The sequence below is a fragment of the Orycteropus afer genome, unplaced genomic scaffold (assembly GCF_000298275.1).
Source record: "Orycteropus afer afer isolate SDZICR_OR568_19922 unplaced genomic scaffold, OryAfe1.0 scaffold00126, whole genome shotgun sequence".
Lineage (NCBI taxonomy): Eukaryota > Metazoa > Chordata > Mammalia > Tubulidentata > Orycteropodidae > Orycteropus > Orycteropus afer.
This window is the reverse complement of record NW_006921713.1, coordinates 3,791,419-3,862,592: the sequence shown is the minus strand read 5'-3', so window position 1 is coordinate 3,862,592 and position 71,174 is coordinate 3,791,419. Positions and strand designations below refer to the sequence as shown.

The 71,174-nt window shown below is 38.5% G+C and overlaps 1 protein-coding gene across 1 annotated transcript; it reads left to right on the top strand.

The window, feature by feature from the left end:
- The first annotated feature begins 27,595 nt into the window (after positions 1–27,595).
- MGST1 (microsomal glutathione S-transferase 1) lies at positions 27,596–40,509 on the top strand. The gene is made up of 3 exons (XM_007944450.2): positions 27,596–27,718; positions 31,806–31,900; positions 40,263–40,509. Exons 1-3 carry the CDS (start codon positions 27,596–27,598, stop codon positions 40,507–40,509), a joined length of 465 nt encoding a protein of 154 aa, XP_007942641.1.
- Positions 40,510–71,174: the final 30,665 nt, after the last annotated feature.

Below are 71,174 nucleotides of genomic sequence, written 5' to 3'. Positions count from 1 at the left end.
ATATATATATATATATTTGTTGTTGCGAATATACACAGCAAAACAAAGAACAATTTAACAGTTTCTACATATATAATTCAGTGATATTGATTACATTATTTGAGTTGTGCAACTATTCTTCTGTGAGGTGTTCCTTTCCCATTAACATAAACTCATGGCCCCCACACTTCCTACTTAATCTTTCTAGTTGCTATTGTCTGTTTGCTCTCATATAGATAGTTCTTGAAAGAGCTTAATGCTCAAGACAGACTTTTTTTTTTCTTTTCTTTAAAACTAGTTTAGCTAAACTATTGTTTAGTTTTAAGAAGACTCCAGGGGATATTTTTGTTTTAAGGTTTGAAGATTATTTGAGAGCAATAGTTTTAGGAATTCATCTCGGGGTCCAGAATATGTGGAGTCCATGAGAATTTGAAATCATGTTTTGCATTTTCCCTCTTTTGAGCAGGATTCTTTGATCAAAATGTTCAGTAATGATAGCTGAGCACTGTCCAGTTCTCTGGGTCTCATGGCAAAGGAGGCAGTTGTTCATAGAGGCAATTGGCCCCGTATTCCTCAATCTCCTCTTAATAGAGACCAATTGCCTTGTCTTGGACAGCCACTTGCAAGTTTTTAAGATCCCAGGCACTACTCACAACAATCTTATTTGGTAGGCCTTATTGTCACTCTTCTACACATGCGGAAACTGAGATGCAATAGACCCTTAGTTATCTTAACTAAGGTCTTTCCCACTAGCGGCAGAGTCTAGATATGTTGCTCAGCCTGTTCTTGTTGTGTGCCATCAAGTCCATTCTGACTCACTACGACCCAACAGGACACAATAGAGCTGCTCCATAGGATTTCCTAGGCAGAAATCTTTATAGGGACAGGTTGCCACTGGGTGGGTTTGAGCCACCAGCCTTTCAGTTAGAAGATGAGCATTCACACATAGTTAGTTTAGAGAGGCATTTGGAAGGTGGAGTATTTTCAACTGGAAAGTCAGGTCAGGTATGGAATAGATGGAAAAGATATAAGTACCTTCAGGTTTCAACAAATCTTTATTTCCTGTCAAAAGTGGCACAATATAAGTGATGTGGTGGTCAAATGATATTGAGGTCAAACTCTGGGGAAGTCAGGATCATAGCCATTGAGTGGCTAAGATTCTTGACAGGGAATGCTTCCCTCAGGCTGGAATGAAAGCAGAATCCTAGACATTGAATACTAGAGTGTAAGCAGAATGTAGGGCTATAGGACTCAGATAAAATGTACTTTGCCATCTGGAATTAATTCAGAAAAAGGTATGTTCTGAAATAATCACAAGCAAGCACCAGGAGAGTATGATGAAATAGCTGGAACCCTAGACTTAGAAAGTCTAGTGACCAGATGAATGATCTTGGGCAGAGTATCATAACCTCCCTGTGCCTCCATTTCTTCTCCCGTAAAATGAGGAAGTTGGACTAGATGAACCCCAAATTTCCATGGAGATGATTATGAGGCTTCCTTACCAAAGAAACATGCATTTGTTCCAATCACTAAAGATTTTAGGTCATCTGAGAAAAACTGCACATTGCTTTAAATTATTTTAAGTAAGGTTCTGTGTAACATTTCAACTCTGCAGGAAAAAAAAAATTTGAAAATCACTTGAACTGATGCTACTAGGGATTGTTTCATTGAGATGAAGACACAAACTGAGATAATCTTTCTAGCAAATAACCCTAGGTAGTAAGTGATCTGTAAACGTTTTATTAATATAACTTGAGAGTGTCTTGTGAGCAAAGGGCCTAAGTACCTTTGGTAAAGGATGTAATCAAATATTTGGATTTTTATCAATATAAATATTTGGAATTTTGATCAATGTAAATATATTTATCATTATAAATTATTATGAATAAATATATTTATGATTGTATTTTACATTATATAGTAATACGTATTATGGCAGACATTGAAAAAATAGAGATAAGTACAAGGAAGAAAATGGAAATTGTGTGGATATCTCTAACCCAGAGATAATAATTGTCACCATTTTGTTGATTTTCCTCTAGTCCTTTTTTCACTTGCATGTGTGTGTATACGTGACATACTCATACACACACACACATACATATATGTTGTTTTTCAACAAACTTAGGGTCATGCTGTATATTCAGAAGTGTATTTAAGAGGAATGTTTAAGTTATAAAATAATCAGGAATGCTAAAACTATAAAATTAATCAAATCACAAGATAATGTAAACTCACCATAAAGGAGGTAAATACAATCTATTATGAAAGCTCAAAAGAGAATGAAATCATTTTTAATTGAGTAAAAGCATCAGCATTAAGAAGAAATAGGTACTTGGTTAAATTATATGGATTTTAGGTGGACTGATGTCAGAGACAAGATATTCTCAGATAAGACAGAGGAGGAAGATGGAAGAGGGTAGTTAATCATTTCCAGACTGCGGATTGAGCAACACATTTAGACTCCCTCTCTAGTCTCTGCTTTCTCTGCCTGGCCTGGAATATTTTATACAGTCAAGATTTAAATAATATACCTACTGACCTCATAAGCTATCAAAAATATTTTGGCATTCCTAAACTGTTGTTGACAAGCATTGTAGGGGAGGAAGCTCAGTGGTGTTAACAGGAAGTGTTTTGTCATTGTGAATGTGGAGTCATTTATTTATAATCTCACTTGGAACAGGAAGCAAGTCATCCTATGAGAATGAGGGATTGAAACCACACCCCTATCTTGCCATCCCCTTTGAGTAAGAGAACAGAAGAGCGTTAATCTCACAGAGCTGACAGGTGCTGACAGCATCATCGCCTGCAGATAGTCAGCATGTAAACATCATATTGAAAAGAAAAACCTTTCCATAGAGGTCATGTATAGACTTACATATATAGACTCTACCATAAACAAGTGTTAAGGTAAATACTGAGACTTCACAATAAGTCTGTAAAAAGCAAGATGAACATAGGTTTTTTTTTTTTTTTTTTTTTTTTTTAGTTGTCATTTGGGTAAAAGTTTACAGAGCAAATTCACTTTCCATACAGCAGCTCACATACACTTTGTCTCATGACATTGACTACAATTTACCACAATGCAATAGCTCCCATCCCGCTTCCTCCCCATAGTTACCTAGTTACCTCTTCACTGTGTCCTTCCCTCCATGTACTCCTGCCCCTTGAGCTGTTTCCCTGTACATACACAGCCCTTCTATTCTCTCATGATTGTTCTTTCCAAGGAGTGTATCTACCTAATGTAAATATTCACCTCATATGCCTGTTTTTTGTTTGGCTGGAAGCCCCAGGAGTTGGTTCAAGTCCAGACCTGAATGGCAGCTAGGGACTATACTCTCAGTGGTTCCATCAGGCTCTATCAGACCAGCAAACCTGGTCCTTTCTTTTTTTTAATGATTTTGAGTTTTGTTGCACATTGTTTTCCCACTCTGTCCAGAATCTCCTACATCGATCCCGCTCTGAGTGGTTGACAGTGGTAGCCGGGCACCATCTCGTTCTTCTGGTCTCATAGTCATATAGGCTAAGGATAGCATGGTGTATCAGTTGCCTGGCCTAATTGTTTCCACGAGTCTTTGTTTTCTTCCTTCTTCTTTGCTCTGGATGAGGAGAGACCCATTGTTAAGATGCAAGGTAGGTTTTATTGGACAAAAATAGAATAGGGCACCTGGGAAAAAATCCATTCTGAATCAAGTTATTGCCAGTTATCAAGTTACTGAATGGAGACACTGAAATGGAACTATGATCAGAGCCGGTAGTATGTTTACCGTACATGAGTTGTTTAATCAAGACATGGCTGTCTGCAACAGATCCTCCATTCTCTACCTATATGTTGGTGCCCAGCTCAGAACCTCTCTTTATTCCCTGGAGGGAAATGAACTCCCTAAGACTTAGAATTGTGTACTTTATGAAGACTATATAAAAACCCATTGCCCTTGAGTTGGATCTGACTCATAGTGACCCCTCCTTGGGTTTCTGAGGCAGTATCACTACAGAAATAGATTGCCCAACCTTCCTTCTGAGGAGTGGCTGGTAGATTTGAACCAACAGCCTTCTGATTAGCAGTCAAATGCCTTAAGTACTATGCCACCAGAGCTCTAGAAGACTATATGGAAAAAGGAAATGAGGATTTTATTTTATATACTATGCCCAAAAACTTAATGAAAATCCCCACTAGCCACATCTGCTCTCCTGACAAATTTCCTCTTATTCACCAGCCACCTCATTTCTTTCACCACCCTTTCTCCAACTACTCCTGCAGGCTTACTGGCTCAGGCTTGTCAGCCTTCTGCTCCACTAACCCTCCCTTTACTTTATTTCCCTTCTACCTTATAGGTTGTTGTTGTTGTTAGTTGCCATCGAGCCAATACCAACTGATGCTGATCCCATGCACAGAAAGAAATGTTGCCAGTTCCTTCACCAGCTTTACAACCATTGATATGCTTTAGTCCATTGCTGCAGCCACTGTGTATTTTAAATGCCGTCCAACCTAGGGGTCTCATCTTCTAGCATTGTATGTGACAGTAGTCGTGATCCATAAAGTTTTCAATGGTTAATTTTCAGAGGTAGATCACCAGCCTTCTCTTCCTGGTCTATCTTGGTCTGGAAGTTCCACTGAAACCTCTCCACCACAGAGGACCCTGCTGGCAATTGAAATAACAGATGGCAGAGCTTCTAGCATCATAACATCCTACAAGCTTCCACAGTATGATAAACTGACAGATGCATGGTGGTCCATCTTATATGGAGCTATTTAAACTCTCTTTTTTAAGTAGCCATTTTTCTCTTTGAGGGTACTATTGCAAATTTCCTTGACACAAATTTTACAATTTTACATATTTTTATGTACAAATTTTACAATTTCACCACATCAAAGATGTGATGAAACACATGTGAAATGGTTCACTACAGATTAGTAAGTAAGCACAAGTAAGCCTGTGCTTACCCTGCTTAGTGAGTACTCCATCTCTGTCAGAAATTGTAAATTTGAAAAGAGGATTCTATAGGAAGGTGCTGTGGCATTGAGAGAGAGACAGATGCCAGCCATTCCTAGAAGCAGAATCTTTGATGTGGTTAAAAAAAAAAAATGTGAAATTGTTCACTATGTTAGTAAGTAAGCACAAGTAAGCCTGTTCTTACTTTGCTTATTGGGTAATTTGACACCTACTACATTCATTCCTTTTGTTCTGGACAACCTGGTATTTCTCCTTTGTTTTTCCATCTTGGAAAGGAATAAAATAGACATGGGTAGTCTGATCGGTGGAAAGGCACAACTCCCCTTTTTACTTAACAAATTGGAATTCTGATTTATAACTCTGTAATAATAAATATATTAGTACAAATTTGTTCTGGAGAGTCTGAACACTTGCCTGAGCCAATAAAAGTGAAATCGAATGTTTAAAATATTTTAGTATTTTAATAGCAAATTAAATATTTAAATGGTTAATATTTAAAGATAGAGACATCTATGAAGTTAAGCCTTTGGAGCCAGCCCACCTATTAGTCAGCCATGATTCCCAACCTCCCCTTTCTTTTTTCATTGCCATTTGACAAAGAATCTCTGTTCTTTCCTTTCCTAACTTTAAAATGGAGATAATACCTGTCCTAAAGTGTTATTTTAAGGATCAAACAATCAGTATAGGAAAAGGCACTTGGAAAAAAAATGAAGTATTATAAAAATATAAAGGAATGAAAGATCAATTTTTTTTTTTAAATTTTTTATTGTGATTTGGGTGAAAGTTTACAGAGCAAATTCACTCCAAACAGCACCTCACATACACTTTGTCTCATGACGTTGACTCCGATTTTCCACAATGGAACATTTCCCCTCCCACTTCCTCCCCGTAGTTACCTCTTCCCTGTGTCCTTCTCTCCCATGCACTCCTGCCTCCCCCCACCCCAGCTGTCTCCCTGAGCATACACTACCATTCTATTCTCCCATGATTGATCTCTCCAAGGGGTGTTTCCACCTATTGTAAATGTTCAGCTCATATGCTTGTGAAAGATCAATTGTATAAGCAGAAATTGTTTGTCCCTGTTTTCCTGATAAGAAGATCTGGTAGCACAGTGGCTAAGGCATTTGGCTGCTAACCAAGAGTGGTGGTTCAAACCAAACAGCCACTCCATGGGAGAAAGATGAGGCAGTCCGCCTCCATAAATATTGACAACATTGAAACCTCTGTGGGGTAGCTATGAGTTGAAATCAACTCGACGGCAGTGAGTGGTTTTTTGGGGATGTTCCTGAGTAGGTCATGCCTGGATGTTTTGAAAGGATGAGAGGTATTTAATTTATATAAATTATATGCCTCTGCTTATCAATGTTTGCTATTATGTGCTCCACTTTGTAATTTTTGAGAAACATTGGGATTAGATGTGTGATATTTCTAGGATAAAAAATGTAATTGAATATAAATTTGTGACACCATAGACATTTTCTTGCATGGGTAGAAAAGTTCAGCTGAGATGAACCAAATCAGATGTTCTCATTTCAGTGTAAGTTGTTCTTTGCTCATTTAAAACACAATACTTATTAGTAGCATTTAGTAGTTCCAGTGCCTGAGTCTCCCTCTTCCAGCACTAATGCCAGACTCAGTCTTGCTTGAGAAATCGTGCTGTTGCTACCATTGATGTATATGTTCTAGAAAGAAACAAGCTTTCGTTTCCAGGACTGTCAAATCAGGAGCTTTCACAAGAACACGAAGATTCACTCTATTATTGCACATCATAGAACTCATGCCTGTAGCTTGAAAATAGAAGTCTTTGGTGTAGGCATTTGCTTGTTTGACAGTTCTGTTCTAAAATTTGAAACTAGTGGTACTGTAAAGTGCTGTCTGACAATGGTGTACCAGAGCTTAGTCATGCAAAATAATTATTGTTCACGGTTCCTTAGCTGAAGTCAATAGCTCCGTGCAAAACACAACATAATGCAGAGATCTAAAGTTACTAAATCAAAACTGAGAAAAGGCAGTTTTAAGCAGGTTTGGCAGACAAAGAAATAGATTCTACAAGATGTATCAACTGAATTATCTCACTATAGAAGGCTCTAATATTTCTATGAGAGGCTCCATGATAACAATGATGGTTACTTTTATTAGAGTTGTTGTTGTTATGTTCTGTCAAGTCAGTTCCGACTCACAATGATCCTATGTCCATCACAATAAAACCTTGCCTGGTCTCGCACCATCTTCACAATCGTTGCTATGTTTGTGCCACTGTTGCAGTCACTGCATCAGTCCATCTCCTTAAGGATCGTCCTCTTTTTCAATGCCCTGTGTTTTACTAAGCATGATATCCTCCCCCAGGAACTGGTCCCTCTTGATACTTGCCCAAAGAATGTAAGATGCATGTGCCATCCTCACTTCTAAGGAATATTCTGGCTGTACTTCCAAGATGGATTTGTTTGCTCTTCTGGCATTCCATGGTATATTCAATATTCTTTGCCAACACCATGATTCAAAGGCATCAATTCTTCTGCTGTCTTCTTTATTCAGTGCCCAGCTTTCACATACTTAATGAGATTATTAAAAATACCATGGCTTAAGTCAGGTGTCCCTTAGTCCTCAACGTGATATCTTTGCTTTTAAACACTTTAAAGAAGTTTTGCAGCAGATTTGATCAATGTAATACATTCTTTGATTTCTTTGCTGCTGCTTTCATGTATTGATTATAAACCAAAAACCAAACTCACTGCTGTGGAGTCGGATCCTACTTGTAGGGACCCATCCTTGGGTTTCCAAGGCCATATCACTACGGAATTAGATTTCCCAACCTTCCTTCCAAGGAGTGGCTAGTGGGTTTGAACTTCTAGGCTTCTGATTAGCAGTCAAATGCCTTAGGCACTATAGATCCAGGCAAAATGAAATCCTTGAAACTTCAATCTTTTCTCCATTTATTGTAATGTAGCTTATTGGTCTAGTTGTGAGGATTTTTGTTTTCTTTATGCCAAAGGGGCAAGGAGACCACATCTCCTGACTTCTGACCTCCTCTAACCCCACAAGAGGAAGACAGAATCACCATCAATAGCCCAAGGCCCATTCCTGCGAGGCCAGACATGCTGCCTCCCTCCAGCCCTTTCATCAACTCTGACACCAACCATTCCTCCCGCAGCACCCACCACCTTTCTGCTGAGTTCGATAATTCACTGCAGTGGCCACACAGAACTCACAGATTATGGGGTTTAATAGGGAAGCACCAGTCTACAATTCAAGTTCAGGAACAATGCTCAGTCTCTCTCAGCTCACCAGTCTCTCTCCCAGCCATGCATTCTCTCCATGTCTCTCTCAGCAATGCATGTCTGTTGCATCTCTTTCCCAGCAGCGCATGTCTCTCAGGAGTTTGTTTCTCTCAGCAGCACGTCCTCTCAGCCATCAGTCAGAGAAACTTCTGTCTCTAGGAGGCCTCCTATGAGTGGCCAAACTAACCAATCATAACATCAGAATTCTAAGCACCTGAGAGACAGTGAACTTCCCAGAACATTGCTTTGTGCCACTCTCAACAGAAATACTCCAAGTGAATAACTTTAATAACCAGGCGCTCCTTAGTTGCTCACAGCAAATTCCACCACGGAGTTTACAAAGACTTATGGCTAGAGAAGCCATACCAGGTAATTTACTACACTGCAGACCACCCCCTGGCTTTTCTAGCCATTATCCCTTTTATGCTTCAAAAATTCACATCACCTTCACCATCAGTTTAAGAATAATCACACCCATGAAAATGTGTGAGCCAGCCACTTTATGCCTTTATCCCCCCCCCCCCATTTTAAAGAGCCAATTTCTAATTTGCCTGTCCCTATATCATAGTGCCTAAGGTACTTGACTGCTAACCAGAAGGCTGGCGGTTCATACCCACCAGCCACTCCTTGGAAGGAAGGTTGGGCAATTTACTTCCGTAGAGATACTGCCTCGGTAACCCAAGGAAGGGTCTCTATGAGTCAGGTCTGACTCAATGGCACATAACAACAATAACAGCATCAAACCAGCACTCTGAGGACACAAGTATGGTCCTTTCTCTCTGGAGAATCTTCTGTTCTGCTTGGAAACTTCAGGCATCTGCATCCATAAACAAGCAAAGTCCAGCCCACCACAAGCCATCAAATTACAGCAACTGAACACCAGCTCAGTGTCAAACATCTTCCTCTTCATTTGGTTGGGTTCTTGTCAGCTCAGCCCTAGCCATCCCAGCTAGGTCATGGGTATCAGATGCCAAGTTTAGGAGTCACACTCTTTCCTTCACTTCAGACCAGCCAGCCCCTTCTCTCACATACTCAGTCCTCAGGGACAATTTCAATGCCCATAGGCTCACAACTCATTGCACTTCAGACCAGACAGCCCTTCCTCTCATCCCCAGCCTCTGGGCCTAGGTCAAAGAGTACCAAATTCAGCCAGTTTCTTCTTTGCTGCACTTCCCCCATTTCCACTCAAGTGGACCCAGGTGGTCACAAGTGAGCAACATACAGGCCTATTGCTCACTGGCTTCCTTTAACTTTCAGTCCTGGGAGGGATTTCTCTCATGGACCATGACTTTCCCATCTTGATACACCCAAAACCGAAATGCTTCCTCAAATTAAAAAAGCCAAACAGTCATTTTTGTTGTTGTTGTTGTTCTCTTTAGGTCTTTTTTCAAGTGCAAATCTTCTCTTCCCTTAGTAGTACTGGGTGGGGCTCAGGTTTTCTACCTAAGCTCCTAGTACTCTCTACACACAGGGATTAAAACAGAAGCCTGTGTTTCTGCTGGGCAAATTCTATTTCCACTTTTAAACATATCCAATGAATTATCAGCTGAAGGCAGGCTTACATGCTCTCTGTTATCCACACCTCATAATCATTTCTAATGTACAAGCAGTTAAGAGAACATTCAATACTGTAGTACATGCATATAGACACATAATCCTTTTTAAGACATTACAGGTTTATCTTTTCACCTTGATTATCTTTCCATTCTATGTATATGGCCTTAGGCTTTGGCTGGGTGTAACCCAAAGCCCTAGCCTCTGAATCAATTATCTCCTTTAATAGGTAGCACCAACCAAAGTAGCCATCTAAGAATACAAAATTTCACTGCCCAGGACCTTTCCTTCTTTCTTTTACAACATTCCATGCTTCTATGTGTCTGGAGCCACTGCAACGAATCCCACTGCTTCTGACACCAACTGCCAAAGGGGCAAGAGGGCCACATCTTCTGACCTCTGACCTCCTCTAACCCCACAAGAGGAAGACAGAATCACCATCAATAGCCCAAGGCCCATTCCTGTGAGGCCAGACATGCTGCCTCCCTCCAGCCCTTTCATCAACTCTGACACCAACTGTTCCTCCCGCAGCACTCACTACCTTTCTGCTGGGTTCGATAATTCAGTGCAGTGACCACACAGAACTCACAGATTATGGGGTTTAATAGGGAAGCACCAGTCTACAATTCAAGTTCAGGAACAATGCTCAGTCTCTCTCAGCCAATGGTCTCTCACAGTCTCTCTCCCAGCAATGCATGTCTCTTGTCTCTCTCAGCAATGTGTGTCTCTTGTGTCTCTTTCCCAGCACAGCACATGTCTCTCAGGAGTATGTGTCTCTTAGGAGCACGTGTCTCTCAGGAGCGTATGTCTCTCAGGAGTGCGTTTCTCTCAGGAGCGTGTTTCTCTCTGGAGAGTGTTTCTCTCAGCAGCAAGTCCTTCTCAGCCAGCAGTCAGAGAGACTTTTGTCGCTAGGAGGCCTCCTTTTGAGCCTGGCAGAGTGGTAGCCAATCATAACATCAGAATTCTAGGCACCCGAGAGACAGCAAACTTTGCAGAACATTGCTTTGTGCCACTCTCAACAGAAATATCCCAGGTGGATAACTTTAATAATCAGGAGCTCTTCAGTTGCTCATAGCAAATTCCACCATGGAGTTAAAAAGACTTATGGCTAGAAAATCCATACCAGGTAATTTACTACACCACACTTTATGTCGAGGTTTTATGCATACTGAAGATTTTAATCTTTGATTTTTGTCGGTAAATGCTTCAAGTCCTATTCACGTTCAGCAACTAAATTGTGTCATCTGCATATTGTAGTTAGTTCATGAGTCTTCCTCCACTCCTGATGCCATGTTCTTCTTCACATAGTCCAACTTCTTGGATCATTTGCTCAGCATGCAGATTGAATAAGTATGATAATAGAATATAATCCAGACTCACACCTTTCCACATTTTATACCATGCAGTATCCCCTTATTCTCTTTGAATAAGAGAATTCACTACCTCTCAGTCTATGTACAGGTTCTGCATGTGTACAATTACATGCTCTGGAATTCCCATTCTTCCCAATGTTATCCATAATTTTCTGTGATCCACACAGTTGAATGCCTTTGCGTAGTCAGTAAAACACAGATAAACATCTTTCTGGTATTCTCTGCTTTTATCATAGATCCATGTGACATTAACAATGATATCCCTCATTCCATGTCCTCTTCTGAATCCACATTGAATTTTTGGCACTTCCTGTTGATGTAGTATGCACATTTGTCAATTATCTTCAGAAATATTTTACTAATGATATTAACAATGTTGTTTGAAAATTTCTACATTCTGTTGGATCATCTTTGTTCTGTTTACCTTTGTGCCACTCTGACAGGAATATACCACAAATGGGTGGCTTGAACAGGAGCTTATTCTTTTACAGTTTGAAGGCTTTACATCTGAGTTCAAAATGCCAGGCTCTAGGGGCTGGGTGAAAGCCCCTTAAACTTGGGCTTCAGCTCTGCCTCCTGTTCCCGGCCGACTGAAGCTGGAGGCTTTTCTTCACTCAGCTACTGGCTGCTGAGGCTGACAAACCCAAGGTCGACAAGTAACAAGTCACAATCCTGATATTACCAAAACACATGGCAGGTCATTAATTCAAGTCCATTGAAAGCCCCAAGGTTGGCAGAGCATGGCAGCCTGCTGAACAATGACATGGCTACATGCAGGGTTCAAGCATGCCATAAGCTAGAGACCATTTTCCAAGGCTTCTCCTTATATACAGGAAGCAGACCACATTCCTAAAGCAGATACTCAGCTGCCCCAATACATTCTACCATGGAATTAATTACCAATCTTACCATGGGGAATAACTACATTCAGCTGCCCAGCCACTCAACCAGGCCCAGCCAAGATGACACACAAACTTAACTACCACAACCTTTGTTTGGAATGGCTACAAATATGGAATTCTCCCTGTGTATTGATCAGGTAGCTGTCTTCCAAATATCTTGGCATAAATAAGTGAGCACTTCCATTGTTGCATCCATTTGTGAAACATCTCTGTTGGTATATTATTGATTCCTGGACCCTTATTTTTGGCCAATGCCTTCAGTACACCTGGAACTTCTTCCTTCATTACCATATGTTCTTGATAATATACTTGATCATGAAAAGGTTGAACACCGACCAACTCTTTTTGGTACAGTGACTCTTTTTTTTTATTACTTTCATCTTCTTTTGATGTTTCCTGTGTTGTACAATATTTTGTCATAAGGTCCTTCAATATTGCAGCTCAAGGCTTTAAATTTTTCTTCAGTTCTTTTGTTTTAGAAATGCCAAGCATGTTTTTTTGTCCTTTTCGTTTTCTAACTCCAGGTCCTTGTGCATTTAATTATAGTACTTTACTTTGTCTTTTCCAGCTTTCCTTTGAAATTTTCTGTTCAGTTTTATTACTTCCATTTGCTTCAGCTACTCTCCAGTCAACAGCGAGTTTCAGAATCTCTTCTGACTTCCATTTGGTCCCTTCTTTCTTTCTTGTCTTTTTTTTAAGACCTTTTACTTTCTTCATATATGATGTCCTTGATGTCATCCCATGACTCATCTAGTTTTCAGCTTTTAGAGTTCAATGTGTCAAAGCACTCTTGAGACTGTCACTAAACTCGGGTGGGATATATTCAAGGTCATACTTTGGCTCTCTTGCTTTAATTTTCTTCAGCTTCAACTTGAACTTCATATGAGCAATTGATGATCTGTTTCATAGTTAGCCCCTGGTCTTGTTCTGACTGATGATATTGAGCTTTTCTTTCTACAGATGTAGTTGATTTGATTTCTGTGTAATTCCTCTGGTAAGGACTATGTGTATAGTCACTTTTAATGTTATTGAAAAAAGGTACTTGAAATGAATAAATCATTGTCTTGAAGAATTATATCATGAAATTTCTGGCATCATTTCTCTCATCAACGCTATATTTTTCAGCTACCGATCCTTTGTGCTTCCAGCTTTCACATTCTAATTACCAGCAATGATCAATGCATCTTGATTTCATGTTTGATCAATTTCAGACTGCAAAAGTTGGCAAAAAGAAAATCTTCACTTTCTTCATTCTTGGCATAGTGGTTGATGTGTAAATTTGAATAATAGTTGTATTAACTGGTCTTCCTTGTAGGCATATTGATACTATCCTATCACTGACAGCTTTGTACATGAGGACAGATCTTGAATGTTCTTTCTGATGATGAATGTGATGCCATTCATCTTCAATTTGTCATTCCTTACATAGTCGACCATGATTGTCCAATCAAAAGGCTACTACCAGTCCATTTCAGCTCACTAATGCCTAGGATATCAATTCATTTCAGTTTTGACAACTTCTAATTTTCCTAGATTCATACTTCGTACATTCCATGTTCCCATTATTAATGGATAGTTACAGCTGTTTCTTCTCATTTTGAATCATACCACATTAGCAAATGAAGGTCCTGAAATCTTTAGTTCCTCCATGTCATTAAGGTCAACTCAACTTTTAGGATGCAGCTCTACCCCAGTTATATTTTGAGTGCCACCCAACCTGAAGGACTTATCTTCTGACACTCCATCAGACAGTGTTCCATTGCTATTCTTAAGGTTTTCACTGGCAAATTATTTCAGAAGTAGATGGCCAGTTGCTCCTTTCTAGTAGGTCTTAGTCTGGAAGCTCCACTGAAACCTGCCCATCATGGGTTACTCTGCTGGTATTTGAAATATTGGTGGCATACTTTTCAGCGTCACAACAGCAGTCAAGTCACCACAGTACAGCAAACTGACAGACACATGTTATGCTGGTAATCACTGCCAGTAAGCTTATGTAACGTCAAAGAAACAAAAGTAGTTATAGAGATATTAGTAAATGGTGCACGGTATTTGTTTTTCTGAACTTGAAATAATATTTTCAGGTTTGCCTATATGAATTTAATGTTATAAATCCTCAATACATCATGTACACTGAGATTAATAAAATTAACCTAAATATATTTTTAACTAAATTGTTGCCACTGGAGTGACAGGAAGCTTCCCCTGTAACTTTAGTAGTGTCTGTGAGTCAGTAGGGTGGTACATCATGAGGTGCTTGGAAAAGTCAACATTAATCCTGCAAATGAAGAATTATGTTACTAAAACCTTTCCCAGGGAATCCTGTAAAGATTAGGTGCTGCTATTTGACTGCTTGACTGAAAAAAATAACATCTTCTTTAAGCTATGGTAGACAATTACGTTCAAGTGTGTCTCTCTGCTGGGATAAACAAACAAACGTATCTATCATTTCTCTGGAAGAAGCAGAAACAAAGCAGGATTTTACAAAAACTCCTTTATGACCTATTTACCTGCATTTCTCTTCACCATTTTCAGTCCAATATTAAGGTGGACCTGATAGACTTAAATATGTGATAATTTAGTATTAATTAATTGTCTTTGGCTAAATTCATGACTTTTTCAAATTAATTTGTTATAGAAGTATAATTTGTATACAGTGAAATGCACAGATTTAAAGTGAGCAGTTCAATGAGTTTTGACAAATGTATACTCCCAAGTTACCAATACCTTGAATATTTCCTTCACTCCAGAAAGTTCTCTTATACTCATTTCCAGCCAGTCACCATCACCACCCCAACAGAAACAAACCCTGATCTGATTTCTATTATTATATATTAGTTGTGTTTGGTTTTGAACTTCATAGACATGAAATCATACTATGTGTGCTCTTTTTCATTTGGCTTCTCTTGCTTAATATAATATTAAGATTCAGTTATGTTATTGAGTATATCAGTTGTTGTTGTTGTTGTTACGTGCCATCGAGTCAGACCCGACTCATAAATCAGTAGCTCATTATTTTTTATTGTGACATACTATCTTTGTGTGTATATGCCATAATTTGTTTTTCTATTCTTCTGTTGATGGACATTTAATTTCTTGCAAGTTTTAGCAATTATGAATAAAACTTCTAAGGACGTTCTTGAGCAAGCCTTTTTGTGGCCATGTGTTCTCATTTCTCTTGGGTAACTATCTAGGAGTTAGATTCGTAGGGTTATAGGAGAGATATATGTTTATCTACTGAACAGTTTTCCTCTTGGTCATTCTGTGTTATGTTCTCACAGGCAATGCATAGGAGTTCTATTTGGTCAACACTCCTGTCAGTATTTGATTATGTCTGTCTTTTTAATTTTTGCTCTGGTGGCGTAGTGCCTAAGGCATTTGACTGCTAACCAGAAGGCTGGAAGTTCAAACCCACCAGCACTCCTCGGAAGGAAGATTGGGCAATCTACTTCTGTAGTGATACTGCCTGGGAAACCCAAGGAGGGGTCACTATGAGCCGGATCCAACTCGATGGCAGTGAATTTAGTTTTTGGGTTGGAATGTTTGTGAAGAAGCATCTCATTTGGTTTTAATTTGCATTATCTCTGAAAACCAAACCAAGCTCACTGCCATCCAGTTGATCTGACTCATAGCACCTTCTCCTTGGGTTTCTGAGGGGTGTATCTCTACGAAAGTTGATTGCCTAACCTTCCTTCTGAGGAGTGGCTGGTGGTTTTGAACCGCCAGCCCTCTGGTTAGCAGTCAGATGCCTTAGGCACTACGCTACCGGAACTATCTCTGAAGACTAATGATATTGAGCTTGTGCTCATGTGCTTTTTTGCCATCCAGATATCTTTTCTGTGAAGGGTCTGTTCAAATCTTTTGCATGTTTTTCTATTTTTATTTGTGTATTTTTGTCTCTTTATTATTGTCAGAGATGTTCTTTACGTATGTTGCATACCAGTTTGTTTTTTGTCAGATAAATATATTGAGAATATTTTCTCCTAGTCTGTAGCTTGCCTATTCCTTTTCTTAACGACGTGTTTTTATAAGCAAAATATTTAAATTTTGATGAAGTACATTTTATCAATATTTTTTTCTTTTGTAGATAATCCTTTTGTGTTCTACCCCAAGGTCATGAAACTATTCTCCTATGTTTTCATTTAGAAGCTTTATAAATTTTTGTGGGTGATGTGACATACAGGCCAAAACTCATTTTTCCATATGGCTACCCAGTAGTTTCAGCCCATTTGTTGAAAAATTTCCTTTCCTCATTAATAGTTTTGATGCTTTTGTTGAAAATCAATTGGCCATTTAAATGTGGTTTTATTTTTGGACTCTATTCTCTTATTTTGATCTATTGGTCTATTCTTATACCCTTTCCGTATTTTCTTGATTGGCTTTATGAATTTTATCATTTTTAAAGTCCTGTCAGTCTAATTATGATGCCTCTTTCAGGTTTTAGGCTCAGAGTTTATTTCAAAAGCTAGCACAAATCCACCAGCTACTCCTAAGAAGGAAGGTTGGGCAATCTACTTCTGTAGTGATACCGCCTTGCAAACCCAAGGAGGGGTCGCTATGAGTCTGATCTGACTTGACAGCAGTGAGTTTGGTTTTTTGATTTGAGCACAATTTCTAAGCTTCTTTGGATGTAAGTGCATCCATTTATAAAATAGGAAAAATAAAACCTTTAAAGGATTGTGAGTATAAAAATGGCATGGGGGAGATGTCTGATCTCCTTTAACTTCAGAAGGGGGAGGAAGATCAAGATTAATAGCCCAAGGCTGATTTCTGTGAGGCAGAGATCAGACCTGCCTCCACACTCCAAATTTTTACCAATTCTGACACCAACTGCCCTCCCACACACTCTCTACTTCTCTGCTGGGTTCAATAATTTGTCAAAATGGCCACACAGAACTCACAGACAATACTCATGATCATGGGATTTATTAGGGAAGTAACAGGTTATAACTGAGGATCAGAAGTGACTCAGGATATAGCTCTTCAATAAAGACAACCTCTTCTCACCAGTGCCCTCAGGCACACTTCTCTCTGACCCTCCACATCTCTGCCTCACAGCTCCATGGCCTCTACTGCACATGTGCAAGTATTATAGAGCTCTTTTAGCTCTGTAGGTAAGTGCTCAGAGGCATCCCACTCAGCCTGTAAGCCTCTTGACTGAAGGCAAGCTGCTTTCTCACTCTGTGGGTCAGGAAGCCCACTACGCTGTTTCCTGCCAGGTTTCCTGCGAGTTTCCTGGTTCTCTTGCCTCTGTTTCTCTGACATGGCTTCTTGCTGTCTCTAGACATATCAGAAAAGGTGACAGCTCTCTCTGTCTCCTGGGTCGAGGAGGTTCAGCACAGGGGTCTTGGTTCCAAAGAATGTACTCTACTCCTGGCTCTTCTTTCTTGATAATAGTGAGAACCTCTTTTCTGCTTCTGGTATGTCTTATTTTAAGCTTAGTAGAATGACAAAATTGACCAATTCCCACATTAGAATTCCATACACCTTATTTGCATGGTTCCACCCACAAAAGGGTACTATGTCCCTTATTTACATTATCAGCAAACTATCCAATCCCCTTGGTGTGCCAAAAGTACATCACATTTGCATAACCCCATCCAGTCATTTGGTGGGAGTTGCAAAGACTGTGGTTAGAAGGGCCATAATAAGTAATTCACTGTACTGCAGGACAAATAAACAAACTAGTGCATTATAATTCCAAAGCAACATTTCTATGTTTAAAATATTGTTCATTTTCATTTCACTTTTTGCTTTTTAATATTGAGACATTTTCTCATGGATATTTGCCAAGCTTCCAAGAAGGATCTTACACCCTTACTTTTAGATTATGGGGACTTATTCTATGAATTTGAGAGAAAAACAAAGATCTAAAATAATCTAAAGGAGTGGTGGGTACCTGGTTTCTTCCACTTAGTTTGGTGGTAATGACAATCTTTTGTCAGTTTAAAAAGGCAGGCACTACTAGATTTATAATACTTTATGCTTCTACATCTTTCTAATTCTGTCTCCAGTAGGCAACTTCTTTTTCTTTATTGTGGTATCTACTCCTTGCTGAATGACCTTTTACTGTTCCCACCCTCAAACAATGACCTTTTAAATGATTTTGAGATCTACTAGCTCTGGTAGCTTAGTGCCTAAGGCACTTGACTGCTAACCAGAGGCTGGTGGTTCAAACCCACCAGCCACTCCTCAGAAGGAAGAAGGGGCAATCTACTTCGTAGTGATACTGCCTCGGAAACACAAGGAGGGGTCGCTATGTGTTGGGTCAGACTTGACGGCACATGACAACGACGACGACGACAACAACAACAACAACAACAACAGGGAGTTATTTGTCCTGAAGCTTGGATTGGATTTCCCTGAACGATTTCATTATAGGCTTGAAGTGGTGGTGAAGGGAAGAGTTGAAGTCTGGACTCTTCCCTCTACCCAAACAAAAACAAGCTGAGTAGTAACTTTCTCTCACTAGGCTAAGGGCATATAACAAAGATGAATAGAACTTCCTAACTTCTTTCACAATCACTTTCCTTTTACTGCCATAGCTAATACCCTATTATCATTCTAAGTTCTAAGTGGAGACCTTTTCTTCCACAAATTTATTGATGACTTTTTACTTTTTCAGTCTGTGTGCTTACTAGACAGTAAACTCATTGAGAATAAGTGATTGATGTTATTTCTCTCATTTGAGATTTTAGAATCAACCAAGCACCTTGCATAAATTTAATAAATGTTTATTGAATTAAATGTATTACACTCAAATGCTAATATTGTCCTGAACAGAGTGTCATCTATATTACATACAGACAATAATTGTTCATGATTTATTGATATCAGACACTCAGTAAATATTTATTCATGGATTAGTTGCTAGTTCAAAGACACTTTATAATTAGAACATCAGATGAGTCAGGGACTCCTTTCTTTTCAAAAACATGTTAGAACTGCTCAACTGACATTCTGTGACCAAATTATTAAAATAATACTTCTTCTGTACTTTTTTCTGTAATGTTATCTTCATTATTTGGGCTATATCACCACATAATAAATTAAGAAGTCTTTTATATGCTCGTAGTATTAAACTTACTTGGAGAGAGTTCAGGATGAAATTGTTCATCTAAAAATCTATCCTTTTCCAGTGAATTTTACAACCAGATGCCAATGTAATTTAAAGAGATAGGTAAATAAGTATAGTTTTCAAAGGATGCAGGTGTGAATATAAAGTATGAATGTGTTCTGATGCCAGATTTTCCAATACTCTTACTGATATGATTATGCAGAAATTGTTCTCAGGCCTGTGATTAATTTCTGTTTTCCAAAGCAAACTGGTACTTCTTTCTTTCTGGATAGAACATGGACTTTTCTATGAAATGATAGACAGCTATTCCTGGGGATCCTTTAAAACCTCAAGAGGAAACACTAAGACTCAAAGAGAAGGAAGTGCAAATATTTTACACAGCAGGTGGTAAATGTGTCAGATGTATTGCCATGAAAGAAGTTACATAGATTGCACATATAAATCCTTAAAAATTTAAAATAAACCCATGGGATATAGATCCATAAATATTGCAGGGATTAGAAAGCTTGGAAATATCCCTAATCTAGATACTGATGTTGGAATAAGTCTGCCTTTCTAAAACAATCCCATAAATGTCCCTGTAAAAAACATACTAAACTGATTGCGTAATTAGCTGACCTAGTATAATCTCCTTCAATTCTGTTTGGACTTTGAGTATGAGGGGCCAAAGTGATGGTTGGTTATTTGTCGTGGATTTAGCTGACTATAGGTGGTCTTTATTAGACGTTCCTTTCTTTCATGCCAGCCTTTTTCCGAGGCCTTGCCACTCTTGTAGGGACTACGAAGTTCAACATAAGGCCTTTTTCTCATTGATGTCTAATTAGTGTATTTTTTTTTCCCCATAGAGTTAAGTCTTCTATAAAGTTCAAAATTCAACACTAAGATCTTTTTAATTGCTTCCAGCGAAATAAAGGGTAACCTGCTTTCCCTTTCTTTTCCCACTCTCAATTCTGAAACGTTTGTGGATACAGAATTCCTTTACAATCCCTAGCATTCCCTTCCGGGCTCTAGGAAGTTGCACCCCCTCAGATCAATCAGCCTTGAGACACGAGAGGGGAAGCATTCAGAGAGGGAAAGCTGGACAGACAGGAATGCATAGTTAAGAAGGGCACAGGGAGGGGGGTAGTCACACAGAGGGGAGGAGAGTTTTTTTTTATGGTTAGGGATGGTAATCCGGGCTGTGAAATCAAATGTGCACAAACAGTTGAATTTAAAACAATTTTGCTTTGTAAATTTGCATCCAAAGCACAAGTAAATAAATAAATAGGCAGAATAGCATTAAGGGTATGAGAGTTTCTAAAGGCTCCAAACAGCAAAACTAAAAGAAAGGAACCAGTAGGCGGTGGTTACTCCGGAAGAGAAAACTCAGGCGATTCAGGGGAGGGGCTTGGAGAGATTTAGAGTTCTGTTTTAAGGGCTCAAGTGCAAATTAATAGGAAATTAGCTGGAGAGGGGGCGGTGCCTGCGTCCTGGCCGCTCAGTGAAACTCTTTGTGCCCGCGCAACCTGCCTTCCGGGAGAGGTTTGCGGCTTTATTCCTCTTCGGATTCACAGTGGGTTCCCAGGTTTAACCAGAGGGTGTAGAGAAGGTGGCGGGACGGAAGGGGAAAGGTTGGTTGGTGGAGGGTGTGAGATTTAAGAGGGCTAAACCAGCCTAAAACTGCTTTGCTTCATTTAACTGCTGAACGTTTGCTTTTCAGTCTATCACTTCTGAAAGGGGACTGTGTTCCTGTACCCTTCTAGGTAAGTTTTTGTTTGTCAAATTCCAGGAATGAAACTTGAGAGAATACATGTTTTCATGATGACTTAATTATTTTTTATTTTTAAGCCTGTTTGAAAGGGTCCCTTGAAACTTTTGGGGAGTAAACGGTACTTGCCAATTAGTGATAGATAAAATCACTTTAATCAATGGTACAAATGGTTTCTGGGCTCAGCGGAAAGACTGGAGGTTGGAATCCACCCAGAGGTGCCTGGGAAGAAAGATCTGGCAGTCTGAAAAATCAGCCACCAAAAATCCTGTGAGGCACATTTATACTCAGACACACATGGTCTCCATGAGTCCTTATCTACTCCTAGGCAACTGATTTAATTGTTTGTAGTTTTTCACCACAAGGGTGTAAAATCCAGTAATATCTGATTTAATGGACACATTAACCTTTGCACCCATTGAAAGGCAGGCTTGCTACTCTAGGTTCATTTTGATAGGCAAGAGAAACATCAGTGAATTTTAAAAATAATAATAATAATAACTAGTAGATAATAAAGTGCAGGAGCTGTGGACACTTATATAGCCAGATGAATGGACAGCTAAGGATGAAACTCCTTGGGAGGGTTCTCAGGACAGGATTGGGAGGAGGAAGTCATGTGATAGGAATAAAGGAGCAGCGAACACTTTTTAGGAGTTAAACTCTTGGAATGGTTGCTATCCTAGATTGGAGAGGTGAAGAAGAAGGGTACGAGTAAGCCTTCTAGTCTCCCTGCTTCCTAGGCCTCTTGGCAGTACCACATCCGCTTTTATATATTTCTTCTTTTTTTTTCTAAATAAGTACAAACTGTGCTGTAATCAAACATTGCTAAATGGCTGGATGGTAACTGCACCAGCCCCAGGCCTCCAGATAACAGCATTTAAATCAGTCAAGCCTAGACTAGAGTTCTCAAGGACTTAGCCTGCTGGGAATATCAGGCTAGCCATACCTTTTATAGGCCAGAAGTATGGTATCTTGGAAGTTAGAATGGCTTTGGGCTTTGTTGTCCTTTGCTACTTCCAAAATAGGACTATATGTGGAAACCATCTTTGGTAATTAAAAAAAAAAAAAAAAAAGGCAAATTGGTTCAAATTTGAACATTGTAGCAGAGAAGAAAAATTTTTCTAAGGATTTGTTTAAGAGTATTCTTCACCCCCTTCCCCCAACCCTGAGGCTGGGAAAGAGGGTCAGCACAATCCCTTCAAAATAGCCTCAAATCCCCATACCCCCACCTGCCAGGACCACTAGCACTTTAGCACTTTCCTCTTGGCCCTTGGCCTCTGAAGGCCTATTTGCACCAGACTACAGTCCCATAGCTCACTTAGGAAATTCAAGAACTGATAAACAGCAACATGGCCACTGAATTCTATTTATTTTTCTTTATCTCAGATACAGTATTCTGTTGGTTTCAGAAGGTACAAAATTGCAGAGTCATGGCCCATAGGAAGTGTGTCCAGATTTTCCTTGTGTTTCACAATATTGTGTAGAAGGGCCTCTTATAGCTGAGAAATAAGAGCACTTTGCTCTCTTTGGTCAAGAGCCCCTGAAGGGAGGAGGGTTTCACAATCGAGAGGAGAACACAAAACAAGACGAAACCCTTATGCAAGTTTTCTTTTGGAAACTTTGGGGGGTGCAAATGGCTGTTAACTGAAAGGTTGAAGAGCCAAGGTCACTCAGAAGTATGTCAGAAGAAAGGCCTGATGATCTACTTCCAAAAAAATCAGCCACTGAAAACCCAATGGAGCACACACAGTTCTACTCACACACATGGGGTTGCCCCGAGTTAGAGGTGACTTCATGGCAACTGGTAATACAGCACTTATCACATCTCAGTGTATTTTTAAGCACTTTTCATGTATGGGTTTAATCTTTGCAAGAATCCTGTGAGGCAGGAATTATTAGTAACCTCATTTTGCAGGTAAGGTCACAGAGAAATAACAGTTAGTAGGTGGCAGAGCTGGGACCCACCCAGGCTGTACAGTTCCAAAGTGTGCTCTCAAACGCTCTGTTCTGTGTCCTTGCCAAAGGCAGTTATCTCCAAGTTAGGGGACTTGAGCCCTGGTCTCTGGCATGATGGCTGGAGATACTACTGTGCTAACCGATGAATCAATAAAATGAATGAAGCACTTTGCAAATACAATTTAATCATTTATTTTCTATGATTTATAACCAGGTTTCCTGTTTTTCTCTGCTTACTTTTCTAGATTATTTCTATTTCATTCCTAGAATACTCAAATCACTTAACATTTTACTCTCAATTATTATTGCTACTGTACTGGTATCCGCCTTCCTGGTGACCTCCCTGGTAAAAAGCTTTCAGTAATTGTGTATTTGCCTGCACTGCTCCAGCCAGGATAATGATTTGAGTGTTGTGTAACAGGCTCTTGGTGACTTATTGACTTATTCCAAATCCTTTGGAAAGCAAAAAGTCTGAACTGGCATTGCCTTAATTTATGGTATAAGTGACTCCTATTTCTTAAAGCTCTTAACTTTTACTACTCAGTCCTCATGCATGCTGAGAAGTGGAAGGTACTGGTTAGGAAAGGCAGTTCATGGATTTTAGGGTATAGTATCAGAAGCTTAGTGTTGGCCCGTCTCCCAAAACCACACACTTGGGGAGTTCAACCACATTCTTGGTGCTTGAGAAACTTTTCTATGTGCTGTTCACATTTCAAGAAAAAGCCTTCTATTGCCCTTTTCCCTGAACTGCTGACATCTTTTTGTTCTTTTCCCTACCTACAGTTCTGGAAAGCTTCCACTTTTGCTCTACATTTTTCAATACTTGTTTTCGCTGAGGAGAAAAAAAAAACTGAACTTTTGTTCCATTGCTAAATAAATTTCATTCTGGGGACATTAGTAGAGACCTACATGGACTGTTTAGTTTAAAAATTGCTATTACATAGCAAAACTTGTATTTGATAGCATTTTCTTGATTTTTTATTTATTTCTTTTTTTATGAACATGCCTGCTGTGTTTCTTCAGATCTCTGTCTAGAGGCATAGGACTTAGAGATCCTTTATTAACCTAATTAGTTAATGAGTATGAGTTCCAAAGGGCAGTATGCAGTTCCTTCATGAGTTTTACCCCTCAGTACTTTGAAGTGTACAGATGCATTAACTTAAACAGAAAGTAACATACTTTGCTTTCAAGATTACTGATTGGTGGAAGTGGATTAATGTGCAATGATACATGTTTTCTATTTTTTTTTCTTTCCACATAGAATAGATACAGAATATATAGCTTCAATCTGCCTAAATCCACCTGGTTTATTTTTGCCTGAAGACATGAAAAATAGCCATTTAATTAGGAAGCTTTGGTTTTTCTCATCTGCTGCCCAGCTACTGCTATTGAGTGGAGTCAATTGTGATGCATAGAGACTCTATAGGACAGAGTAGAATTACCCCATAGGGTTTCCAAGGCTGTAACTCTTTATGGAAGCAGACTGCCACATCTTTCTCCTGCAGAGTGGCTGGTGAGTTTGAACTGCTGACCTTTTGATTAGGAGCCAAGTGCTTTAATCACTGTGCCACCAAGGCTCCTTTTCATTTGCTAAATGGGAATAATAACATCTGCCTGGCTACATAAATGGAAGATGAAGAAGATAACAGAAGGGGTGCCAGCCATTCAATCAATAGTAGTTGAATCAGAACTAAGCAGTTTACAGTCTCTGAAGGAGAAGAATAAGTATTAAGTGTGAGGGCTTAGAAATCACAGAGACCTAGGTTTGTATCTCTTTTCATCTTTAAAATGGATATATTTTTGCAGATTATAATAATGAGGATTGTGTAAGGTAATATACATAAAATACATGGCATAGTTGGGCACCTAACAAACAAAATTAAACATATCGCTATATAAATTAGTTTATATCCCAATTAGGAGAAACAGACAACTATACGACCAGCAGCAGAGTACAGAAAAATCTCTAGACTTGCAGATTGTTGGTATAGATAGATAGAATGATCAGTATTTGATAGATGTCAGTCTGATAAGATCTCATGGAGGAGGTTAGTTTTAAAGGCAGGGACTGACATTGTCTAGAAGGTAGTGTTTCGTGCTAAGCAGGTTAAGTAGTGTCTAAGCTTGAGTGTGAAAAACGTGTGGTTATGTGGAAGAGATAGAAGAAGCAGATACCAAAAAAAAAAAAAAAAACTTTATTGAAGTAGACTGCCTGATCTTTCTCCTGTGGAGCAGCTGATGGGATTGAGCCACTGACCTTTTGGTTAGCAGCCAAGTGCCTTAACCACTACACCATCAGAGCTTTGTAGAAGAAGTAGGTAGCAGGTCTGATAAGAGAATAAGATGAGGTTGCAAAGAATAACTACCTGACAGGATAAAAAAAAACCAAACCCACTGCCATTGAATCGATTCCGACTCAGTGACGTTAATAAAGTTTCCAAGGCTATAAATTTTTAGCGAAGTAGATTTCCTCATCTTCCTCTTGCAGAGCAGCTGGTGGGTGTGAACTACGGATCTTTCGGTTAGCAGCCAAATGCCTTACCCAGTGAGTTTAAATTTTAAGCCTGACCCTACATTCCTACCCGCTTTTACTTTGCTGTCATCCTAGTAGCCTTAACTTGCCTCAATTATCCTTCTGACCCCAGATTCAGATAGTTACATTCAATTTACTCTCAGTAGCTTAAATAAATTTTTAAAAAGTAGCCAGTGATTTGATTTTGATGAAAGGCCACCCCATGTGTTTCAGAGGAGACCTGTGCTCCATAGGGTTTTCAGCAGCTGTGATCTTCCAAAAGTAGATCACCAGGCCTTTCTTCCAAGTGATCTTTGGGTGGGTTCAAACCTCAACCTTTCCATTACTGGCCTAGTGCTTAACCATTTGTAGCACCAGGGACTCCTGATAACGTTTAGATGGATATAAATAAGGAATGCAAAATAACCTGAAGAATTCTTTCTATGAAAGTACCATAAACAACAATTCCTTTTTGCATTTGCAAGTATATTACTTTGATGTTTTCATTATCCAGCTGCTGCTTTTTCATTTGTGTTGGAGTTAATGATGATCATAATAATCATGATAAGAATAAAATTAATAATCTAGAGCTTTTCATTGGCCAGGTATCATGCTCAGCATATTCCACAGGTTATTTCAGTTAAACAAACCCTGGGAACAACCTAATCATTAATAGTTATTATTGTTGTTATGTGCCGTTGAGTCGGACCCGACTCATAGTGACCCCTCCTTGGGTTTCCGAGGCAGGATCACTATGGAAGTAGATTGCCCCATTTTCCTTCCGAGGAGTGGCTGGTGAGTTTGAACTGCTAGCCTTCTGGTTAGCAGTCAAGTGCCTTAGGCACTATGTTACCAGAGCTCCTTAGCTATTATTACTTACATCTTATAAATGAAGAGGCGCTCTGGTGCTGTAATGGTTAAAGCATTCGGCTGTTAACCAGAGGTCAGTGGTTCAGACCCTCCAGCTATTCCATGGGAGAAAGATGAGGCAGTCTGCTTCTGTAAAGATTTACAGCATTGGAAACCTTACGGGCCGACTTTGTCCTGTAGGGTCATTATCAGTTGAAATTGACTTGATGGCAGTGCATTTGGTTATAAATGAAGAAATTTAGTCTTACACTGGTGAAATCCCTCAGCTAAATTTGACATGAGATTTGAATTTGAACCCTTGAGTCTTGAGCTTTTGACTACTATTGAAATGACAAAGAGCTATGAAATTATTTCTAAAGCAGGACATATCTTAGAACTAAGGCTTTGCTAATATACATCAGTGTACCACTATGTACGTAGTTTGATGTTTTTAAAGAGATCATTGGCCATGACATCTGGTCTTTTTATGGCCAACCTTTTATCTTACCTTGAAGCAAAAATTGATTTCAGTCTATCATTAGAACATTTTGTCTATTTATTTTTGCTTGTATCAACACTCAGTGTTTGTTAAATGTCTTCCAGCTTAATGACATAGAATTAGAGAAAACATAATTCTGATTATTTTGAAATTTTCAAAACTAAAGACATTGTTTTTCTGCAAATAACCCAAGATATTTTTAAGAATGTATGGTGTTTTCTTTAGTTTGTGTACCGCTCTAACAGAAATACCACAGATGGATGGCTTTAACAAACAGGAGTTTATTCTCTTATGGTTTTGGAGGCTAGAAGTCTTGAGTTCAAAGTGCCAAACTCTAGGGGTTGGATGCAAGCTCCTTGACCCTGACTTCTTGCTCCTGGCCTACCAGAACTAGAGGTGTTTCTTCACTCAGGCAACTGCTGGCTGCGAAGGCTGACAAGTCCAAAGTCAGCAAATAAAATGGCACAGTCCCTATATTACCAAACAACACAGCAGGCTGCTAGTTCAAGTCCAGAGACAGTCCCATGATCAGCAGGAAACATGGCAGGCTGCTAAATGAAGACTCGGCTGTATATGCAGGGTCCAAGTGTACCAAAAACTGTAGGCTATTCCCAAAGCTGCTCCTTATATACTGGAAACAGACTACATCGCTAAAGCAGCTTCTCAGCTGCTCACAGCAGACTCCACCATAGAGATGATGGCCACTCTCATCATGGGGAGTAACTGCAGCCACCTGCACATCCACTCAAAAAAAAAAAAGTTGACACATAACCTTAACTACCACATATGGTTAATACTGCAATATAAGCACACAAAGTGAACATTGAGTTATTATGAGTATCCAGTCTGCTTTTTCATACTTCCCCATTTTGTCTAAAATCTTTTTTTTTTAAGATTCCACACTAAAGGTGAAAAAATGGACCTCCCCCAACTAACCGAGAATGAAGTCTTCATGGCCTTTGCCTCCTATACAACAATCATTCTTTCAAAAATGATGCTTATGAGTACTGCAACTGCATTCTATAGACTGACAAGAAAGGTAAGAAATTTCGAGGTAGTATTTTCTTTTCAAAAGTTGAAATTCTAGAAAGCAGTTTGCTTAATTTTACCCTTCCTTTTTTTTTGTTTTTGGTAAAGCCCTGTAGTAGAACATGGTTTAATGCTGCAGTGAAATGTGCTATCATTTGGTACAGATAGACCTGATACATTTATGGAACTGTTGCTAGTAAATGGTTTTTTCGTTGTGACTTTTACCTTTTGTCATATTGCTTAGTTAGGAAGATCTTCAGGGTATCACAGTTTTAAGGAAATGTTCTGTGATTATGGAGTCAATTTTGTCCATTAGAGTTAGAAAATACTTATTTTCAAGACAGTTAACTAATGTTTTCAGTTTTCTTACAGGTCAAGGGTGTGACTTTGAGGACAAAACAAATAAATAAAAAGACTGAGAATTAAAGTTCTTATCCCCACAGCAGAGGTTCTTATGATTGGGACAAACCATTTGATTTTGTACACTTTCTGTTTCCTAAGGGCATAATACTTTTATTTTTAAAAACATTATTTTTGTTGTTGAAAATAATGCACAGCATAACATACCAATACAACATTTTCTGCATGTATAATTCAGTGACGTTGATTACGTACTTTGGGTTGTGCAGCAATTCTCACCCTCCTTTTCTGAATTATTCCTCCTCCATTAATATAAAGTCACTGCCTCTTAACCTTCCCATATTACCCTTTGAATTGCTGTTGTTAATCTGATTCCATATAAAAGGGCACAATCTTTAAGGCAGGTATTCTTTATTAATTAAGATCAACTCTTGTTTGGTTTAAAGGTGAACTCAAGGGGTATTGTTGTTTCAGAGGTTAAAGATTACCCCACGGCAACAGTTTCAAGGGTTCAACTAGCCTCAGTGGATCCAGAAAATCTGGATTCTGTGAAAACTTGAAATACTGTTCCACATTTTTCTCTCTTTTGATCATGATTCTTCTGTGGAATCCTCAATTAAAATATTCAGTGATGGTAGCTGATAGGGGAGGAGGAAGTAGATAATATTTCTAACTAGCATTGTAAGACTGATTATTGTAAAAACTGGAGAAATGAGAAAAGTGCTAGAAAAACTTTGAAGCACAGATTGTGTATTCAAGCAGGGTTTATGGCATAGTGAGGAGGAGAGCAAAGTTAAAAGATTTTTATATTAGTGCAGTCCTAACCCGATTCAACAACTTCTTTTTCTTGGAAATCACCTGCCCTGAGTTTTTGTTTCTCCAAAGCGTTGCTTTTGTTACATCTCATTACGTAGACAATAATTAGGAAATACTTTAGCGAAGTTCCCTTACTTCCTTGGAAGTACAGGTTTGTATCACTTAATATCTGTTTGGGCAATATCTAACCACATATAAGTCTATGGTTCCATAAGGTGTTTTTTTTAAAGGGAAAGTCCTTTTATTCATTATTTTCCCCTAATAGGAGCTCTGGTAGCATAGTGCCTAAGGCACTTGACTGCTAACCAGACGGCTGGCATTTCAAACTTACCAGCCACTCCTTGGAAGGAAGGTTGGGCAATCCTACTTCCATAGTGATACAGCCTCAGAAACCCAAGGAGGGGTCGCTATGAGTCGGGGCCGACTCAACGGCATATAACAACAACAACAACAATAGTTTTAAAGACCCCAAACCCAGACTGTTACAGCACTGGACCCCTGGTGGGATACAGGCAGGTGTGGAAGAGAACATGCCTTTGGATTCAGGATCTTGGGCTTTTGCCTGAAGGGCAAGCAGGCAGCAGCAGCAGCAGCAGCAGCAGGGGCTGTGGGGTTTGGGCTGCTCATGCAGGTCTAAGAGTGGGTAGAGCTAGGTGTGCTCTGCTTCCTCTCTGCTCAATTCCTCCTGCTTTGCCATCGCCCTCTCAATCACCATTGCTGCCATCTCCCAGTCCTCTGGCCACAGCCAGTGGTTTTAGCAGTAGTGGCAGCAGCAGTAATGAGGATGACTGGAAGCTGGCTGGTATAAGGATTTAATATGGTGTTCGTACAACATCCAATTTAACAGAACATATCATAGATATTAAAGGATACATACCTGTAATACCTTTCCAAGGACATTTACATTCTGATGGGACACATAACCACTTGTATAAAACTCTAATGGAATCAGATCCTAGTGGGACAATATACTGGAACAACCAGCTGTAGAGTGGCTGCCTGTTATCAGATCCACATTGTTCTCTAGAAACAATAGTGCCAAGGAGAGCAGAAATACACCCTATCTTATAAAGAAAATAGAAAGGAATTCAAATTTGTGGAGTACCAGTGGTATGTGCCAGTAGCCATAGTACTCTTTATATGTGGTAGATAACTGAATCATTATATTATCTTAACCAACATAATGTGAAATAAAGGTTATTCTGCCTTATTTTGTAGATGGGAAAGGTGAAACTCAGGTTAAGTAGCTTTTCCAAGTTTACACCAGCAAAGGGTAAGGCTGAAATTCATCCAGATTGGTTTGAACCCAAAGCTCATGCACTTTCCATTGCAATTCATTATTTATTCAAAATATGTTAATTGAACTTCTAGTGTGTGCCAGACATTTATTTAGGTACTTGGGATACAGCATTGGACAAGATGGACCTGACCTGATACTGGATCACATCCCTGCCCATCAGTTCTCAACATCTTTATCGGGGTTAAATGTTTGTATGAGGAAAATGTTATAATGTTTGTAAGATTTTTAAGCTTTAGGTTGAGGCTTAAATTTTATAGTTTGTATTTTTTTACATAATGAATTATTAAACAGTGGAATGTACTTAAATACTTTTTAAATTGCATATTTCAAATTTCAAAGGATGGAGAGAGAATTTCAAACATCATAATAATTGTAGGCGGTACTTTGTGAGTAGTGACTGGGGTCTTAAAAGCTTGTGAGTGGCCATCTAAGATGTAACAATTGATCTCTCCTGAGCAAAGAAGAGTGAAGAGAATCAAAGACACATAGAAACAATTAGTCCAAGGGACTAATGGACCATGGGAACCTCAGCCTACATGACTCTGAGACCAGAACTAGATGGTGCCTGACTACCACTGCCAACCACTCTGAAAGGGATCAAAATTAGAGATTGTGGATAGAATGAGAGAAAAAATGTGGAACAAACTCAGTCATAAAAAAAGAACAGACTTACTGGTCTGACAGAGACTGGTGAAACCCCGAGACTGTGGCCCCTCATCACCCTTCAGACTTGGACTTGAACTCACTCCTGGGGCATAACTTTCAGACGATAGACAGGTCTATGAGATGGACATTACATCAGGTAGATACACTCCTTAGAACAGTCAACCACGGGAGATCATAAGGGCAACATTTGTATAGGGTGCAAGCTCAGGGCAGGAAAGCATAGGAAAGAAGGACACAGGGAGAAGGTAACCACAGGGAGGAAGTGGGAAGAGAGCAGTTACATTGTGGGGAATGCAGTCATTGTCATGAAAAAACGTGTGAACTGTTGAATGGAAAATGATTTTGCTCTGTATACTCTATACAGTTTCACCCAAATCACTGTAAAAAGTTAAAATTGCAAGAAGAAATTCATAAGCATATGCCCTAGAATGTGTACAGGAATACAACTCAGCTTCTTAAATTTCACTATATTATTCAGCTCAAGTTGTGGAGCCAGAGGTTCACATCCTACAAAGTACAAAATACCTTTCCCACCTCTCCCTTTCATGCTTCTCACCTGTTCAGTACTTGGCAAATGAGCTTATTACTTTCAGATCAGTCATTCAGGCAGTATACTTAGGGGAAGGTATATCAATATCACCATGGAAAAGTTGCCAGTTCACCATTTTGATAATCAGTAACACTTTAGAGTTAAACCCTTCTTCCCATTTTTGCTTCCTTTACGTAATTTTTATACTTTGGTTTTTATTTTTTTCTTTATGCTTGTCTTTGATTCTTTTATTTTGCATTGTTAATAAACATCCATGTAAAAACTATAGCTGACTTCCACTACCCCTGAGTGTGGTTTATTTCTCCATCTTTTCTTTCCATAAAGGCTAACCTGAATGTCTGTATTTCCGCATTAAAATGGGTGGAATACTCCATGTGAGTAACTTTTTCTTGATATTTGGAATAGGTTTTTGCCAACCCAGAAGACTGTGCACAGTTTGGCAAAGGAGAAAATGCCAAGAAGTATCTCCGGACAGATGATAGAGTGGAACGTGTGCGAAGGTAAACCGCTGTCTCCTGAAATCATTTACTTTTGCAGGAATTTTAGTCAAGAAATTCAGTAAGGATGTCAGGGTTTTGAAGATGTAGAAAGTAGTCATCTCACCTATTCTATAGAAGAATTACAGATAAATCAGGGATCTGGAAGTTTTAAATTTCACTGCAAATGCATATATCACAAATTTTGCTGTACTATATTCTCATTATCGGGGTTAATGAGTTTATATCGGGATACATCAAAAATAGGGACGGTAGCTTCTTGCAGTTTCATCATGTTTATTAGAAGTGAGACTATTAACTCTTATAAAGGGTTGGAGAACTGCATGGGTTTGCATAGAATTCAAAATATGAAAGTTGACACTCTTTGGAGAAATAAGGAAATCAATTTATCTTCCTCTCCTTTGAAGATATTATGGTTAATATTTTGGGAATTCAGTGAACAATGAAAAGCAATAAGCAAGGATACCATCTTCACAGTCTGCAAACAATATAATTAATATGCTTATTTTGTATGTATATTGGATTCCAGTTCTTGAGTGTATTTCTTAATCATTGTCATAGAAAGACATGTAAATTGCAAAGTTATTATATTGAGATTCCATTTACCAATGCATTAGTCAAAGTTTTATACCATTTTCTCAGTTAACATTTTCTAATGCTCATCTAAACTGTGGTACAGTTTAGATACATTTTAAGTATAAGTAAAGTTAAATAAAAGTAAAGGATCAGTGAAGAATTTTTATAGCCATACCTAAATGTAGAGGGAGGTAGTTTTGTGATGAATTGCTAAGATAGGAAATACAAAGACTGTATTTGGAAATAAGTCTTCAATTTAGTGAGTATGAGTAAATGATGAAATAGTAGCAGAAAACTTTACTTTTATAATTCAACTATCAGATTTCTGTTACCCCCCCTTTTTTTTAATGGTTTATTTCTTTGTTGTTGAGAATTACACAGCAGAATATGTACCAGTTCAACTGTTTCTACATGTGCAGTTCAGTGATATTGATCACATTCTTCAAGTTGAGAAACCATCTTTGCCCTCCTTTTCTTAATTCTTCTTCCCTCATTGACATAAACTCACTGCCTTCTAAGTTTCCTGTCTGATTTTTCAAGTTGCTGTTGTCAATTTGATCCCATATAGATAGTTCTTAAAGGATCACAGTGCTCAAGGCAGACCTTCTTTACTAATTAAGCTAAACTGTTGTATAGGTTTAAGACTTCAAGGGATATTTTTGCTTTAAGGTTTAAAGATTATTAGGGCAGTAGTTTTGAGTATTCATCAAGGCTCCATGTCTCTAGAAAATTTGGATTCCATGAGAATTTGAAATTCTATTCTGCATTTTACCCTTTTGATGAGGATTCTTCTATGGAATCTTTGACCAAAATTTCAGTAATGGTAGCAGGGCACCATCCATTTCTTCTGGTCTCATGGCAAAGGAGGCATTTGTCCTTGAAGGCCATTAGCCACACATTCATAGCTTCCTCCTGTTCCTGACTCCTCTTCTTCCTCTGTTGTTCCAGACAAATATAGACCAATTATTATGTGTTGGATAATCGCTTACAAGCTTTTAAGATTGTAAGCACTACACAAGCAACTAGAAGATAGAACAGAAGCACTAAACATAGTATTAGGCCAGTTAACTGCATATCACGAAACCATGACCCAAAACCTCCAAACTAAGAGACCAAATCCCATGAAGTGTTTATCTGTACATAAGTAGACTCAGCAACTGCTCTTTTTTTGTTATTGTTGTAAATATATCTATTATGTATCACACAATTTTTGCCAATTCAACTTTTTATAAATATTGCTCAATGACAGGTACAGTTTTTATTAGGGTACAACTTATTGACAGCAATTATATTAATCAGCTGTACAACTGTTACTCTTAATCAATATAAATTTAGCATCACCGTAAACTGAAATCAGTGCTCCATGAGCAATAACTCCTCATCCCCCTACTTTTCTGCCCCTGATAGCCAGTAATAAACTTTGGTCTCTCTACTTTTGCTTATTCTGTTCTTTTTATATAAGTGAGATTATACAGTATTTGTCCTTTTGTGATTGATTTGTTTGACTTAGCATAATACTTTCACACTCCATCCATGTGATAGCTATATCAAGAATTAATTTTTCTTACTGATTGGGTAGTATTCTGTTGTATGTGTATACCACATTTTGTTTATCCATTCATCCATTGATGGCACTGAAGTTGTTCCTGCCTTTTGGCTATCTGAATAATGCTGCAGTGAACATTGGTATACAAAGTCTGTTTGAGTCACTGTTTTCAAGTCTTTTGGGTATATTTTTAGAAGTGGAATTTTTGGTAGGTTTTTTTTTTTTTTTAATATATAATTTTGTTATCCCTTTTTTGATTACCTGTGAAAGTCTAAAGCCCCTCCTGAGACTTCTACTGATTTACTCATGACTTATAATCTTAGGACTACCTCTGGATCTGGATTTCTGAATTGGTTTATGTTTTTCATATTCTGTATTTTGTGAATCTGGATGCAAACTCAACCATTCCTCAATTTCCACCACAAATCAACTGAAAAAAAAGAAAGTGGGTAAAATAAACTTGATTGAGTTGAGGTAGAAATGGATGCAGAAGAACTTATAAGATGGCAACATAAATATTTCAAGTTGTACATTAGACCACTCTGCTCTTCCTGCCATTTCTCATCCTCACTCCGGAAATTACACTGTACCTTCTTCACTTCAAAGAGGGCCAATTATTACATTATTTTTTCTGGCTCCCCTTTAGCCCTGGGAGCTCTGGAGGCATAGTGCCTAAGACATTTGACTACTAACCAGAAGGCTGCCAGTTCAAACCCACCAGCAACTCCTTGGACGGAAGATTGGACAATCTACTTCCATAGTAATACTGCCTCAGAAACCCAAGGAGGGGTTGCTGTGAGTTGGATCCAACTCTATGGCAGTGAGTTCTTTGGCCCTATAGCACTTTTCTGCCCTTTCAGGACTAAAATTAAATCTACCTTCTTGCTCGTCCAAAATACTTTTATCTCAAGTTTATTAAACAAGTAAAGATAATTTGCTTGTAAAAAGAAGTCTGTGCTTGATATTTAGAAAACAATTTTGACTTCTGTTCCACTTAGGTTGTATACTTGCTAATTGAGTAGTCCTGCTGAGTAATTCGGGACCTCTGGTGACGTAGCGCCTAAGGCATTTGACTGCTGACCAGGAGGCCAGCGGTTCAAACCCACCAGCCACTCCATGGAAGGAAGGTTGGGCAATCTACTTCCGTAGTGATAGCACCTTGGAAAATCAAGGAGGGGTCGCTATGAGTCGAGTCCTACTCGATGGCAGTGTTTGTTTATTTTTTGCACTGAATAAATCAGGTTTTAGTGGTGTTTACAGGTTAAGAGGGCTAAGGAAGAAAGTAACCACCAGGAGTACTTCCAAAAAATCAGCTGATAAAAACCCCATGGATCACAATGGTCTGATCCGGTTATGCATGGTGTCACCGTGAATTAAGGCTGACTCAATGTTAGCCAATAACAACTGAGTAAATCAGCCAGTCTTGATAATGGGTTGTGCCAAGCTGAAATAGTTTCAGGACAAAGAATAAATGTGAAACTTTTAAAAAGTATCAGAGGAAAAATGACAAAAGTTAATGAGAAAGGATATAAATTAAAAAAGGTGAGAGAAGCTTTGTGAAGTTACCAAAACCACTAAAGAGATGTTAAGCAGTTTAAAACTTTGTCTTTTTGTTGCTGCCCTTCCCTTCTAGAGCAGACAACCACATGCATCATGCTAATATGAATTCATAAAATTGCCTGGGATTTGAAATTGATAGCAATTACACACTCAGTAGCATTAGTAAGACTGGAAGGATGATCCAAGTTGTCTTGTGTGAAAGCTTTATAAAAGATATTTATTATTTGGAGTTCGGATTCTGCTCCCCATCCCTTGCACTCCCTCTCCCTACATCCATGGCATCGTACTTCTAGAAGAGAAGACGATTATCTAAGATCATCCTTTAGTCTGATGAGCAACAAATACATTTTGGAAAGAACAATTGACCCCTACTTCTGGGAAGGGTTGGTGTCCTTGAGAAGATACAGCTACTGTGAGTAAAGCTCCCCCTGGTGAACAGACACTCGTTTTTCAGTGAGGCAAGAAAGGAGTCCTGAAGAAAAAGACCCCAGTGTTTTCTTTCCAGTTGTATTTTTGAGACTTTATCAGCCCCACCTATTTCTTGAGACCTTATTGACCCAATTCAAAAGCTTCTAATAAAATCCTACTTTTGGAGATGTTTTTCAGAGAAAGAGTTTCCAGAATCTTCCCATTTTTAACCTGGACTTTTTTCCTCTCTTTATTTCAATATGTAGTTACAGAGATGTTATTGTTGTTGTTGTTGTTATGTGCCGTCGGGTCGAGCCCTACTCATAGCGACCCCTCCTTGGGTTTCTGAGGCAGTATCGCTACAGAAGTCGATTGCCCCATCTTCCTTCCAAGGAGTGGCTGATGGGTTTGAACAGCCAGCCTCCTGGTTAGTAGTCAAGTGCCTTAGGCACTATGCTACCAGAGCTCCCAAAGATGTTATTAGTATATTCCAATGGTAGGGACTGAAGAGACTGTAAATGAAGGGAAAGGTATGCTTTCAGGTATGCATTGAGTAAATTAATAAGTACATGTGGAACAACTAATTAAAACCATAAAATATTATGTGTGAGATGTCAAGATAAGTGACTAAGTTATTTTAGTCTGGACAGGCAGAAACCAGTCATGATTGGAAAGCACTCTGCATATATATTTACTTAACCCAGTCTTACTTTATTCTAAAGAGAATCAGAACCACATATGTTCAACACAACAGAGTAAAAAAGAAAAGAGTAAAACAATCAGGGCAGCTGGAGAAAGAAACACAAAGGAAAGGAAGGCATGAGTTTGGTGTATAGAGCCAGGAGACATTTAGAATAAACTGCCTTCAAAGGTAGGAAGTACACCTTCACTGAGGTGCTCAGTGAAATCTAGATGACTGGGGATTCTGTAAAGGGACTGGAGCATGGGCTAGGGGTTCAAAGAGATAACTTCCCTTCTGGCCCAAATACATAATGAGAGTTTATTGCAAGATTATTATGTGTAGATCACTGTCAGCTGTTCTACTGGGAGGCAATAAAACAGTTTAAGATTGGGTTTCTACCTCTGAGAGGTTTGTCTTTTTTTCTGAAAATAAAACCAAGATCATTCTCATTATAGAGGGATATAACCAGTATCCCACTAGGTGTTTAGTTGTAGGGCACAGGGTCTAAGTGTCCTTGGGTATAAGTATATTTCATGGAGAAAGCACTTGAAGGATGTTAGGATTTGGAATGAGGAAGGTGAGAGGAGAGGACATAAACCTGTTTGGGGGTTAGGAGTTTGGATATAACGCTGTGTGCTGTGAATCTGGGGGAATGTGAGACTGAGGTTAGGAAGTCAGGAAAATTTGTTGTGAAGCTCCCTTTGTAGTTGGCCACTCCCTGGCGGTTCTCAAAGGCATGTAGAACTCTAGTCCTAGTCATGTAGATTCTGAGATTCTAGGATTCTGGTCTGAGGCAGTGAGGTATGACTGTAACCATGAGCACAGAGCAGGACTCAGAAAGTTTGCACAAGGGGCCTTCTGTCCAAAGGAGGAGGAAGAATAGGAACAGGGAATTATGGTGCAGAAGGGGATATAGAACCAAGTATAGCATGGTCATACATGAAGACTGATATCTACCTAGAAAAAGATTTTGGAAACTCTAGAAATGGCACTAATGTGAAGGAAGCTGCCACTCTAGGATGGGCTCTGTCCTTTGAGCAGAGGAAAAGGTCCCAGTGGTAGTGTGATACCGAACAACACAGGTGCTCACTGGGAATAGCTTGGTAAGTATATGTCTGGGGCAGGATCTAAAGCAAGTAGCATATAAAAAGGCATAAGTTAGCATGGAGAATGAGGAGCTGTTGAAAACACACCTTACTGGGACAATGAAGACTGTTATCTATGAGCATCTTCTAAGGGCTGAGGAAAAGGAAAGAGCATTTAAAAGGATAAATAAGAGAGAGAGGTCAGAAAAAAAAAAGGGGGTAAGTAAGGTCAAAAGAAGTTCTGGCCCAGATCTTCCCTCTACCACCACTTGACCTGTAATATCTTTTCACCCTTTTTGTCCTTGATTTTTTTCTTGACTTTAATTGTATTCTATTTCGTAATTGTTTTACATATTCTTATGCATGGACATTGCTTCCCTCCGAGTTTTCTTTTGATAGTTCCTTCCCCAACTTTGTAATTTTCTGTGCCCTTCACAATGTTTGAAGAAGAACACTAACATGCCCAAGGTTGGAGGTGGAGATATTCTCTGTGGTCTGTCCAGCAGGAGAATTCAGAGGACCAAAACAAATACATTTGGTGCAATTTACAAAGTGTTTCTTTAGTAGAAAATGGCATTCCTATTCTTTCCTGCCCACTTTCCTCTCAGTAGCCCTTGGGTTGTTCCATTAAAGAGAAAGCACAGGAACAATCACACACTATCTTTGCTTTCATTTAGTAGTTCTTTATTTAAATCCTTTATACACTTACTCATTGTTCTGGTTACCTGATACAGCTCTGACAGGAATATACCACAAATGGGATGGCTTGAACAAACAGGACTTTATTCTCTTACAGTTTGGGAGGCTAGAAGTCCGAGTTCAAAGTGCTAGGCTCTAGGGGCTGTGTGAAAGCCCCCAACCTTGGGCTTCAGCTCTGCCTATTGCTCCCAGCCCACTGAAGCTAGAGACATCTCTTCACTCAGGCAGCTATTGGCTGCTGAGGCTGACAAGCCCAAGGTCGACAAATAAAAAGGTACAGTCCCGATGTTACCAAACCACACAGCAGGCCATTAATTCAAGTCCATTAAAAGTCCCAACATTGGGCAGAGCATGGCAGGCTGCTGAACAACGACATGGCTACATGCAGTTCAAGCGTGCCATATGCTAGAGACCATTCCCAAAGCTATTTCTTACATATGGGATGCAGACCACATCCCTAAAGCAGCTACTCAGCTGCTTGTTGTCAGTCCCACCATGGAGCTGATTGCCAATCTCATCATGGGGAATAACTACCACTAGCTGCCCAACCACTCAACCAGGCCCAGCCAGGTTGACACACAAACTTAACCACCACATTCATCTAAGTTACCAGCAACAATCCACTGCCATCAAGTTGATTCTGACTCAAAACAACCCTGTAGGTTAGGGTAGAACTTCCCCATAGGGTCCAAGCCTGTAAGTCTTTACAGAAGGAGTGAAGTGAAGTACCTGGTGGATTCAAATGGCCAACCTTTCACTTAGCTGAGTGCTTTAACCACTGTACTACCAGGGCTCCTTTCATCTTGGTTACTGCCACCTATTTTGCATTTCTAGGCAACTGGAGGGATAATCTAAGGAAAATAGGAAAGAGGGAAAGACAATAGTGATCATTGAGTAGACAATATTTTTTGCTTAATGAAAAATAACAAAAATTTTTCATTTTGAAATATCAATAGCTGATAAACTCTATCACAATGTCCATTTCTAGTCTAGATTAAGCATTTTTATATTCTGTACACTAAAGAAGACATCACATTTTAAAATGAAGTACTTTTATAAACTTGAAGTCATTCGTAGATGTATCTTGTATTCAGAATCCTAGCTAGCAAAACCCAAGATGCCATGAATTGGAGGAAAACTTGTGCCCAAACCATGCTTTTGTCTTAGCTGTTGTATATAATTTAGGAAGCATTTTTTTCTCTCTCTCTTTAATGAATTTTTACTTTTGTGCATACTTTTGACTTTTGTTTCAACACTATTATCTAATATCTTTTGGGATTCAAGGACAGGTTCTGTAGTTATTGTCTGTTGTTTAGATGTTGGGACCATGATATTCTTGATAGGAAATTGATAAATCAATTCTTGGCAACCTAATGGTTTGGGTAAATGGGCAAGGATTCTCCCAGTGATTATTTCATAGACCAGCAGATGTGAGGGAGGAGTCTTAGGAAAGATCATGACCAAAAGGATTTTCTTCTTTTGGGAAGAAGAGTTTTTAAAAGAAGAATCTTGAATTGCTATTTTATGAACCCCAAGAAAAAAAAATAGTATTTTATCTTTACAAAAATGAATGGAGTTTAATATATAGATGCAGTCTTGATACTCTAGAAACTGCAAACTGTTACATGCTGAGATACACTAAAAAAAAGTAATGAGATATTTTAAATAATAGCCACATGGATAAGGCAATTTGAGAATAATAAAAGGAATCTCTGAAAGTTAAATATCCAGTAACACTTATATTTAGTTTTGTAGAAGGAAATTAGTATATTCCCACCGATTTTTCAAGTTAGTCATCTTTTCCTACAGAGCACACCTGAATGACCTTGAAAATATTGTGCCATTTCTTGGCATTGGCCTTCTGTATTCCTTGAGTGATCCAGATCTCTCTACAGCCCTGCTGCACTTCAGACTCTTCGTTGGAGCACGGATCTACCACACAATTGCATATTTGACACCCCTTCCCCAGCCAAACAGAGCTTTGGCTTTTTTTGTTGGATATGGAGTTACATTTTCAATGGCTTATCACTTGCTGAAAACTAGATTGTACCTGTAAGGAGAATCAGACAACTCAACATCCACTGGATTTTTAAAGAATTCTGTATTTCCAATTTATAATGACTACATTCTTAGGTTTTAGGAGAGGGCAGGATTTAAGAATTGGGCAAAAGCCAACTACAAATTTAAGATAATGATTCTTAAATCTTTTGCCTTATTTTAAAAGCACTTTGTTATACATTTTGATTACAGTATAATTTGTAACTTTCATTCAACATTTCATATGTTTAATTAAAAAGAGAGTGATTACATGTATACTAAAGCAGTCAGATGCCTTAGGCACTATGCTACTAGAGGACCCCTGTAGTCAACATACGTTTCTATATTGATGAAATAAGTATATGAAATAAAGAATTTAAATAATAATTTTGTTTGGTTTTCTGTTTCCCAACTTTAGTTTTCAAAAATTTCAAACCTACAGAGAAGTTGTAAAGTAGTATCCTGAATCTCTGTATAACCTTTACCTAGATCCACCAACTATTAACATTTTGGCACATTTTCTTTATTTCACTCAGTCTTTTTTCCTTAAACTATATAAAGGTAAGTTGCAGACATGATATTTCCTCTTAAAAACTTCAGCATGAAGTTCAGCATGAACAAGATAATCTTCAAACAACCACAATACCATTATCACATCCAATAAAGTTAATATTATCTAACATAGAGTTCTACTTCTGTAGTGATACTGCCTTGGAAACCCAAGGAGGGGTTGCTATGAGTTGGGTCTGCAGTCCTTCCAGAAACAGTAGAAGATAGACACAGAGTAATTCCTCACAGACATCCTGACACTATGGGAGAGAGATCCAATAGATCTACTACCTCAGGACCATAGTACTGGGGGACACCAGACTCAATTGGCACAATGAAATACATAAAAATGTTGCTCCATATCCTACAGCAACTGTGGTCTTAAAAGCTTTCAAACAGCCATCTAGGATGCAGCTAATGGTCTCCTGGCATCAGAAGTGAAGATGAATGAAAAAGCAACACAAGGGCATTTAGAAGTAAACAGCCCTAGGACACGATGGCCCTTGAGACCAGAACTGGATGGTGCCTGGCTACCAATGCCAACCGCTCAGGAAAGAATCAAATCTGGAGATCCTGGATAGAGTGGGAGGGAAAACGCGGAACAAAATCTAAAAACTCAATAATGACCAGAATTACTGGTCAGATGAAATCTAGTGAGACTCCCAATACTATGGCCCTGAAATACATTCAGCATCTAGAATAAAACTCACCGCCAGGGGTGGACTCTTAGCCCAATAGTTAACAAGATGTACACGCAGACCACTCAACCCAGGATGCTGCACCTACACAGTCAATGGTAATACATCCCTTAGAGCAATAGACCATGGGACACCAGAGGACCAACATTCAAACTGAGGAAATGCAGGACAAACAGGAGTGCATAATTATGAGGGGCATAGGGGGAGGGTTGCAGGGTAGGGATGGGAGGAGACTGGGTTAGGGTTGGACATGGCGAATGGGGAATGAAACTAAACGTACGTGTGATGTTGAATGTAAAACAAGCTCTTAAAATAAAATTAATAATTAAGAAAAAAAGATTACAGCCTTGAAAACTGAAAGGGGGTGTTCTGTTCTGCCTTACAGGCTCCTTACAAGTTGGAATTAACTCAGTCGCAAAGGGTTTGATTTTTTTCTTTTTTTTTTTTTGTCTCTCAGTAACATGAACACATTTACTCAGCTCTGTCCTATAGTACATACATCATAATCACAGAATTAACATACCAGGACTACTACCAACAACAAAACTACTTAGTAAAATTCAGGATCTCTTTGTAGTACTTTCTGTCCTTAGTACATGACTGACTAAGGGTGTCCATTAGAAGACTTGTTCAAAAGTTGTTATTGGTTGCCTTTGAGTTGATTGTAGCTCAGCTACTCCATAGGATTTTCAAAGCTGTGACCTTTAGGAAGCAGATTGCCAGGCAATGGTTTTGGTTTCTTGGTAAAAGAAATTACCACCTTGTAATTACCAATGCAAAGCTTGATCCAGAAGGAATCATCCCAGAATGCTAAAACCATTAGATAAGCATTTGTGCGAGAGCAGGATGTGCACATGGTCTCAAATCATCACTCCACGTATGATTGATTACAAAGGTAAAGACACCTTTAAAATGGACAAATATGATTGACAATATCTTAGTGAAGGTCTTCTGAGGGGCCTCTGGGTAGGTTCAAACCGCCAACCTTATGGATACTAGTGGAGCACTTTGCGCCTATACCAATTCCTTTGTGTGTATGCAGTAATATCATTCATTTGATGTGCTGTTAGACTTGTTTGGATTTCCTTAAAGTATTAAGGCTGTGACATTTAAAATTAAAAGGATGTTGCCATAATTTAGAGAAAGACTAGAAAAAATATTGCTAGTGCGCTGTATACTTTTTTACTAGTAACTGGTTTCAGGCTTGGTTTTAAGGAACTGAGAGTTTAAGAAATTACCTATTCACAGCTGCAGTAAAAAGATGAAAATGTAACTTGCAACCTCTTGTCCTCAGTTTGTTATCATTGAAAAGTCTATTTCTTTTGCATGACCAATTCAATAAACTCAATCTTCTTATTGATAGGTAAATTTTCATTTTGTTTCTATATAGTCACAAATATATAAGCACACAAATTCATAATGTATATATTTGTAAATATACCAAAAAGCCAAACCCATTGCTATAGAGTTGATTCTGGCTCATAGTGACCCAATAGGACACAGCAGAACTGCCCCATAGGGTTTTCTAGGCTGTAAATCTTTATGGAAACAGACTACATCATCATTCTCCCATGGAGTGGCTGGTGGGTTTGAACCAGTGACCTTTTTTAAGCAGCTGAGCACTTTAACCACTGCATCACCATAGAGTCTATGGTAAAAATACATACCTATAAACATGAAAGTGTACAAATTTAGGAGTTTTATCTTAAACTATACATACTTAAATCTTTGTAATAAAGGATGAACTTTAAAAATACCATTCTTTTTCTGAGACTTGCCAACTAATTTATGTTTTTAGTTGCGTTATAGTAAATTACCTGATATGGCTTTTCTAGCCATACGTCTTTGTAAACTCCATGGTGGAGTTTGCTATGAGAAACTGAAGTAGCTTCTGATTGTTAAAATCATCCACCTGGGGGATTTCTGTTGGGAGTGACACAAACAATGTGCTGGGAGGTTCTCGCTCTCTCTCAGGTGCTTAGAATTCTGATGTTATGATTGGTTGGTTTGTCCACTCTGCCGGGCTCAAAAGGAGGCCTCCTAGAGGCAGAAAGAAGTCTCTCTGACCTCTGAGTGAGGAAGATGTGTTGCTGAGAAAGAGACACCGAGAGAGATGCACTGCTGAGAAAGAGACACCGAGAGACACACATTGCTGGGAAAGATACTGAGAGACTGTTGGGTGAGAGACATTGGGCTGGGAGAGAGGCTGAACATCGTTCCTGAGCTTGAATTGTACCCTGGTGCTTCCCTAATAAACCCCATAATCTGTGAGTTCTGTGTGGCCACTGCAGCGAATTATCGAACCTGGCAGATAGGCTTTGGGTGCTGCGGGAGGAACGGTTGGTGAAGGGCTAGAGGGAGGCAGCATGTCTGGCCTCACAGTAATGGACCTCGGGCTACTGATAGTGCTTCTGTCTTCCTCTTGTGCAGTTAGAGGAGGTCAGAAGATGTGGCCTCCTTGTCCTTTTTGCATTAGTTTTCCTTTATTTCTGTTCATTAGTCTTACATACATAGTTCTTAAATAGTAATTTTGATGGCTTTCATAACCGTGTATTTACTTTTACTGCTAAGAGAAAAGCCGCTTTGTAATATTGTTACTTTTATGAATTGAGCAAACTCTTAAATGAATAATCAAAGCCTATTGAACAATTGACTATGAATTCTGTGCAAATTTCTCTTTGCTTCTTTTCCTAAGGTTAAAATCAGCTTTGTATGTCATGGATCTTGGCTTCAGGAAAGTTTTGTGGTGAAATTAGTGGAAAAGATCAAGAGCACAGAAGTGATAAGTTCAGAGTTCAAGGATTGCATCTGCATGCATACACACATGCATGTACACACACACTCCCTGCTCTCTCAATTTGGGCAATTGATTCACACTGTCTGATATGTAGTTTGCACAAACTTGTAAGTTGTATGTACCATGTGAAAAAAGTACTTTCTAAATAATAATGTATTCTCCATGTGTACATGATTTGAGTAATCTGTCAATTACACAGATTTTAGTTGAGTATTTCTTAGCTTTGGGTGAGATACTTGTTTAACCATCATTACTCTCCTTGTGTTCTTAAAAATTTCTACTGTCTTGGTAATACTTTTCAGAGTTACAGCAAAATAGATTGTGGTTACTGAAACATACTTCATTCAGCTCCTAATATTTGAAATTCATTATTAGGCAATTAATTATTGGGAAAAAACATTTAATTTTCATATTCTCAGGTATGTAAAACATGTGTATGCACAGACATGTTTAAGGAAAACTAGAAAAGTCTAGAGAAAACCTAGTTGAGTTTCTAAATTTAAATAAAAGTTGTAAAGACAGTTCAGAATAGTTTTAAACCATATTTTCACTCATAAAACAAGCTTTAGATTTTGGGGATGTATTAGTAAAACTGCTTTTATGGAAGAAGATAGACGAAGGGGAAAAATAATTATTTACTTAGTCTCTCCCACACCAAGGATCCTCAACTGCCCACAGACAGACTTGACTCTAGAGTGAAGTCTGTGCAGTAAGTGACTAACCTGGGATGGAACATACACAGAGGAGAGATTGCACAAATTGCAATAACTCTTTTACCTGTGAGGGTTATGATGGATATGTTCTTGTTTCTGCCACTTAATAGAACTCTTGGAATGCAAGGATTGTATTTTATTTATCTTTGTATCTGCCTTTCTATTCATGTACACAGACAACACATGCATTCATTCAGTCACGCCCCCACCCCTACCCCATTCCACCACCATCATCAGTACTAACAATCGTGGATGCTTAGTCATTAGACAGCACTGTTATTTCTTCAAACTTCGCTATTACTCTTTATTATATCCTGCTTTCTCCTCATCTTCCCTAAACAATTCTGTCAAAAGTAAGTCAGGATCCTTCTGTGGAAAGCAGAAGATGTCACTAATTCTTATAAAGACATCATCTAGGGCAGTGATGGGAGTTTTGAAAAGAGGGTGTAGTGACTCTCAAATGGGGATGAAGAGTGGGGTGGATTTTTTTCAAAATCTCTGCAGCAAGGACAAAATGTGTGTGTTTATATATACATATACATATACACTATATAAATTATATATATATATATATATATATATATATATATATATATATAGCATTGATAAATCCTTATTTAAGGATTAAATCCTTAAAGTATCTACAGTATAGGGCATAAAACTCTATCTTTTCCTCATATAACATACATAAAGTAGAATCATCTTGGCAGCTGGGGTATTTGTAAGGTACACTGATATTTGGCTTGCCCCATGTTGAAGGATGGGGGTCATGAAATTTTCATATCTATTGAAAGGGACTGTGGATTTTTTTTTTTTTAAGAAAATTTTGTCTAATCCATGTCAAATGGATGAGTCCTGTTTTGAAGACCAGGAACCAAGATGCCTTGGAAGCTAAATTGTTATCAGAGAGCCTCTGTTGATATTCTCTGAAGTAGCACTGCCAAAGACACCAAACTTACCACATCCCAGGGAGCTGCACATTGTCATATGTGGGCTCGTAGGGCAAGCAAGCATGGTTAGTAAGCATGGATTTAGAATACGGGGAGCTAGATGAATCAAATGTTATTAAATGTCATTAGATTAAGATGATGTGATACAGCCATTTCAAAGTAGTGATGATTTTATGAATGGGACTAAAAATTCTCAGAGCTATTTATCTCTACCCTTGGGAAAGCCTTGCAGTCCGATCTGGCAATTGTGAGTCAGTGCCACCAGTCCCTTTCTATTGTGGTTATTTAAACAGGTACCAAAAAACCCAAACCAAGCTCACTGCCATGTAGTTGGATCCAACTCATAGCGATCCCTCCTTGGGTTTCCAAGGCCATATCACTATGGAAGTAGATTGCCCAACCTTCCTTCTGAGGAGTGGCTGGTGGGTTTGAACTGCTAGCCTTCTGGTTAGCAGTTCAGATGCTTCAGGCTGTATGCCACCAGAGCTTCTTAAACAGGTATAGTTGACCTTTATCTTTCTTCTCTTCTTTTTTCCATTTTTTTGGCTATCAAATCTCTCTTCTGACTGAAGCATTCTTCCTTTGACCATATTAAAACACACAGGCTACCTCTTGGATCTTACTAACCTGGTAGCTAGAGATGTGGCATCTCTGTGCTGTGTTGAGTTAGGAGACTAACTATCAAATGTGTATTTAAAGTGTGTCTAGTTATTAGGGGGCCTCTCAAAGCACCTAAATATTGCTAACAACAGCCTTCCTGCTTGAACATGCTGTGATTCCAAAGCCAAAGTTTCTTCAGGCAGTGTAGAGAAGGGCGTGGAATTTCTGGTACCCAAAGAATTAACCTTCAATGCAGAGAACCCATGCCTAGGGAATCCTGCATGGGTTCTCTTTACCATTTACCTGAGGGCTTTATAAACACATACACACACACGTACAAATTTCTTTTTGACTTGAGTAGCTGTATCCTACTACCTCTTCATGGAGGCAGATGGTAGGAAGTGAACCAATTTGCCTTGGAAGTCTCTACACTCCATTTAGAAACAGCAGCACAAAAATCCTCTGATCATTTCCCCCATGCCAGCCTGAAATGTCAGCCCTGTGGGAAACTGATAGGTGTTCCTGCTATCAGCGGAAGCAGCACCTCTACAAGTGTATCTTTCAGGGTACTTTATTCACTCTATATTCTATGTAAACTGTGGGAATTGACAAAGAGGAGTTGTCGAAGACAGACTACTGGGAAGGGGCTATGTTGGGTTGAATTTGGCACCAATCTGTCATACTTGACAGCTCAAGTACAAGATGGTGGATGAGCTATAGGACCTATGAGCCTCCTCAGTCAGCAAGCGCAGGTCCTAAGTCACATTTAATTCTGAAAGCCCTGACAGCCCTGCATAAAATGTGAGCTGTGAAATGGAGAGATAGAGGCTATGTGCAAGAGTAAGCCATTTAAGTTATTTCCTTTTCCTGGAATTTTGGAAAATATGAACCTAGACAATGTAGACCATGATACACCATGAAGATATCTACATTAAAGAAATTAATCTAGATTTTAGGCCAGAGTGACATGACTTAATAGCTTAAAATCTAAGAGGAGAACCTATGCAGAATTAGAAGCTGCCTAAAATTCTTCATCTTTTAGCCTAAATCATGCATATCTATATGCATATCACTATATAAATAAAACCACGCCAAAATGAAAATTAATACTTTACCTATGTAAATTACCTATGATAATATATTGCCATAATAATTCTGTGTAACACACCACTGCAAAACTCAGGGGTTAAAGCAATAAGCATTTACTTAGCAAATGATTCTGCAGGGTTAGGTGATCTTGGCTGTATTTGTATATATGTCTGCTGTAAGCTATAGGTTGGCCAGGCAGTTCTGCTGGACATATGACTGGGCTGTCTCACATGGGAATTGGCTGGAGCTGGGCTGATTCTTATTGGCCTCAACTAGAATCACTGGTACAATTTAAATCTAATTTATCTGTCTCATCCTCCAGTATGTTGTTGTTGTTATGTGCTCTCAAGTTGGACCCGACTCATAGCGACCCCTCCTGGGGTTTCCGAGGCAGTATCACTACGGAAGTAGATTGCCCAACCTTCCTTGGCCTGTGGACCAAATCTAGGCCATACTCTGTTTTATAAATAACATTGTGTTGGAACATAGTTGTACTCATTTGTTTATATATTTCTTTTTTTGTATATATATTTTTGTTGAAAATGGACACAGCAAAACATATACCAATTCAACGATTTCTACATGTATGATTCAGTGACATTGATTACATTTTTCATGTTGTGCAACCATTCTCATTCTGCTTTTCCAAATCATTCCTCCACTGTTGATATAAACTCACTGCCCCCTAAGCTTCCTATCAAATGTTTGGAGTTGCTGTTGTCAAATTGCTTCCATATAGATCTTTAAAAGGACATAATGCTGACGGTGTACTTTCTTTACTAATTAAGCCAAATTTGTTTGGTTTCCAGAAGACTTGTTTACTCATTTCCTATGACTGCTTTTGTGATACAACAACAGAGTTGAGTAGTTGCAATAGAGACCACATGGCCCACAAAACAAAAAATATTTACGATCTGGTCTTTTAAAGAAAATGTTTGTTAACTCCTGCTTTGTGGAGTAGCCATGACAAAGGAGAAAGAGAGGAAATGGAAACATGCAAGTGCCTTTTCAAGACTCTACATACATCACACGTATATATGGCAACTGAGAGGAAGAAAGCCAAGTCCATGCTATTGGCCAAAGCAAATCATATGACTGACTTCAGAATTTCAAGTGCTGGGAAATATACTCAACCTCATCAGGGATAGGAACTGCAAAGTGATATGGCACATGGGCATACATGCACTATGTATGTTATGGATTGAATTGTGTCCCCCCCAAAATATGTGTTGTAAATCATAACCCCTGTACCTGGGATCAGGAGCTCTTGTGGTGTAGTGTGGTTAAGGCATTTGCCTGCCAAGCAAAAGGTTGGTGGTTTGAACCCACTAGCCACTCTGTAGGAGCTCTGGTAGCATAGTGCCTAAGGCACTTGATTGCTAACCAGAAGGCTGGCGGTTCAAACCCACCAGCCACTCCTCCGAAGGAAGGTTGGGCATTCCTACTTCCATAGTGATACTGCCTCGGAAACCCAAGGAGGGGTTGCTAGGAGTCGGGGCCGACTCGATGGCAAATAACAACAACAGCCACTCTGTGGAAAAAAGTGAGGCAGACTATTTCCGTAAAGATTTATGGACTTAGAAACCCAGTGGGAATCTCCATGAGTCAGAATCCGCCGGATGACAGTGAATTAGGTTTTGATTATACCTGTAGTTATAATCCCATTTGTTGATAGGGATTTCTTCATTATGTTAATGAGGAAGTATTGGTGTAGCCTGTGTCTTAAATCAGTATTGAGACTTAAAAGAGCCCAAGTAAGCAAGCAACAAGGAAGCAGAGATAGGGTAAAATAAATGCCACACCACGTAAGATCTCCAAGAAACCAAGAAATGGAAGGAAAATCCCCCAGATCTGGCAGAGATAGAAAGCCTTCCCCAGAGCTGGCACCTTGAATTCCAAATTATAGCCTCCTAAAACTATGATAAAATAAATTTCTGTTTTTTAAAGCCACTCACCTTAGGTATTTCTATTATAGTAGCACTAGATAACCAAGACAAGAGGGGTGAAGAATTTGGGCAGTTTATGCCATCATTGTACCCTATCTGCCCACCTTATGATGATGTTACAAGGTTTACACTTGTAGCATCTTACAAACTCTACAGCATTGTGCAATCAAAATAACGCTTATGCTAAGGTCTCATACTTTTATTAAGCTAGTGGTAATCTATGATATTCTCAATATAATACCAAAGATTATAACTAAGCAAAAAATGCAATATTGGGTGTGTGAACTTGGCCTTCTTTCTCTCATTTGCAATGTGCTGCCTTAGGGAGACAGATGGGACAAGGAACAAATATTTGGATAGCCTTATCGCCTCTGTAATCAAGTTGGTTCCGAGACTGTGCCCAGTCTGTTATCTTGAAATCATCATCTGCACCTTGTTCTCAACCAAGTGTTTCATCAAAATTAATCAATGTCTGACTATTAGGGTATTGAATGCAGACTAGAGAATATTGCTACCCAAACATGAACTTTTTGTATTATTCTTTGCTAAAATAATAGTATATTATCTTTCTATGGATTGTACTCATCAAGAAAATAAGGGTTGTGCTCAATCTTTGTCCATGATCCAAAAATATAAACTTGATAACTAAGGGAATGTAATTTAGTTATAATAGTTAGAGGTGAGATCCAAGAATTGGTTTTAATCACAAGTTTGCCACTAATTTGCTTGCCACTAATAAGTCACCCACTCTTGTTCTCTCCATCTCTTCACATTTAAAATGGAGAGATTTAATTAGAAAAAGTTTTGAAACACCCTCTGATTGCCCATCCTTCCTTCCGAGTAGTGGCTGGTGGGTTTGAACTACCAGCTTTCTGGTTAGCAGTCAAGTGCCTTAGGCACTATGCCACCAGAGCTCCTACTACTAACATATAAATAGCAAATGTGGGAATAATTATAATAGAATGCTTGTAGCCTCTACTAATGAGGTCAATGCTATATTTGTGAGTTAAATAACATTTTATTTGTTTAATGTCTTACAATAATAGTCTTTAAATTTTCTCTAAATCATCAATGTGATGTCACCAATTCCAAATTCAACAATTAAAGACATTGAATTACTCCCATTTTAAGTTTTACTTCCATAAATTTTTCTTCTGACACTTGAAAGTGCTATCTCTTGATAATAGTGATGATTGCTGGTGAAACAAATTGTATGCCCAGTAGTAAATGAGATAGTGTTGCTTGGCCTTTTCCATTCTGTGCTCCCAGAATCTTGAGTGCAAGAGTTGGGTAGGTTCTACTCAGCTCAAAAGTCCATTCATAAAACAGCAGGAAATGTTTCATTCACATTTTTATGCAAAAATATTTACTGAAGGCCTCCTATGTGTCAGACATTGCTCCAGGTGCTTGCATATGTTGATAAATAGACCATGATCCCTGCTTTGTAGAATTTGCATCCAGTGGGGATTTTTTAACTTGGGACCTATAAGGAAAGCAAAAGAATTCCTTGAAAAGTCTGAACCCATAATATAATGTAAACTATTTACCTATGGGGAGCTCTGGTAGCATAGTGCCTAAGGCACTTAACTGCTAATCAGAAGGCTGGCGGTTCAAACCCCCCAGCCATTCCTCAGAAGGAAGATGGGGCAATCTATTTCCGTAGTGATACTGCCTCCGAAACCCAAGGAGGGGTCTCTATGAGTCGGGTCCAACTCGACGGCACATAACAGCAACACTTACCTATGAGCCAAATCTGGCCCAATGCTTGTTTTTCTGTGGCCTGTGAGCTAAAAATGATTTTTACTGATGAATATTTTCAATTAATTTGATGAATGGAAACACTAACTTTGAACCCAAATTAAACAAAATGTCATCACTATCCCCGCCCCCCCGAAAAAAAGAATTCCATTCTTCTTACTAATCAACTTCTATTACGCAAACATTGTACTCATTTGTTATTATACTTGGAACATTATCAGTTAAAAGATGTGTAGACTTATTTCCTCTCTACTTATGTGTTTATAATATACTTGATTTTGCCTCTTGGCTCACAGTCTGAAATATTTACTGTATGGCCCTTTACCAAAAAAAAAAAAAAAAAAGAGATTCAATCTTCATCCATTTCAAGAGGTGGCATATAATCAAGAACCAATGGTAAAACAATCACTAACTTTGAATAGAAAGGAAAGTAACAGTCGAATTGCAGAACACTATTTAATAAGAAAAAAAAAAAAAAAAAAGAGATTTCAAACTCATGATTTATATAATTGAATGAAAAGGGTATAGAAGGATTCTGAGATTTCTCTAGTTCCCTTTCTATTAACTAATAGGTGCCAGACTTTAATCACTATGACTAAGAAAACCCCTTGTTTTAACATTGATCTTATATTTGACTCAAACTATCCATTTTTGTTTCAAATTATTATGTCCTATATGGTATGGGACTACCAGCCATCTGTTATTTTGTCATACTATGATGGGTTGCATGATGCTGTGAGGCTGAAGGCTATGCCACCAGTATTAGAAATACCAGCAGGGTCATCTATGTTAGATAAGTTTCAGCAGAGCTTCCAGACTAAGACAGGCTGGGAAGAAGGATGGGGCCATCTACTTCTGAAAAAATTGGCCATTGAAAACCTTATGTATAGTAGTAAACTATTTTCTGGTATAGTACCAGAAGATTAGCTACTCAAGTTGGAAGGCACTCAAACTATAAATGGGGAGTACAACTGTACTGGGGAGTCGAGTTGACCTTAATGATGTGGATGGAGTAAAGCTTTCAGGACTTATATTTGCTGATGTGGCATGACTCAAACTGGGAAGAAACAACTACAAACATTCATTAATAATTGGAACATGTAATGTATGAAGTATGAATCTAGGAAAATTGAAGTTGTCAAAAATGAAATGGAACACATAAAGAGATATCCTAGGCATTGTTGTTGTTGTTATTTGCCATCAAGTTGGACCCAACTCATAGCGACCCCTCCTTGGGTTTCTGAAGTGGTATCACTACAGAAGTAGATTGCCCAACCTTCCTTCCGAGGAGTGGCTGGTGGGTTTTAACTGCCAGCTTTCTGGTTAGCAATCAAGTGCCTTAGGCATTAGTGAGCTGAAATGGACTGGTGTTGGCCATTTTGAATCAGACAACCATATGATCTACTATGCCAGGAATGACAGACTGAAGAGGAATGATGTATTTATCATCAAAAAGAATATTTCAAGATCTATTCTTAAGTATTTTGCTATTAGTGATAGGATAATATCCATACACTTATAAGGAAGACCAGTTAATGCAACTATTATTCAAATTTACACATCAAACACTAAAGCCAAAGATGAAGAAATTGAAGATTTTTACCAACTTTTGTGGTAAAAATGTTGACCAAACATGCAATCAAGATGTATTGATTATTGCTGGTGATTGGAATGCAAAAGTTGGAAACAAAGAAGAATCATTGGTAGTTGGAAAATATGGCCTTGGTAATAGAAATGATGCTGAAGATCATATGATAGAATTTTTCAAGACCAATGATTTATTCATTGCAAATACATTTTTTCAACAACAAATGGTGATTATACATGTGAACTTCACCAGATGGAATACACAGGAATAAAACTGACTCTACCAGTAGAAAAAGATGATGGAGAAGCTCAGTATCTTCAGTGAAAAACAAAGCTAGGAGCTGACTGTGGAACAGACCATCATTGCTCATATGCAAGTTCAAATGGAAGCTGAAGAAAATTAAAACAAGTCTTTGAGAGTTAAAATATGACCCTGATTATATCTCACCTGAATTTAGAGACTATCTGAACAACAGATTTGATGCACTGAACAACCAATGACCAAAGACCAGATTGTGGGATGACATTAAGAACATGATACACAAAGAAAGCAGAGATATTAAAAAGACAGGCAAAGAAGAAAAGGCCAAAATGGATATCAGAAGAAACACTGAAACTTGCACTTGAATGGAGAGTAGCTAAACTGAATGGAAGAAATGATGAAATAAAAGAGCTAAACAGAAGATTTCAAAGGATGGCTCAAGAAGACAAAGTATTATAATGAAATGTGTAAATACCTGGAATTAGAAAGCCCAAAGGGAAGAACAGGCTCAGCATTTCTCAAGCTGAAAGAACTGAAGAAAAAAACTCAAGCCCTAAGTTACAATATTGAAGGATTCTATGGGCAAAATATTGAACGATGCAGGAAGCATCAAAAGAAGATAGAAGGAATACACAGAGTCACTGTACCCAAAACAACTGGTCATCATTCAGCTATTTTAGGAAGTAGCATATAATCAAGAACCAAAAGTACTGAAAGAAGTCCAAGCTGCACTGAGGCAATTGATGAGAAATAAGTCTCTAGGAATTGATGGAATACCCATTGAGATTTTTCAACAAACAGATGCAGCACTGACGGTGCTTATTTGGTTATGCCAAGAAATTTGGAAGACAGTTACCTGGGCAATCAACTGGGAAAGATCCATATTTGTGCCCATACCAAAGAAAGGTGATCCAACAGAATGTGGAAGTTATTGAACAATATCTTTAATATCTTTAATATCACATGGAAGTAATTTTTTCTGAAGGTAATTAAAAAATAGTTGTGGCAGTATATTGACTGGGAATATCCAGAAATTCAAACTGGATTCAGAAGAGGATGTGGAATGAGGGATATCATTGCTGATGTCAGATGGATCTTGGCTGAAAACAGAGAATACCAGAAATATGTTTACTTGTGTTCTGTTGGCTATGAAAAGGGATTTTACTGTGCAGATCATAACAAATTATGGATAACATTGAGAAGAATGGGAATTCCAGAACACTTAATTGTACCATGAGGAACCTGTATACAGACCAAGAGGTGGCTGTTCAAACAGAATGAGGGGACACTGCATGGTTTTAAATCAGGAAGGGTATGCAACAGGGTAGTATCTTTTCAATCTGTATGCTGAGAAAATAATCTGGGAAGCTGGACTATATGAAGAAGAACACGGCATCAGGATTGGAGGAAGACTCATTAACAACCTGCAATATGCAGATGACAGACCATGCTTGCTGAAAGTTAAGAAGACTTGAAGCACTTACTGATGAAGATCAAAGACTACACTTCAGTATGGATTACACCTCAACAAAAGAAACAAAAATCCTCACAACTGAAGCAATCAGCAACATCACCATAAAGGGAGAAAAGTTTGAAGTTGTCAGGGATTTCATTTTACTTGGATCCACAATCAACACCCATGGAAGCAGCAGTCAAGAAAACAGATGTCATATCACACTGGGCAAATCTGCTGCAAAAGACTTATTTAAAGTGTTAAAGAGCAAATATGCCACTATGAAGGCCAAGGTACACCTGACCCAAGCCATGGTATTTTCAATTGTCTCATATGCATGTGAAAGCTGGACAATGAATAAAGAAGACCAAACAAGAGTTGACACCTTTGAATTGTGGTGTTGGCAAAGAATACTGAAATATACCATGGATTGCCAGAAGAACTAACAAATCTGTCTTGAAGGAAATGCAGCTAAATGCTCCTTGGAAGTGAGGATGGCCAGACTTCGTCTCACCTACTTTGGTCATGATGTCAGAAGGGACCATTCCCTGGAGAAGGATGTCATGCTTGGTAAAGTAGAGGAGCAATGAAAAAGGGGAAGATCCTCAACAAGATGTATTGATACAGTGTCTGCAACGATGGGCTCAAGCATAGCAAGGACTGTGAGGATGGCGTCGGACCTGGCAACATTTCGTTCTGTTGTACATAGGGTCACTATGAGTCAGAGCTGACTGGACAACACCTAACAACATCTGGTATGGGACTCCTGTTGGCACAGAGGTTAAGCACTCTGATGTTAACCAGAAAGTGAGATGTTTCAACCCACCAGCCACTCTGCAGGAGAAAGATGTAGCAGTCCATTTCTGTAAAAATTATACTTTACTCTGTCATAAGGTCACCATGATTTGGAACTGACTCCACAGCAACAGGTATATGGTATGACATATGCTGGAATATTGGGTGATTGATTTCTTGCTCAAAGTATGGTCTTTAAATGATCAAGATACTGTTAATTGACCTTTATGAAAACATAGCTTCTCACCAGCATGATTTAAGCCTGTACGTTTTCTCTCTAGTAGTGGAATTTTCTTCATGAGATTAGTACTCTTGATGTTGACATATTAAAGCCCCTTTTGCTGGAAAAGTCTCTTTTTGCTTGGAGTAGATATACACAAATCAAAACACTTCCAGTGTAACACTATTAAATCACTCAATTCTCAGAAATGGTAGTTAAAAACATTAATGTTTCATCACTTCATACCCAATGCCAAGTAGTTTACACTAACAGAGAATAGAATAAACTATGGCCAAATGCAATTGAATGGAAAACTTAGAAACAGTTGATGAGAACTAGTTTAACATCTTTGTTTTTTCCTAGGACATTAATGCTCATGGTAGTGATTTTATATTGCATACATATAATATAGTCATGGTTATTGCTTTTAAAATTGCTCCTACTTTCTTTGATGGATTTAAATTTATTACTGTATTATGGTGAAACAGCATATTGTTTCACTAAGAGCATCATGACTTCTCATTGCTTTTGCCACATAAACAAATTTTCAATCTGCTAATTCACCCCAAAACCCTACACCAAAAACAAAAGCAATTGCCATTATGTTTAGAATCATGCATTGGAGTTTTAAAATGTATTTGAAAATATGAACTAGAAAAATTATATAGAGTTCCACTTTTAGAAATCTGTCCCAAAGATACATCTGACAAAAATGAAAAAATACTTTTGAATGAGGTTGTTCACTGAAGTACCATTTGTAATAGCTAATTACTGCCAACAACTCAAATATTTACCATAGGGAATGGTTGAATAAACTACGATGTGTTCATACAATGGATAATTATGTAGCTGTAAAAAGGAATTAGAAAAATCCCTCTATATTATTACGGAATAATCTTCAGGATATAAGAATACACATACCTATGAATATGTATGTTTTTAAAATTAAATTTTAAAACTCAACAAAAAGACATAAAGTTTTAAAAAAACAGTTACCTAGAGAGGAAAGGAAGGAATACTGAAGAGGACAAGGATAAAAGGTATTCTCTTTCCTTTTTCTAAACTATATTTTGTTTTGAAAATGTAACTTTGGAATCATGCAAATCTTTTACATAATAATAAAACAAAACTAAATACAAAGGGCAATTCCTACACAGTTAGAAACAATGAAACAAAGACATCTCAGTGCTTACCCTATGGATGTGAGACAGATATCTATCCTAAGTGAGTTTAAAGCATAACAATTTGACTGTATAACAAAATAAAATAAATAAGTTGTTGTTATTTGCCATCGAGTCAGACCCAACTCACAGCGACCCCTCCTTGGGTTTCCAAGGCAGTATCACTAAGGAAGTAGATTGCCCAACCTTACTTCCGAGGAGTGGCTGGTGGGTTTGAACCACCAGCCTTCTGGTTAGCAGTCAAGTGCCTTAGGCACTATGCTACCAGAGCTCCTAATAAATAAATAGTGATATTATTTGTGGTAATGTCTATACATTGTGTATGTAGTGTGGTGGTGTTGAAAACTGGGAGTCGGTTTATGGCAGAAAGGAGATATAGATACAAAATCAATTAGATTAAGTGAAAAATCCTGTACTCTGGATTTTAATCCAAGTATTAATTTGAGCTTAGTTTTATCTAAGACAAAATGAAGTTAAATTATATTTTATATCTTTGGCAGCTTCAATGAAGTAGCATCTACATGCAGGAAATATAAAACGAACTTGGTATATAATTTGTCACATCAGAAAATAAGAAATGTATTCAAGACTACTGAGGAGATTTGATGGTGCAACAGTTAAACACAGCTGCTAACCAAAAGGTTGGTGGTTTGAACCCACCCAGGGCTCCATGGGGAGCTCTGGTAGCGTAGTGACTAAAGCACTTGACTGCTAGCCAGAAAGCTGGCGATTCAAACCCACCAGTCACTCCTTGGAAGGAAGATTGGGCAATCTACTTCCATAGTGATATTGCCTCAGAAACCCAAGGAGGGGTCGCTATGAGTAAGGTTCGACTCGACGGCACATAACAACAACAACAGGGCCTCTATGAGAGAAAGACCTGGCAATCATAAAGATTACAGCCTAGGAAACCCTAAGGTGCAGTTTTGTCATATGGGATTTATATGGGAAGAATTGACTTGCTAGCACACACTAAAAACAGTGTCATGTCAAAAGAACTCAGAAACTTATGGTAAATAGGCTCCCTTACCGAACACAAGACAATTTGCATCAATAAGAATGATAATTGGGAGCTCTGGTGGTGTAGTGCCTAAGGCATTTGACTGCTAACCAGATGGCTGGCAGTTCAAACCCCCCAGCCACTCCTCAGAAGGAAGGTTGGGCAATCTACTTCGGTAGTGATACGCCTTGCCTCAGAACCCCAAGGAGGGGGTCGCTATGAGTTGGATCTGACTGGACAGCAGTGAGTTGTTGTTCTTGTAAGGATGATAATTACAATGGATTATGAGACATCAAAGATGTTTAAATCCATGAGTTCCTTATATATGTATGTATGTGTGTGTGTATATATGTATATGATATATATATGTGCAAACATAGACACATGCATACATTTTGTTTTGTTTGAAGGGTACTAAGGATCTTATTCTTTTAGAAAACTATTAAAGAGAAAATAGGCATTAATCTTGATTTTTTTTTTTTTTTTAAATACAAACTGTACCTCAGCATAACCAAATAGTTGATGAGGGAGAAATGTCTCTTTGTAAAAGCATATTAGCTAACAATTGAAAAAATAATTTATATTTAAAATACTTTATGAATTAATGGACCTAAGTAATGGTCATTAATGGCTGTAACATCACATACATGAAAGACATCCAGCAATTATTTATTCCTGAGGAAAGTACTCAATATTACATATAAAGTAGTCTGGATGAAAAAAAAAACCAAAGTGAATCTCCACTTTTGAATAAAAAATGTAGATGAAATACAATGGGCAAATAACAAAATGAGTATGAAATCAGAAAAACTCAAACTGAGGAAAACTCTGCAGGATAAGACACCCATTTTCTTCAACAAAAACTCTCAGAGAAAGTGAGAGACAGTGAAAGAGAGACAGAAAAGCTATAGATTAAAAAAACTTGATTTAAAAAAAGCTATAGATTAAAAAATTTAGTTGCAATGAATGTATAAGTGTTATTTGGATTCTAGCTCAAGAAAGTAAAAAAAAAAAAAAAAACAGAAATTGGGGAAATTTGGTTGAATATTTGATATTAAAGAATTATTTTAACAATTTTAGGTATGATAATTGCTGGTGCAGTGAATTACTTAATATGGCTCTTTCAACCATGGCCTTTGTGACTCCCACCAGATGACAGGGTGAGACTATAAAAATGTAATGTGCTTGTGGCTCACCAAGGGAATTGGATAGCTAGTTAATAATATAAATAAGGTATATGGCACCCTTGTGGGCTTAGGACCATGCAAATAAGGTATATGGAACCATAAGGTGAGGGTTGGTCAGTTTTACCATCAGCTAGGCTTAAAATGAGCCATGCCAGAGGCCGAAAAAGGGGATCTCATTGCCGTTAAGAGAGAAGAGCTAGTAGTGGAGCACATACTTGGACTCAAGATCCCTGCACTGAGACGGCTGAGAGATGGGGGCAGCAGAGCCAGCAGAACCAACTGAAGGAAGAGACCTGCATGAAACAGAACAGTGAGCTTGCCACCCCAGAGAAGGGGAAGACTCCTTTGGGCAGGAGGCTTGCTGGTGAAGTGAGGTGTAGCTACCAAAAACCAAACTCACTGCCATTGAGTCGATTCCAACTCATAGTGACCCCTTTTGTGTTTCCAAGGTCATCAATCTTTATAGAAATAGACTGTCCAGTCTTCCTTCCATGGAATGGCTGGTGGGTTTGAACCATCAACCTTCTGGTTGGTAGTCAAATGCTTTAGGCATTATGCCACCAGAGCTCCTTGATGTGTACTATCAGAGGCTAAAAGAGCTTTTTAACACTTGTCCCAGCAGGGCAGAGGCCAGGCTGAGAGGCCAAGGGCCAAAGAGAGGCGTGCTTGCAGGCATGGCCTAGGGAAGGCTGTCCTGATCAAATAATTGTATCCTGAGCATTCCTGAACCAGAATTGTAACTGGTTGCTTCCCTGGTAAACCCTATATTCATGAGTATTGTCTATGAGTTCTGTATGGTCATTGCAATGAAGTATTGAACGCAGCAGAGAAGCAGAGAGAGCTGTGGGAGGGAGAGTTGGTGTCAGAATTGGTAAAAAGAGAGAGTGGTGGCATGTCTGATCTCTACCTCATAAGAATCAGCCTTGGGCTGCTGATGGGGATTCTGTCTCCTCCTTGTGAAGTTATAGGAGGTTAGGTGCCACCTTCCCAAACCTTTTGCAATAATAATATTGAATGTCTCATAAAAAAGTCTCTGTCTTTTAGAATTACTCCTGAAATGTTAACAGATGATATGATGCTTGAGATAGGTTCAAAATTCATGGGTGAAAGAGAAAGAGACAAGTGGGTATATAGATGAAATAAGGTTGGTGGTGAGTTGCTAACTGTTAATGGTGAGTAATAAGTACATAGAAAATATACTGTTCTCTCTACTTTTATTTATGTTTGCAATATTCCAAGAGAAAAATTTAAAACATAGAAAGCAGAGGTGAACCAATTCTTAGAGTCTTAGCATTAGAGCTTATCAATATCTAAATGAATTAGATGCATACTGTTGAACTGGAAGTTTTTAAATATTTTATAGTCTATTGTTATTGTTGTCGGTTGCCTTTGAGCTAATTCTGACTCATGGCGACCCCATGTGCAGAATAGTACTGCTCCACAGAATTATCAACGCTGTGATCTTTCAGAAGCACATCAGCAGGCCTTACCCTGGAAGAGCATCTGGGTAGATTAGAATTGCCAGTCTGTCCATTATAACCATTTGCACCAACTGGGGACAATCTAGGGGAAGGTTATGTATAACACTAAGGTGTTTTTAGTTGGTGTTTGTGATTAGAATTTTTATATACAGTAAAACGTGATTTTACTTTCCAAATCTGTGTTTCTTTCTCAAGTTTTGTGTTAGGGTATTATCCACCCATAGTGGCTAAAGCACTTGACTGCTAACCAGAAGGCTGGCGGTTCAAACCCACCAGCCACTCCTCGGAAGGAAGGTTGGGCAATCCTACTTCCGTAGTGATACTGCCTCGGAAACCCAAGGAGGGGTCGCTATGAGTCGGGGCCGACTCGACGGCACATAACAACAACAACAACAACACACTGCCATTGAGTTGATTCTGACTCATAGTGAAACTATAGAACAGAGTAGAACTGCCCAGCAGGGTTTCCAAGGCTGTAAATCTTTATGAAAGCAGATTGCCTCATCTTTCTCCCACATAGAAGCTGGTGAGTTTGAATCATCGACCTTTTGGTTAGCAACTGAATGCTTTAATCACTATGTCACCAGAGCTCCTAGGATGTTGCCATGTGGGTTCAATATACTAATATATTATACTCTGTGTCTATATATGTAAAATGGTAATATATTTGAGATATGTTCACAGATAATATAATCTCTCCCTTAAACCACAAAATCTGTCATTAAAGCTATGCCCCAGGGAAGGGGAACATTCCTCCTAGAACCAAGAAATTCACGAGTAGGAAAAAATGCAGGTGTGACCTAGGGGAATTCCTCACTGAAGAGAAATGGGCAATAGAAACTCTTCTGATGGGGAGAGAAAAGAAGTTCAGACTGAATCTAGGGTTGAGATATTGCTGGGGTCCCTAGTGCAGATCAACCCCCCAGGACATCTGTGAAAAGCTGGAGACTTCTCATAGGGGATTTTGGGGGGAGTTCATCTCACATGGTGCCCCAGTGAAAAATGAGGTGGCCCAAAGTGTAGTTGTGTCACTCACTGCCTTGTGGTCAGGAGGGAGATGTCCAGAGATAGGGTCCCTAATTCTCTCTTGGCTCATTTTCATGGAGTTTTAGTTCCCAGGAGTTCCAACATTCTCCTGTTAATGGTTTAGATGCTACCTATCATTGGTGTGGCATTTAAAATGGACTTTACCCAAATAGTTTGATCATTTTCCTTGGTTCCTGGGAGAAACTGTCATTTTTCTAGTAACTGAGTATCTTTTATGAGGTCCATACTTGAAGGTTTATACTAATGAGGTGACTCAGGTGGGGGTGAGCCAAGCCAGAAAGAGTACCATGTGATATCAGTTGATCTGGGGGAAGGGCATGATTCAATCATTCATGCCTACATAGTGAGGCCCAAATAAAAGCTCTGGACATGGCTCTATGGGCTTCCTGATTGGTGATACACATTGACACATGTGAGAAGATAGTGTGTTCTTTGGAACATGGAAGTTTCGTGTTGGGAACCCTCCCCAGACCTCATCCTATGTGTTGCTTCTTTACGTTCATCCTGATTTGTATCCTTTATAATTATGCTGCAGTCATTAGTATAGCGCTTTCTGTGAATTCTGTGAGTTGTTCTAAGGAATTATTCGACCCCAGGGAGTAGTGGAAGCCAACATTTCAGAAGTGAGGGGAGACCTGCAGACCCCTGCGCTTACCTGAAGAGGTGGTGGGAAAATCCCAAAGTTGTAGCCAGCAGGTCTGAAATGAAAATGCGCTGGGGACTCCCAAGTTTGTGGCTAGCTTTGGAGGTCTTGGACAGACTTGGCAGTCTGGTGAACTATGACCTTCACGTTACGAGGTCTGACCTAGCTTAGGTGGTTAGCATCAGGGGAAGAAGTGCTGCATAGACAGCTGGTGTCAGAACAGAGGGGAACATAATTGGTTATAAAATGATTTTGATTTTCCACATATTTGGTGTTGTATAAGTAAGAAGTAGGATTTGATTTTCCCCAGTAACAGGGATCTCTATAATAAGCAATGAGGTGAATTTGCTACAGATACTGGAGGTGGAAAGTACGGGTAAAGAACAGAAAGGCCCTAGGGTTTGGATGGGAGGGAGGAGTTAATATCAGGCTCTAAATGTGCCTAAGGCACTTGACTGCTAACCAGGAGGCTGGCGGTTCAAACCCACCAGCCACTCCTCGGAAGGAAGGTTGGGCAATCCTACTTCCGTAGTGATAACTGCCTCGGAAACCCAAGGAGGGGTTGCTAGGAGTCGGGGCCGACTCGATGGCAAATAACAACAACAACAACAAATGTGCTGATAGAACAGCCCATGAATTTCCCCAGCTGTGGACTTGTTAGAAAGGGTTTGGATAGGACAGAGGCTGAGATCAGAGCCCAGGAGAGACTAGTTACAACTCAGTTAGGGAAGGAGAAGCCAGGAGAAGAACACAACACAGGGATCACAGACCACTTCCCCATTACACATGGACCTCCTATGCTCAAATACCATTTTGGGAAGAAGGAGAACCTGGAGGTCAGACATTGTTCAAATAAACAATTTGAACCTCCGTATGAGTTAGACAGTAATGGGCTATTATAATCAAAAAAGAGATTGAGTTAGCATGAACGGGAAAGTTTTAGAGTTTTTTTTGGGAGGCATTGGTAGAGGGGGTAAGAAGTTGGAAAGGAAGATTTCAAGAACAATTTACATCAGTTAGATAATTTTTTTAAAGCTATATTTTGCTGCATGCTTTGTAATATATAACATTTGACCTCGCTATGCATAGATATTGCAAAAATCAGTGCTTATAGATTTTCAATATATTTTCTTATAATAAAATCCACTATGATTTTTATCACCTTATTTAGACTTAATTTGTTTGCACATCTGTCAGCCTGTGAAAGACTCAAACCTGAGACAATGGAGATCTGACACAACTGTGCCTATTTCAACTTCAGTCCTGCCATCAAAGCCCAGGGGCAGCCTCCCTCTTTCAGAAGGGCTTTGTTTCATCATTCTGGGTGGCTAGCTTTGGTTTGGTTTTGGCATCTTACTATGAGGCTCATACGTAACTCTTTAGGAGTTGTGCTAATGCTAATTCATAGGTCAGCAAGTTTGGAGGGCTGTTCTTAGTGTATTCAATTTATTTTGGGGTTTTGCATTTTTTTCTACCTCTCAAGGGCCAGGTCTGGTTTACAGCCAACTTGAAAGTGAGTAATGAAATAATTGCCCATAAAATGAGGGTCTCCTCTCTGTACCGTCTCCTCAGCACACTTGCCTGAAGAATCTGCCCCCTGCCCTCCCTTTGCTTCATTTGGCTATCCAGTGACTTGCCTAGCTAGGAGTCTTGTGGCCAGGGTGCTCAACTCTATCGTAAGCTCTGCACTTCTCTCTGGCCTCTGCTTACCTTCGCATGCAATACTTTGCTAGGGTGTGAGGTAAAGTTCAATAAACAAATCTAAAGCATCCAGGCAGCTTGTGATTTGGAAATTCTTGGGCTCCTTCCGAGCAGATCGGTGATTTCCCACTGCCACTAGATGTCCCTCTGTGGCTTTTCTTTTGGACATCAGAGCTGTACACACACAAGTGATTTTTGCTCTGCTGAATAGAAGGAAAGTGCTCCGTAGGCTCTGAAGAGGCAGGTTACAGTGGAATGTCATCCAAGCCAGGACTTAGCACACCTTAGTCCTGAGACACTGATTTCAACTCCAAGGGTGTGGCAAAGTCAAAAATTATCCTGAGACTGCTCAGCAATCAGGACTACCTCTACATAGGTCTCTGGGGTCATTACAATTTGCATTCACTGAACTTTGTCTGCCTCCCCACCCACTCTTGATAGTCTAGACCACAGCTTCTAAAACCATCTATTGTGATGGTTTCAAAAAATAAAATTTTGGACTTGAAATCACTATCAGACTAATACAAGGTCCATCTGTGTCTGACCAGTATTCAGCTTACATCACATGTGACACCCATACCGAGTATTCCCTGTTTAATGAAACAAGTTCACTAGTTATATGCTTAGATGTCCCAGCCATGTCAGCTGAGTAGAAAAAAAAAAAATTTTTAATACTTGCTCTCAATTTCTATATTGATTTTGTCACAGATTGATAACAGTTTACTGACCATGCTGGTACTACACTCTGAATGACCCTGACATAGCACTAACATAAGGCTTAGCCCTATATCCTTGAATTAAGACTAATCGCTCATGAGGAACAGGAAAGGCTCAAGGCAGCTTCAGAAGAACTCGATTGGAGACTGAGTCATGCAATACGGAGAGGTCTGTGCTCTCTGGCCTTTGGATTCCTGCTTTAGGCTGGGTCTACACTTTGTCCTAGCTACTAAACGGACTCTCAGATGCAGTCTACTTTAAGAAGAAAATAATAGGTGAACCCTGGGAGCAATAGTGGTGGAGAGAGAAAGAGAGACCTTACGTTAACGTAACGTCTTGGAGAAATTAAGTGAATCTTGTAAAGTGCCGCTTTGCATGTTTGAAGATAAATAAAGGTGGCACAGGGATGGTAAATACCATGAACTTGGATTCATTTTAATAATTAGCCATAGTGACACCTAGGCAATAGATACTGTGATGGCCTCCTCAACAACCAGCTCCAATTACAGAAATAATAGAAGAGAATTTCAGCTTCACAAAGTGAAAAGCAATAGTTTATTTACTCAGTGTGTCAACAGTTTGTTCTAACAATCATTTACTAAATCAGTTATTTGCAAGGCAAGAGCACAATCTGTCCAACAAACAATGCTAAAAATTGTAGTTAAGTTTCCCAATTCCTCACAGAAAACCATTTAAATTTGATGGTAATTAAGCTGTATATATATATATTTTTTTATCTATTCTATGAGTCTATGGGTCAGGTTAAGTCAAGACTGCAGGGAACATTGCTTTCTCTGCTCCAAACTCTAGAAATGCCAGTTCCAAATACTTGTCATACTAGTAGAAGAAGTTTCCTCTCTCTATCCGAGGGTCTCCAGTAAAGAAATGGGATTTCTTTCAACTTCCTTGCTTTGGTAGCAGCAACAGTATGGTATGAATCCGCAACAGCACTCATCAGAGGAAGGGGAATGTTGAAGAAGGGTTTCAATACCTCTTTGCTTCCTTGAAGGAGCTCTGGTAGCCCAGTGACTAAAGCATCTGATTGCTAACCAGAAGGTTGGTGGTTCAAACCCACCAGCCACTCCATGGAAGCAAGACTGGGCAATCTATTGCCTTAGAAACTCAATGGGGCTCGCTATGAGTTGGGAATGGACTCGATGGCAGAGGGTTTTTTTTTTTCTTGAAGTATTTGACGTACGATCAGTGTTAGGGCTTTTTTGAGGTGAAAGCTTCCAGGGAGTGCAGTGAGAGGTCTCTTGGAAAGGGAGAAGGCAAGTGGTCAGTGCCAGAAGCACTGGATCAGGTGTTACTAAGCAGAAAGAAAAATGAAGAGTGGGCCAGCCTGCACAAGCTTCAAAGGAAGAAGAGAGACATCTCTATATGCGAAGAGAGTTGAAGGACAAAACATACAGCTTTGTCAGTCAAATGATCGAAATTCCACAAGGTGAGACTCATTTTTATAGGTTCTAGACAGTGCCAGTTCCCTTTCTCATCTATACTATTTAGATGATCTCATACATGGCAATGAATTCTATGGCCACTTTTATGAAGGTAAATTTTTCAGCCCAGAAACCTTCTTGAATTCCATCCATGTATATGCAATTATGTACCTGACATCTGTACTTGCATATCCTCAAAGAACTTCAAACCATTGAGAAGTAGACAGGCATGGAACAGTTCATCTCTTAAAACCCTAAGAAGGAATCAGCATGGTTAATACCCTGATTTGAATTTTTAGCCTGCAAAACTTTAAAAAAATACATTTCTGTTCTTTAAAGCCACCCCTTTTGTGCTGTTTTGATATGGCAACCCTAGGAAACTAAAACACCAGAGATTTGTAAATTTTTATTTTTTAGTCTCTTAAGGGACCAATTTTTACCTTTGTTTATCCTCTTTATTTTATGTGTGTTCTGTTATTAGTTTCTGCTGTTTGCTGCCCTATTTCCTTCTTTCTGTGGATTTATTTTGCATTTTATTGTCTACATTTTTTTTTAGACTTTTGGCTTATCCATTTTGTATGATATTAATATAGCTACATTGGTTTCCTTTTAGTTAATGTTTACATGGTGTATTTTCCCCATCCTTTTCCTTTCACCTTGTCTGAATCCTTGTGAGTTAGGTGTGTTTCTTATTTTTTAAAAATAATAATAATTAGATTATCTTTTAAAAATTTTGAAAAGTTTTAAATGGATATTTGACTCAATTTTTATTCTTTTAATTCATTAATATAAATATGTAAGGCTATAAATATCCTAAAAGTACAGCTATAGTTGTACTCTGTAAGTTTTGATATAGGATTTTTGTTATCATTCAGTTAAAATGTTTTACATTTTCTTTGGCGTGTTTTCCTTAACCTATAAATTATATAGATGTGTGCTCATTAAATACTAAGTACATGAGGTTGTGCCTTAACCGTTTTTTTTTTTTTTTCTTGTTTTTATTTTCTGGTTTAAGTATATTGAAGTCAAAGTATATGCTATGCATGATTCCAATGCTCTGGAATTTGTTTAAAATTTTTCTTAAAGTCAGTTTTGCAAATTTTCCATGTGTGTTTGAAAAGAATGTGCATTCTGCAATTGTTGGATATGTTGCTCTATATATGTTGCAGGTTGTTAATTATTCTGTAAACATTTTTTGTCTGTTTTTAAAATATTTATGAGAAAATTGTGTTGTTCTAGGATTGGATTGTAGAGTTGTTCATTTCTCATTTTGTTGTTGTTGTTGTTATGTGCCATCGAGTTGGACTCGACTCATAGCGACCCCTCCTTGGGTTTCCGAGGCAGTATCACTATGGAAGTAGATTGCCCCATCTCCCTTCCGAGGAGTGGCTGGTGGGTTTGAACCGCCAGCCTTCTGGTTAGCAGTTAAGTGCCTTAGCCACTATGCTACCAGAGCTCCCTTTCTCATTTTAGTTCTATCAATTCGTATCATGTATTTTAAGGTCATGATTTTAGGTGATTGCAAAATTATATATACAAATATAAATATTTGAATTGTAACTTATATCCTTATCTCATGACCCTCTTTCAAGCAATTCATTTGGGCTTGTCTACTTGTATATTAATATAGCTACATTGGTTTCTTTTTGGTTAATGTTTACATGGTATATTTTCTCCATCTTTTTCCTTTCACCTTGTCTGAATCCTTAAGAGTTAGATGTGTTTCATATATATATATATAAATTAGATTTTAAAATTCAGTATGATAATCTTTGTCTATTTATAGGAGCATTTAGTGCATTTTCATTTAATGTAACAGTTAATACATTTGTATTTATATATGCTTTTTATTTTTCTTTTTTCATTATTGATCATTTCTTTTTCTTTCTACTAGTTTGGAAGCTATATATATAGTGTTCATAGTTTAGTTACCCCTCCTTGGGTTTCTGAGGCAGTATCTGTACAGAAGTAGGTTGCCAGGCTGCCTTCCGAGGAGTGGCTGGTGGGTTTGAACCTTCAGCATTCTGGTTAGCAGTCAAATGCCTTAGGCACTATGCCACCAGAGCTCCCTTAAAATATTTATTATGTAAATTATTACTGGCATCCTTAACTGATCAAAGTAAAAATTTAGTCACTGCTTCTAACTGTTTCTGGGACATATCAAGGGCCATAGAAGCTTTTATTCTATTTCTCTCCCTACCTTTATGCTGGGAGCTCTGGTGGTGCAGTGCCTAAGGCACTTGACTGCTAACCAGAAGGCTGGTGGTTCAAACTCACCAGCCACTCCTCGGAAGGAAGGTTGAGTAATCTACTTCTGTAGAGATATTGTGTTGGAAATCCAAGGAGGTGTCACTAGGAGTCGGGTCTGACTCGATGGCACACAACAACAAAAACAACCTTTATGCTATTATCCTTATTTATTTTAATTATTAAATCAAAATTCTAGAGATATTATTCTTTTTGCAGTCAGTGGTCTTCTAATTTTGCATTCTTACATCACACTTTTCTGTTCTTTATTTCTTTGTGTGTTTCACACTTTCCAACTATAATCATTTTCTTCTAGTTGGTGGTACACTTGCTAGAACTGCCTGTAGTGTGGATCTGTTGGTGACAAACTTAGTTGTTTTTTTTTTTTTAAGTCCTATTCTGCTCTCATTCTTGAAAGGTCTTTTGATAAATTCAAAATTTTATCTTGATAATATTTTTTCTCACAGCACATTTCAACTATCATTCTACTGCCTTCTCTGTTCCATTAATGCTATTGGGATAAAAGTTATCAGTCTAAATGTTCCTCCTTTAAAGTCAGTTTTTGCCTCTGATGGTTTTTACCATCTTCTCTTTTATTTTGTTGTTCTTCATTTTACTATGAATTTTTGTCCAGTCTAGTTTTTATTGAGATTCTTGTATTTGTGATTTGGTATCTTTCATCAATTCTGGAAATTTCTTAGCCAGTAAGTTATCAAATATTATTTTTGTTGCATTCTCTGGAGCTCTAGTTTAATATGTGTTAGATTGTCTCATTCTCTCTAATGTATTTCCTCACCTCTTTTTCATATTTTTAAAATCTTTATAAATCTGTACTGCATTCTGGATCATTTCTTTTGACTTATTTCTAATTAGCAAATTGTTTTTAATCAATTTTAAAACACATAATTCAGTTTTAATTTTGATTATAATATTTCTCGGTTATAGAAGTTCAGTTTTCTCTTTTCTGAAAATCTGCTTTCTCATTCCTTAAAATTTTCTGTTCAATGACCATCATTTCAAGTTTGTCTCTTATTTTTAAAATCAACTAGGCATTAGCATTTTAAATTGTGTTTGTAATTTAGACATCTGAAGTGTCTGTACATATGTTTTATTATTATTATTTTCTGAGTTCTTGCTTATGATGCCTAGTTTTCTTGAATGGTTCAAAAAAATATGTGAACTTCTTATTTCCTTGAAATTTATTTATTAGAATTATTTGAGGCCTGTGGTGAAGTCAACACCCTCCCACACACACACACACACACGCACACACACACATTCTGACAGGAATAGGAGGTGTTGAGATCAGACAACAGATCATTTATTACTCACAGAGCATCTTAGTGCCAGTGACCCATGATCCAGTTCTTAGGGTGACATAATGAACTCTAGTTGTTCATCTGTGCATGTAGTAGGGTTGCACCACAGGAGAGGATACCCGAAATCATGAGACTTGGAGCTTATATAGGGTGCCAGAGAGAAAAAAGAGAGACTTTTACTCTAAAATATAAACATAGTCTCTTAGGGAGTAGAGGGGGAGAGTAAGATCTTTAGGATTTTACCTCACTAAAATGTCTCCTGGGGAGATTAGTTGCTAACCCTTTCCAGAACAATCACCTGTCTTTCACTTCTAAGGCATGTTTGCTATTTATAAATTCTTTAACCATGTTTGCCAGTGTTCTTTGCTCAGGTGAGTCCCTCTAGTTTATTTGCCTTTGTTTCCATCAGATACTTCAAGGCATAAACTGTCTCGGACCCACTTAAATGTATTGAAACTAAATTAATAGCTTGAGGTATTTTAGACCACTTAGATAACATATGGCATGCCTGAGTGATGAAAACAGTTAATGTGCTTGGCTGCTAACCAAACTGTGGGAAGTTTGAGTCCACCCAAAGAGGCACCTTGGAAGAAAGGCCTGGTAATGAACTTTCAAAAAATCAGCTATTAAACACCTTAAGGAGAACAGTTCTTACTCTGATACACATGAGGTTGCATGAGTAGCAATCAATTTGACAGCAGCTGTTTTTTTGTATGTCTCATATTCCATGTTCCTTCCTCCTTTTTTTTTTGAACATTTCATTGTGGTTTGGGTGAAAGTTTACAGAGCAAACTAGTTGTCCATTCAACAATTTATACACATTCTGTTTTGCAACGTCAGTTACAATCCTCTCAATGTAACAGCATTTTTCTCACTTCTTCCCTGGATACCCTGTTTCTCTTTGTCCTTCTTTCTTGTCTTTTCCTGCTTTCTGAATTTTGTTTTTTGGCATATGCTGTACTTTTGGTCTCATATGGTTGATCTGAGGAGTCTGTTCCTCATGAGTGTCATTTTCTAACACAGAATCTTTCTCTTTTATCACCTATCGTAATTGTGATTTTGTATTTGTCTGTTTCCATTTAATGCCATTCTAGGCTCCAAGCTTCATGTGATAAGGACCATGTTTGTTTGGGTCACCAATATATCCAGTCTTGATATAAAATATCTAATTCCTGGCTCATTGTAGATATTTTTTTAAAAAAATACTGAATAAATAAAAGTGGATTTTATATGTCATATTGAATGTATCTTGTACATTACACTGATGAAATCCTGTATACATTTGTAAGATAGCCAAAGGAATGA

Excerpts from the sequence above, each read along its gene's own strand:
- MGST1 (XM_007944450.2), top strand. The coding sequence starts at position 27,596 with ATGGACCTCCCCCAACTAACCGAGAATGAAGTCTTCATGGCCTTTGCC. Across the intron at positions 27,719-31,805 it reads TCTATAGACTGACAAGAAAG|GTTTTTGCCAACCCAGAAGA; the intron begins GTAAGAAATTTC and ends TATTTGGAATAG. Across the intron at positions 31,901-40,262 it reads AGAGTGGAACGTGTGCGAAG|AGCACACCTGAATGACCTTG; the intron begins GTAAACCGCTGT and ends CTTTTCCTACAG.